Source organism: Caloenas nicobarica, chromosome 5 (genome assembly GCF_036013445.1).
Source record: "Caloenas nicobarica isolate bCalNic1 chromosome 5, bCalNic1.hap1, whole genome shotgun sequence".
NCBI lineage: Eukaryota > Metazoa > Chordata > Aves > Columbiformes > Columbidae > Caloenas > Caloenas nicobarica.
In genome coordinates this window covers 40,405,368-40,466,315 of record NC_088249.1, presented here as the reverse complement: position 1 = coordinate 40,466,315, position 60,948 = coordinate 40,405,368, and the positions used below count along the sequence as shown (strand labels likewise).

Sequence of the window (60,948 nt, the reverse complement as noted above, 5' to 3'; positions counted from 1 at the left end):
GGCATTGTTCTCCACCTCTAAGCTGGTTGAGTGGAACACATTTTACAGACAGAGATAGAAATGCAACCATCTTTAACGATCTGAGGATCTGGCAGGTAGAAGGAAGAAGCAGAACATTGCTGATGTTGAAACATCACCCATCTGAAGGAACTTAAATGGAGGAAGTGAGTGAAGTAGGAAGCAGTCCTTCCAGACACACACATTCCCTGATCTTTGGAAGAACCGTTTCTGTTACACTGGAGTAACGCTCAGGTCATCTGACAAAGACAGACCGGAGTCCCTCTCTCTTGATGTTTTTTCTGTTTTATAAAAAGGCTTTTCATCTCTGTGCAGACTGGAGCTCCTTAGCACAGCTGCTCTGACCTCTGCCAAAGCTGATGGCTGCTGGTCCGTGCTATAGCACAGGTCATCGTAAGCATAATTTACATTGCCGCAGGGGAAATTCTGGAGTTTCACCAGTTCAATCCCACCGATATCCAGATGAGGGCAGTTGCTTCGACTTGGAGATGCTGGAGATGCCCGAGAGCTAGGAGAAGAACTGCAATTGCCATCAAAGCCTGAATCTTCCCGTTCTGGAGCTGCTTTGAGCTTGCAGCTGGGGCTGAAGTGACAGATGTTCTCTAGCACCCATGATCCATAGGTTGGGTTCCAAAGATTTTTTGTTTTGTTTTTAAGTCTGTGGGTTGGTGGATTGCTGAGCTCCAGCTTCTGGTTTGAGGTCTGCTGGAACCAGGACCCGCTGTTGAAATCGCTGAGGCACGGCAGGCTGGGCCCTCGAGCAGTCCGGTTGCTCAGGTTCTCCACCAGTAGCTCTTGTGGACACTGTACGAGTTTGTGCCCAGCATGGTGGGGTTCCAGTGTTCTCGGCATTGTCTGGGGTGTGAGAGAAGGGCTCACCAGCAGGGGCACTATCCCACTGGAAATGTTTGGGCGCATGACCGTGCTCCCTTCATCTTCTGGTGTTGGGCTACACTCCATGGGCAGCTCAGTGTTTATCACATCGGGGTCCTGAAAAAGAGAGACAAGAATCTGTTACACCCTGAGCACCTCCAGGGTGACTGTCACACCTGCATTTTAAGAGAAATAGCTGTGAGAGCGAGCAAGCTTTTGGCAGAGGCTGACATCAGGTTTGGGCAGTATTCCTGCACGTCATACAAGGTGCGATGTGCCATCTGCGTGTCGCATGCTGTTAGGACTTGCAAAGATGTTCTCTCATTTCCATGCTTCCTTTGAGCAGAGGCTGTGCTTTACTGAAACCAGTGGTTACGCTGGGGGTCTCTGGTGTACAGTTTCTCCCTCAGGAGGCTGGATCCAGGCCTGTAGCTGTGAAATGCTACCGGATGGTGAACTCACCGTGCCATCTCATTCCTCCCTGCACTCCATACCAATTCAGCTGTGGCTTTCGAGCAACATTAGGTAAGGTCAGAATATGGGCCCTGAAAGAGATTCTAAGTACCTTTCCATCACAAAGTGAAGGATATTTTGCTACTGAACAAGCTGAGAGCTGAAAGCATCCACTTGCATGCACAAGAACAGTATAATCTCCTTTTGGTTGGGCTGAAGATGGGAGAGTGAGGATGGATACCGGAAAACCCAAGTGAAAAGAGCAGTTGAGCCAATAGCACCACCACAATTGTGAAAGTAATTAGATCTGTCTGTCAGGACTCTTGACTTGTTTTGGGCACTCAAGCCTTTGGATAGCTGGCATTCTACAGACTATCATCCACTTGGTTACCAAAGACCAATACCTGTGTGCAATACTTGATTCTTTCCAGGATGGTGGAGAAGTTTGGCCGATACTCTGGGCTGTGCTGCCAGCACTGTGTCATGATCCGGTACCTTAAAAAAAAAAAAAAAAAGTATAAATCAAGAAAGATAATTGTGTAAAACGTGTTTCAGTATGAAGTGATCATAGGGCCAAAGGAAGTGGACTCAGTACATGGCCCAAAGAAAGAGAGCAAAAACGGAGATGTCGTTTCTGCATCCTTGGATCCTGAGCCAGGAGGGGACCACTACTTAAAGCAAACCCTATAGTGCTCCAAGCTGCCTGCAAGAGGCAGTGGCTCAAGAGACATTCGATAATACCCACCCAACACTGGTGGCAGTCACTGTTCCCTGACTAAAGGTGTCTAGTTGCCTTTGTCCAACCAGTTTGATACCCACTATCCTTTGGCTTGTGGAGGTACAGAAATACTTACACAGGTCCTGGGCAGTTTTTTGGTGGATCCATTCTTCCTCCACTGGTGACAAATTCCAGCACTTCCTGATTGGTTTTGCAAGGGTAGGGCATGTAGCCTAAAGAGAAAATTTCCCAAAGAAGCACACCAAAGGACCTGCATCAGAATAACAATACAAATTACACTTCATTTGTGTTCCGCAAACCTGGCACGAAGCTGTGTAGGTAACACCACAGCAACCACCTTTTGAAACTGTAGGCCAACCACAGTAACGTGCAATTAGTGTGAATATGAATCAATTTTGACATAACATACCAATCAAACAAAACCTTTGCTCAAGCTCTAAAACTAGCTTTGCAGAGTTTTCGAAATATTTGAATAACTCTGATGTTCTTTTTGCTGCACTCTTTATTTCTAGAGCAGGAAATGCCAGAGCACTCTTTGCTATGTACGGTCTGACTGAAAAGAACTGTTAGATCTGGCATGGATATTCCTACCTTACTTGGGAAGACTTGAGATGTCTGAGTCAGTGTTTGGGACCAGGATGCTCAAGAATAAAATCAAGTAAGAGATATCCAGTGAAACTGGAAGGCAGCAGCATTTATTATATTTTTTATCACAATACAGTTGCTCTCCTTTTTTACATCCCCCGCTCAGTTAGGCAGTGCCACTGAAAATAACGCATAACTTAGACCCATGGGAGTCAAGATGGTTCTGCCAGGCCTTCAGCAGGGTCAGAATTTTAGGAGTCGCTATTTGCTGCAGAGGTGGAAGAAATTTCCAGTACATGCGTGTTACTTATAATAGCGTATTACAGGAACTGTCGCACTTTCCTTCGAAATATTTAGTACCGGCTGCTCACAGTTAGGCACTGATAAGCAATCCCTTGTATTCCGCCGTCACTAACAACTTCAGGAAACTGGGTCAGTGTGGCATTTAAGGCAATGTCTCAGTACAGTGTATTGAAGAATCTACTGTACAGGGAGAGAGGTGTTCTTAAGCAAGTGGAAAGCTTCCACTCCCCAGCACCTGTGCATGAATGTACTACTGTTGAGAGGGTGCTTATTGTGAAGAAAGATCAAGTTACCTGAGGAATCCATATATAAATATTGTTTCCTCAACAACCAGCAAGGATTTTTGATTAAATCTGCTGTCATTTTATATACTATACAACAGAAAAAAAATACACAAAAGAGTAATCCCGGGTGGTACAGAGAGAATCATTTACAAGACATGTAAGCAGGGCTTGTCACTGACAGAAACTGAGTGGCAGATACTGAGGGTTGAGAGAAATGTCTGATGGTATTTGTCTGGATTTTGAACTGAGACTTCTTGGGAATCTAAACTGCTTTCTCTTTTCACTTCTTGATTGCCTTTATATGATACTCTACATTTACATGTAGCGAATTTTTATTACCCTCATTTACAGTAGATTTTTAAATTCTTATTCAGAATTCTTTAGCAGTGCTTCTACTGAAAGCAGAGGGAAGATTTCTAATATTTTTCTGGGAAATTCTGACATTTTTTAACATTCTTGCTGAGCAGACTTTGGTTTTTTTTTTTTCTTGAGCAGTACATTTCTCGACCCTTATCACTGAGTAGCAGAAGTGATTAAAAGACATTTGTTACCAGGTATCAGTCTTGGAGGTGAAAATGCCCTCTAGAAAAGCTTCTGGTGGCATCCACTTGACAGGAAGCATGGCTCTTCCTCCCTTGCGGTAGTAACTTGCTCTGGGAAAGATAAAATGCATGGAGAGTGTCACACAGCCTGCAAGGGCTCAGATATATGTGTGGGGGTTTTTGTATTTTATCTTATTTTATTTTTATTTTAGATTCTTTATGATCAACTAGCTAATAAATTTGCCTATGCTTGGTTTATTGTCCACATGTGTTTGCAGCATTCCCTGGGGCGCAGCCTGGAATAAACTCAGTTGAAGTATATTCGCTAGTAGGCATAGATGTGTTAATTTACAGTCTGTTAACTCCAGTTTAGTTAACTGCTAATCAAATTCAGACACATAATGGAAGGTTCCACTGCTTCAGATTCCATGAGACAGTTCAAACCAGTCAAAGTGATACAGATTCCTGAGTTATTCACAGGACTGAAATGGCCTTTCACTTACCTGTAAATATCCCTGGCCATTCCGAAGTCGCCAATCTTGGCTATTCGTCCTGCTCCAGTGCAGGTCAAAAGGCAATTCCTTGCAGCTATATCTCTTTAAAAAAAAAATATAGATAGATAGACAGACAGACATATAATTCTAAAGGAGCTAAAGGAATAAAGAAAGAATATTAGACCCAGTCCTACAAATCTTAGTTGAATCATCTTTACACAAATGAGGAGAAAAGCCTTATTAAAACCAATAATGTCAGCTACATTATCATTTTTATTAACCACAATTCTTAAACTGCATTTACATTACATTTCCTACCCAGTGTTTTCCAAGCACTCCCCACTCCCATCTCCTTTCTCTAGGGCAGAAAACAGGGTTAGTGTCAGATCAGGGACAGATGCAACCCCTTTTGTTTCAACCACATTAAGACAGATTGCTTTCTTGCTCTCTTTTTTTAAAGAGTGGCACCTCATCATTGCATCCATCACTTATAGATGCTGTTGGGTAGTCTTAGTAAAGTGCTTGAAAAGTCAGTGTAGGACCAGATTCAGTAAACTGTTGCTTTGTTGCTTCTGAATATCTCCCGTGGAACCAAGCAAAGCTACATATGGGAGCAGCCGTTTGCTGGGTGCAGGTTTAGCTTGTGACAAATGGCAGTGATGACTGCATGGCCAAGACTGATGGATTTGTGTTCATTTTAAATACGCTTTCTGAAAAGGAACTCATTAAAAATCATAGCACTGTGGGGGTCTTGTTGACTGCCAAGAAAAATGAGCTCCTTGAACAACTCATGTGTTTCTTCTCACTGCCAGCCTTGAAAAATCCCTCAGAATTTGGAAATCAAGCTCAGCTTTCTCTTCCATCATCAGCTGTGACTCTGAGATGACAAGATCTGCCCCTAGTGACATCTCCACAATCCCACGACACTGCCTTTTTCCCCTAGGATACCTGTTATCCGTAATGATAACCTTCTTCCCTCCTCTACTGACTCTAAGTAATACTGACATCACTAACAAATACCAATACAGAACCTGAATTAAATTCCTTCTCTATCGATTTCCTGAATTGTTGGCTGAAACAAAGCGAGTCCATTTCCAGGCTCCTCATACTAGAGATCTAACAGTGCAAAAACTGACCCAGAGAGTTTGTTTTAAAAGTGATATGCTGCTCTTAAAAGAGCCAAGCACTAGTTTCTTCCATTTCTCTCCTGACATGGAGACTGGTCTGGAGCCTGTCCATTTGTTGACATAAATGTTAGAAGCTTTATATGATGACCGCTGGGCTCAGTGACACATGATAAGAAAACCAGGGAACATCCATCTGACAGGAAAAATGAAACTTGGTTTTATAAAACACTTGTGGAAAAAATTTCTGTTGGACTTCTTGCAGCACAAGTAAAAATTGGCCCTTATCATAAATTCAATAGATCAGAGTGGGTGGAGGTTGATGAAGGATTTTACTATTACAGTAAAGATTAAAAAAAAAAGCTGTAGTGATTCACTCTGAAGTTTCCAATTAGAATACTAATCCTCTCATACTTATTAAGAGATCCAAGAGCCAAAACTTGTTGCACACTGTTACTGCTCTTTTTTAATGACAGAAAACTCTACTTTTTTCAAAGGAACTTGTTTATTGTTCCAGTATAAAGCAGGCTGAAAATTGCCTCATATGCTCCAATCATAAAGCCATAACACATCCCATATCTCAACCTCATGGCTTTTTGCTCTGATTGCTGTTTGCCACTTGTTTCCCTCAGTTTCTCCAGTCTCTACCCACTCTTGCTTAGCTCTGCCTCTTTGTTCTCTGCAATGTCACGGGTACGTACTCGTGCTTGTGTGTGTGGGTGAATTAGTTGTCTCCTTGCATAACTCCAGGCTGCGCGTTGGTTTAGTTAGAGCCTGCGTGACCCTCTTGTGTGCAGGATTCTCCTTTCCCTTACACACAAGGGCTGAACTCAGCATGGAGTTCATGCTCAGGAAGGAATTCAGTTGCACACTCTGCCTGGGAACATTATGAGCTGAAATAACTCTTAATCAGAAGCAAAGGAGTCTAATATCCAACTTGGAATTTTAAAAGGCTACCTATAATAACCTCTACCTCTTCTATAATATTTTATTTTTATTTGAAGCCTGCCACATCAACACTTCCTTGCTCTACAAAAAAAGGAAAAAGAAGTGTGAACAGACAAATACGGGCTCCCTAAGACCACACCACAGGTCAGCCGCTGAGCTGAGAAGGAAGCCTTAGAGTTGTGGTTTTCCTCCTATTATCCCTGCTCTACCCGTCTCTAGTCAATGGCTCAAATATTATGGACTGTCCTGTGCTGATGGTGCAGGGGAAACATGAAGTCGAGATAAGGAGATGAGGAGAAACGATACCTTATTGTCTGACAAGCAAACACAGTGTGACACTACCATCTAGTGGACTACAGGGCTAATCTCAAATGTGTCTACATCGTAGGCACCTGGAAACTTTCACCTTGAGCAGAAGATTCCTTTCTCCCTAGCAGTGCAGAGCCCAACTCCTACCAAAAACAAGTGAGACCAGCCCGGACATCTGATCACAAGCCTGGATTGGCAGAGGAAATCTCTGCCTCCCCCGTGGAGATTAGTTCTGTCTGGTCCACTGCAAAGAGAAACCCTGTGAGCTTCACGCACCTTGAGATACATCAGAGGGGACTCTTTCTCCTCACCTGTGGATGAAATGATTCTCTTCCAGGTATTTGCAGCCACAGGCAATGTCCCTAGCTATGTTCAGCAGGTCCTGCATTGTTAGCGTGGATGGCTGATTCTGAAAAAGGACACACAGAAAATGGTAAGGGAAGAATAGTGGAGTAGAAGAAAATGCTACAGACAGGATAATCAGAAAGAGGTAGATGAAGGGAAAGGGAAAGATGTATGTACAGGGTAGGGGAAGGGTTAAATGAGTCAGGAGCAAAGAGGAACATCAGTAGATCACAACAGAGTTAGAAAATGCGTGAACTCTTATTTAAGCCATAAACTTCCACAAAACTTCACTTCTCCTGAGCACACTACTTGACTGCCAGCTGGTAAGAGATTTATAGCCTAGCCTGAACAGTCTGGTAAAGGGAGTGGAGGAGAATGATTTCCTGCTGGTGTTGGACTTTGAGAAATCAAACAACAGGCAGGTTTAAAAGATAAGATGGGAGAGAAAAAAACCTACCCACTTTTAAAGAGTGAGTTAATAAATTATCAATAGAAATTAGCCTGTGAACTCAGAGACAGAGCAAAGATGCACAAGTGCACATCTCTGTACCAGCAGTCAGCATTCATCAACTTATCCGCTCCTATGGAAGGACAGATTACCCTCGGGACCAGCATGAAAAAAAGGGACGCTTCACCACAGGATGTCTGCACTTCCCTAACCCAGAACAATAAAGAAGTCTTTCTCCAGGAGTCCTGCTTATTTTCATCCCGTCATTTATTTCCCCATGGGGAAATTTCCTTGCTGTTTCTCCAGGAACTTCTGTATTGGTCTTGGAAGGCTGGGGAGAAATTACTACAATGCTGATCAAAAGCCCAAGAGATATCAAATAAATCATTTTTTGTTTCTGCTTTTGTTTCTGGATGCTGTTATTGCTGTAATTTCTCATGCTCAAACCACATAACATACACTACAGCCATTGAGCACTATTTTTATTGGCTAGGCAAATTATTGTTCAAAGTTCTTGGACATCTGCCAGGGAGAATTATTATAGTTATAAAATAGGCACTTCTGGAGAGGAAATGAAGAGCGAGGAGGAGAAATAGAACCACAGACTGCCAGACCTCCTCGCTGCTCTGGTATCCCTCTGTCAGAGGACTGATGGACATGATTTTCTCTGCAGCCAGGGAAACTTGTCATGAAACACACTAATGATGGGGCTAGTTCTGTTTTCAGAAAAGCTGTACAGGGACATTTTTTTGAGCACTAAGGGGACTTCAACTATTGTATTTGGTGTCTAAAAATGTAATAGCTAATACAGCAGCAGGTTTGTTTTCACATGATATTTTAAAAATAACTGTTCTTTATATTACAACTATACATAATATTCAAATAAGAGTATTTATTATTCTCTGCTGCCCACGGACTTTATCTACTCACAGAAGTTGTACCACTTTCACTATATATACCAAAAATAAAGATATACAAACTCCTCCGTCTGGATGCTGTTATACCATTGTAAGTGCATTTAATTCGTATATTTACTTCTGTATAAAGAAGATATTAAGCTTGATCTTTTAACAACATGTTAATTCCAGCATAGGAGTATACACACATGAAGCTATATTGTCATAACTATTTGGGGTGTATGTGTGTGTGTGGGAGAAGCTCTGCAGCTGCATCCTGTGGTGTAGGAGTACATGAGGCACTAGTCAGCCTCCTCCTGCCCCTGCAGGCAGCCAGCACAGGCACCTCAATACAACTAGAAATAACACAGAATCAGGCCTAACCCTTCTTTTTCTTGAAGTCTCCACTCAAGCAGAGATATATACTTATTTAACAGAGGTGCCTGAGATCACAGTTAAGAAGCAAGAACACTTATCTTGAATCAGCTGTTTATTTTAAGAACATTGAAACTAATTAATTCCAAATATTCACTGTTCTTGGTTGGCATCAATATGGTATTAGAAATCAGAGATAAACTTCAAAACCACTCATGACAGCTTTTTATAAAGGTGGGGTCTTTTTAAACAAAATATTTTACTTGATCGTTTCATTTGCACTGATTTAGATCCCTGTCTCAGTGTTACAAGCAGGCTCAGCTCTTCAACTAGTATAAATTTATGCATCTCTATATGGTGCTGATGCACACCTGCTGAGGACCTAGAGCTACAAACTCCCACTACTGTACATCACTGTTATAACTTCAGCTCCTCACACACCATCACAGTGCACAGAAAACAAGGCAAACATTGAGGAAAGAAAGCCACTTAATTTGTAATCCACTTGAGAGAGAACTCTGGAATGGCAGGACAGGATTTTTACTCTTTCCTTCTCAGTTACTAATAGACGAGTTCTGGCACTGCTTTCATTTTCTCTCACTGACATCTGCTTACATCAAGCATCCAGAATTTTGTAGGAGCTGGGAAATATACACAGCCCTGCTTCATTTCAGTGCCATTATCCAGTTCATAAAAACAGTTGTACTAAAATAAAACAGAAGCATATCATGGAACTTATCTCACCACCCTGGGTCGATTCTGCCGAAGAAAGCTCTTCATATCTCCTCCAGCCATGAGCTCAAGCAGAATGAAGCGAGGCAGCGTCTGCAGGCTAACACCGATGCACTGCACGATATTTTGGTGATTGAACTTACTGAAAGCCAAGATCACAGCAACATGGAAGAGAAAGACAGCATTAGTACCCGGCCAACATCCATCACACTCACTGTGCCTTGAGCTTTGACAACCTGGATTGAAGCAAATCCTGATGCAGTGCAAGTTATCAAGCAAATTCCTACCTGAGCCATATCAAAACACCTCTCTGATTATGATAGCCCCAAGATCAGGGTTATGCCTGGCTTTATCCATGAAAAGCTTTCACTGGAAGGTACAAAAAGCTGAAAGTAAAGCAGAGCCTTCTGTCTGTGAAGAGAGAATTTAATGGACACATTGACTGAAAGACAGGGGTGGTGTGAGAGAAAAAGAAAGCTAAGGACTTCAAATATGCAAATATTATTGGCGTTTGTGAAACAAAATCCTGACTGGTCGGGATTTTAATTCAGCATTGGTTATTACAAATATACTGGTGTCTGGTTTGGTGGACTCAGTTCAGTATCTAGTCTGCCAAAGAGGGGCTTAGCTAATACCTACTGCAGCAGCTGCTTATGTGATGGCATTCCGCCTTTCACAAAAGAAAGCTGAGATTGTCAAGAACCTCAGTAAGACTCAGCCATTCAAAACCAGCATCTTCCCTTGGATAGTGAATACCTGCATAATACAGGAACTAAAAATGGAAAGGAAGTTGAGGAAGAGAAAGTGTCATGTGCTACTAAATGAATCAAAGTACTCTGTAATTGATTGAAATTGCTCTTTAAAAAAACATACATCAGTGTTACCTCCTGTTCAGCTGCCAAAGTTCTTGCAGACCTTAGGAAGTGACACTATGTCATGAGATTCATGCTTTAATAGCAGAAAACCAGTATCCATGTATGAGCTGGGCCAGACAATGAGAAGCGGAACTTTGTGATGCACGTATTAAAACTGCATAAATTTTAATCACTTACAATCAACCCTGACTATACTATTATTTTAAAGTCACCCTTGACTATGCTATCATTTTAAGGTTATGGATTTGGATTAATGAAGTAAATTCCAAGACTGGAATACTTAAAATGCAGGTGGTAATAGGAATGGCTGACTGTTTTATTTTCTGGGCAGGATTTATAGATCTCATAGTTCACTGTCAGCAGGCCATGCACATGAGACCTTATAAATGTTCTGTAAAGCTTGCAAAGACACCAAAAGCCAGAAGACATCTAAGAAAAGTGGCCACACATGGAGAAGGGCTGTGTGCAAGCTACACACACAGAACCATACTTGCTACCCTATCCCCAGAGAGGTTTCAGTGTTTGAGCTATTTTTGTGCAAAGAAAGGGTAAAAGCCCAGGACCTTAACTGCAAAAAGAGCTTACTTACGGCAAACAGTTCTACAGACAGGAAAAGTAAAATGGCTGCACATACGCTCAGCTACTAACTGAAAGTCACAATGGGAAAAGCTTTCCACACTTTCTCCTTCTTCAGCTGACAAACCTGCTCTTCTAAAACTCTTATTTGCAAGAGATACTCTAGTTCGAGCCCCAGCATCCAAGCCTAAAACCTCACCTCCTTGGCACACAGGCTGTGTTGTACCACCTTGGTGCTGGTTTTGCAGAGGCTGAGCTTCTGAGTCACTGCACAGGTGGCTCTAATCTTTAGCTTTTCTATTGATTTCCACTTCATCTTCGAAAATTTGTTTTAGCAAGGACTTCAGGATATGACTTATACTTAGTAAAAGGGGCAATGGGATTCTTTGAAAAGGAAAACATTTCAAACACAGAACATGTTTGTACAAAAATGTTGTGCCTTTTTCCTCCTCTGAACATGACCAGCAGAACCAACCAGCAGAATTTTTTGTTCGGGTACACTGGTTATGGTAGGATAAAGTTAATTTTCTTCACAGTAACTCATATGGTGCTATGGTTTGGATTTGTGATCAAAACAGTGTTGACAACACATTGATATTTCAGCGATTGTCGAGCAGTGCTTACACAGCGTTAAGGCTTCTCACACCACCCCACCAGTGAGGGAGCCTGGGGTGCACAAAGAGTTGGGAGGTGACACAGCCAGGACAGCTGACTCCAACTGGCCAAAGCAATATTGCACACCACGTGACGTCATGCTTAGCAATAAAAGCTGAGGGAAGGAGGGGGAAGGGGGTGACATTCAGAGTTTGGTATTTGTCTTCCCAAGTCACTGTTACATGTGATGAAGCCATTAATTCTTTATGTTGCTTTGCTTGCACACGCAGATTTTGCTTTACCTATTGGGCTGTTTTTATCTCAACCCATGAGTTTTCTTGCCCTTCTGATTCTCTCCCCATCCCACTGCTGTGTGGGGCTGAGTTGACTACGGGAATTAAACCACAACAGATATGCAACAAAAGAACCTTGGTTACCTTGTTTCAGATGAATAAGTAGCTGAAATCAGTAACTCTCATGCTACTAAAATGCCACCTGGTGAAAAATAAGGCTGGATTTCTTTTTCAAACCCAAGCAGGTGGATTAATGACTCTTATTATCTGCATTACTCTTTTTCCCCCTGCCCACCATCAGTACAAAAACCTTAAACTATACCTGATAATCAATGCTTCCATCAGGAAATCCATCTCATCCTGCTCAGAGCAGACTTCTGGCAGGGTCTGTTGAGAGGTAAAGACAGTGAGGACCATCCCATCAAAGAACTGAGAACATTTAGGTGACCAGTAAAGCAAAAAGAAAAAAAAAATAGAACAAGCACCTAAGATTTTAATTACTTCAGGAACCTACAAGGAGAGGCTCATCTTTTCAGTGCCCAGTTTATTGGACTGCACGTGACTCATTTGGTAGTGAAAGTTAGAACAGAATACTGGAGACCTACTTGGAGACTGTTTGCATGCATTTAACTATATATGCAGTGTTCTGGAGCAAAACGGCTTCAGGTACACATCAAGAAAGACATCAGGCAGGGAATTACAGACCTCTTAAGCACTTAAAAATGACAGGTATTCATGTATTCTCCCTTTTCTATATGTCCACATTGCAGCACATGCTTCCATGCCACATGATACATACAGCCACATGATTCAAATAATTGTGTCACGTGGCCTTATAGCTTTTTCTCCTGCCAGCAGATTTGGAGAGCATCTGCCACTGATAAACATGACCTGAGAGTGCCTGCAGCAGCAGAAGCAGCACCCGCCATTGTGCCCAGTGCTGTAACGTTACGAGGTGGTTCAGCCACAGCTGTGCGTAGCGCCTGCTGCCAAACCGCACACGGAGAGGTGGGACATTTACTGCTCAGTGTGGTGAGGCTGGCATGGAAACAGTTCTTGCCATCAGTAGTGTGGGTTACAGAAGACAGGGTTGCATTTTGCTGTCTGAAATAAGTGATTCCTACACACAGGACAGCGCGGATGATCTATTAAGTTTGTGGAACATCCACAAGCAATATGTGGAGCATTTGCAAATGCATTTTTTCATTTATTTCCAGTCTGAACCTACTTCTTCTGCAAAGCCAGATCAGGACGGATACACCCCATTGCAAAGCAAGGTGAGTGTGGTGGTCACAGCTTGGGCCCCATGGATACTCTACCAGTCTCCAGCAGGGGCAAATAACAGCCTTTTGGTGATGTTCAGGGTAAGCGGGTGAACAAGTGGGTAGGTGGGCAGACAGCACCCAAACAAGTAGCCATCATTGATGAGACTTCCAAAACTGGTGACATCCTCACTGGACTGTCACGACTGAACAACACGCTGATCTGCTTTGTTTGCCACTGTGCTCTGCTGCTTCCTCTGGGCTGGGCTGTGAAACTGGGCTGGGCAGTTACAACTGCTTGCTGGTGTCTGCTCTGGGTTTTCATGCACATTCGTTCAGTGGCACAGGGGAGTTCATAACAAAATGCCATGATCCTTTCACTTTTTTTTTTTTTTTGAAGAGCATTTTGAAAAACAGGACAAACAACAATAGAAATTATTTTTATTAACGAAGACTACGTTTTGGGCTGAACTCCTGGAAGTAGATTTGATTCTCTGAGTCACCAGCTTATAAAAGAACAAAAGCAGGCTATGAGCATCCTTAACTTCAGGGTTGAGTAACTGACAAATCCTGAGCCAACAGCTGTAATTTCACAGAAAAAGAGCCTGTTATTGCTTGCCATTAATGACATAGAAATTAGTATGATATCACAACATATATTCACAGTAGCATATATTTAAAGCTGTGCAATATTAAGAGACTACCTGAAAGTTTTACATATGGTAGACAAACATTACTCTCAGTATAAAGGAAATGTAATTGAGAAAAAATACAGTAACGTCATGTGAAAAACTTAGGAGAAAGCACTCAAAACCGCTGAAATGCAGAAGTAAAAATATATCAGCATTACTATAGATGTTTACTGTTTGCTGTCACATAAATGCTTCATGATAATTTTTGACAGGGCTTTCTTTTCTTTGTACAAGATTTAGAAATCCTGTTCTAGTCTGTGATGTCCCCAAAGCATCTGTTCATTGCTATTTTTTCCCCTTAAGTTTCTTTGTTTCTTGGCTACTCAGATCTCTAAATCATTGTGGCAAAAAAGCTATTGTGTCAGATTCTCTTCTAGGGTGAACTGATGGTTCTGTGTTGATTTCAAGGAAGCTATATTTATGTTGATTTAGAATTTTTTCTTTTATTTTAACTAATTGTATTATGCAGTCTCCAGGTCACTAATTCACACAATTTCCCATCTGAGGGCACTGATTCTGTTTCTCCTGAGTAACATAAATGAAAATTACAAGACAGATTGTCCTTTTTAGATTCTCCTCCTAGTTAGATCACAACTTACAGCCATTAGGCATGTGGCAGACCAGACAGAAGCTTTGCTTTCAACCTGCTGCTTGTACTATACAGCTTAAAAATCAAAGTTTATCATTCCCAGGTGCAGCAATGTGCGGAAGCCTGCATCACACACATGCATATGCCATTATGCATATGATGAGCGTCAATCTCCAACTGGAATAGTAAAAAGATAATACAGCTTTTATGGGTAATTATTGTTGTATAAGAAATTTGTGTGTACTGACCTTGATAGCTACTTGAAGAGGGTTGGGATCCCCTGCAATGCCTACCACAGTTCCCTCATAAACCTCACCAAATGCACCATGTCCTAGCGCCCTGGAAGAAAAAAAAAGGAGAGAGAACAGATGTTGCTATACCCCTGGATCCAGCATTGGCTAAGCTCTTCTCTTCATCCTGTCCAAGAACAGGAATAGAACCTGTTGTAAGAGATGGCATCAACAACAGAGCTTTGTTTTCATCTCAAACCTTCTAAACGTAACTTCTCGGTATTTTCTGTTACTGTCACTAAAGCAAGGAGGTTGGATCCTTATGGTTCTGAACAAATAAAACAACCTGCTCAGTTCTGGGGCCCTATCACCAAGTATGGCAATAACAAGGCAAGAAAGAACTGGAGAACAACAGAATAAGGTAGCTGCAAGCTCATGTCTTCAGGAGATGGTGTAAGACAGCATATAAGAATGATCAAGCTTTTCCTTCTGAAGTTTAGGTAGCTTTGATCAATACTGTCTGGATACTATGGAGCCAAAGAGCAATCTAGCATGTATTTCCTTGTGACAGGACATCTCCTTGTGACAGGAAATACTGAAAAAAACCCACTGCTATAGATTTGGAGGGGAGTTACAGCCAGGTGGGAAGTGTAATCCAGGACATCACATAAAAACACAGAGGTGAAATACCCTACGCTCTGTGTGGGAACATGGAACAGGAGACTCATTAATTTATACTTCTGCTTGAGAACATTACGGAATCAAAATATGTTCGAGAACATAGTAAGTGTCACATCCATTGTACTTTGGCTGGCTTGGACCAGGTGCTTCCCAGTTAGTCAGACAGGTGGCCCTCATTTTCTTGTACTGGATCCTTGATGATGAGTAAAATAAGCATGAGCCCTACCTCTGTCTTTGCTTCAGGCTGCCTTTCCTCTCCTGTGCCAGAGAATAACCCCTGCAGCGAGCCTTACCGAAGCAGAGAGATGTTCTTCCGTGGGATCTCCTTCAGCTCGCTCAGAGTGGCGGCCTTCCCTGCGAAGCAGTAGTTGGGGTTGTAATCTGTCATGATGGCTGATGTGCGGATTTTGCTCAGTTTATATTCTGGGCTCTGCAGTCGTGCTCTGGCTCCTTCCAGCTGCTGCTTCTTAAGGTGATAAACTGGGGGATGGGTGACAAATGAAAATGCACAAACAAGATCAACACCTGGAGAGAAAAGGCAATGCCAGACACAAAGAACAGAAAGAAACCAACTTCATAATTATAAATGCTCAACAAGCATCTGTAGCTCACCAGTATCACTCTTCTCTCCATGCTTTGTAGTTATTTAATACTGGATATGCAAACAGTCTTATTCTTGCAGACTCCTAATCACCTGGGAGCAACTTAGGTTTCCTCTGCTTCTTTATAAATTGGTTGAGGAAAGGCTGCTTCACAAAACACCTTGCTGGCATCCAGTCCCAAAAAGCATACCATATCCCTGAATTAATTATATGTCTAATTACAGTCTGTGACTTCAGCCTAGATAGCAGTGGCTGCTAAAGAAACGCCTGCTAAGAGGGTTTCCCAGGCTCTTTTCTGTGTAGCAAAGACCAGGAGAGAGCAGTTCTTACCCTTTGAGACTGTGCCTATGCCTACCTGGAGATGTTTTCTATCACTTCTTCCTCTCTGTCCCTCTCATCCACCTGGGAGACCACAACACTCTGGCTCCAAGTATTAAAAGTAGTAGCGTGTGGTTGCATGGTCTCCTTTTGTCTAATTTAATTGGGAAAAGCCAAGTCAAAAGGTGATAAGGAGTGTTTCTTACGGATAGATAGGCTGCCACAAGTGAGGATCATTCCAAGCACCACAATCACAGCCACCACAGCGAGGAGGAGTGGGAGAGGCAGGTGTCCCTCTGGTATAGGACCCTGGGGCACTGGAAAAAGAAAAACAGAGACACATTAATCAGAAAACAACCAGAGGTCCTGTAAAGCATCCCTCTGCATGTTGCTCCTATTTCAAAAAACAATACAGAGATCACAGCCAAACAACTTTATAAAAATTACAGCGAATCCCCTCTACAGCCCTGGAGGCTGAAAAAATACCTACATAATTAAAAAAAAAAAAAAAAGATAGAAAACTAACTGATAAAGCACAGATTTCTTAGCCATTCTTCAGATTTCTATTAATGGGTAACATCGCTGCTCATCAGTTGAAACTCTCTGCAGCCTTGATGCTTTGTAGTTCCAAAAGACTGTGTCAGGAAATTACAGTGAATACCAGACATCAGCTGAACAGGCACAGTGGGAAACTGCTGTGGAGGTAAGTAATTTGTGGCTTAAATAACTCAGTGGTAGCTGGTATGTTATACCAGGGGGGTATTTAGGCTTAAATATCTGATACACTCTGCCCATTCAGGAAATTTACAGTGTCTCTTTACAGATATTTACCTCCTACCTAATCCAAACCTGAACGTTGGAGGCGGTGACAGAGATGCAGCTCAGCATGTAGGAAAGGACATCAGGAATTTTCAGTCCTATGTTTTACTGACATTTCTCATAACACTGTGCTCACTGGAGCCACTATAGCTGTAACCTGGGGGACTGACCATCCAAAAAGCCAAGAGGAGAGAAGATACAAAGAATACAGACTTTATCCAGCCAGGATAAAACCACACGTCTTACCAGTGCAGGTGACATTGTCATTGGCTAGCACAGCCCCCATCTCGCATTGGCAGACCGGCAGGTTGGTGTCAGGGTCCCGCTTACAGTTGTCTGAGTGGCAGTGGCTGCAGTTAAGATAGATCTGAACCTCCACCTCACCGTGACTCTCCATGGCTGAACAAGGAATCAGACACAACAGGTGGCCTTAGTTCAGCTTTTCCCATCTTGTTCCGGTAAGGAAAAAAACAAACCAAACCAAACACCAAACAAACCAACAAGCACCTACAACTACTTCTCTGCAAGAGAGCAAATAGTGCAACATGGTGTGGACACACACCAGAAACCTGATGAGGGCCAGGAGGGAAGAAAGTATTGGGTCCCTCAGGCAAACAGAGAGGTCTTGAAGTGAAGTAACCTGGAAATGTCTGGGACTGAGGATGTGCAGTTGAACTTGATGACTGGTGTCTCTCCTGGCTTAGAGATTGACAGGAAAAAGGTCCCAGAGCACTAAAGATGTATTTAAACAAATAATCAGAGCCAAATGTCTGGCCTGTAGAGTGAAATATGTCTGAATTAAACACATAAAAAGCAAAGACAGGAAGAGAGGGAGCAGGAAAGAGGAAATACAGAGGAAGAAGGAAAAAGGAGGAAAAGAAGAACTAAGATGAAAAAGTAGTATATTATACCTGCCAGGGGATGCAAGAAGATCTCTCCAATGGGGTTCACAAAAGAGATGCCATCCTGCCCACCAGCTGTGATATCATCACTATCAGAGGCATGGCCCCCTGGGGAAAGAAGAGTACGGCAGCTGATCAGTGCTACATGCTGCAAAACTGTGATGCCTCTTAAGGGCTGCATTCGTTCCTGGCTCTTTTCACCTGGGGTCACTCTGCAACCTTCCAGTGACATATTAATATGTAAAATGTCCTTGATAGATAAATGCTCACTTGACCCAGCCAGGCCAGTACCCAGGCTAGTGGAGTGACTTATTCCACTGTAGGTTTCTCAGTTCAGCAAGGTAAAAACATATTTGCACTAAACAGAAAAAAAGACATGGAACATTTTCCCTGGGCAAATTGGGGATGAACAAAGGGGTGATTCAGCACACCTTCCAAGTACTAAATCATGTAGGAACACTTCTATAACCTTGATTTCCCAAATTAAAGTGAGATGGTGAAGAGTAGGTCAGGTTTCATACCGTTCAGCACGAAGTATCTGTGAATCACCTTCTGCAGCAGAGCACCTCTGCACTGAGAGCTCTAGCCCTTAACTGCAGGTGCTCTGAAGTGCACAAAATTAGACAGCGCGACTATTCTTCCAGCAGACCTACCTCTGTAGCCTCCGCCTCCACCACCAGAAGTACAAGCTCCTCCTCCCCCACCAAAGCCACCAGACGTGTCCCACTGGAGCTTGGCTAGTGCTTGGGGACAAGCTTGACCCCCTTCTCCACCTTCCAGAAGTGACTTCCCAGCCTGAGGAAGCAGAGTCTCATCTTGCCAGCCACCACCTCCACCTTCACAGTCACAGAGTGAGAGAACAAAACAAGAACAGGTGAGTGAAGCACGAGCGGAGGAAAAGAGACAGAGACTGGCCCTTATTAATTTCTTCTTTACAAATAAGATAATATACAGACAAGCTCCTTGTTGTCATGGATGATAACAAAGCGGAAATCTAATGCATAACCTGTGGTATGTGCTGCGTAACTAGCACCTTAGCACCAATTCCTAGTGGCATTAGGGAATTAAGGAGCCCACCACTCCCCTTTGGGATAACTGGTTAGGACTTTCAGCCATGTGACATGGTGAGTTCCCAGGGAAATAAAAATAAACTTGATTTCCTCGTGTCACTCTAGTGGCTCCTCTCTAAGACCATTACAGCCGGAGATGGAGAGCACTGGAATTTTTTTTGTTTCTTAGGAATGGATTCTAGGCAGAGCTGTGACATGATTATAAATAAGCTTCTATTTCTGGTATAATTCCCATAATAAAATTCTTGTTGTTAGGGTTTCAGCAGAGTAAGGAGAAAGTCTTCACTTGAAAGGCCATTGTTACAGTGTGGAGGAGTGGGCTCCACCCCCAAACATCATTTTCACTGAGTCATTTCATAGAAGAGAGGAGCCCTCCTATGGAATAGCCTCTACAGAGCACTTATCACCTCTCCTATGCATTCTCTTTTATCTGATGACACACAAGAAGACATCCTTTATAGACTACCAGCATATTTCTAAACAACTACTGCCACAGAAAAATTTCAAAAGATCAAAAAGAAGCCCCTCACTTTGTGACTACAAGACAACACGTGTATTTAGTCATTTGGTTCAGACCTTGTGTGGATTCAGTGTCTTACCTGCTGCCCCAGTCCTCCCACTGACTCCAGGTACTGCAGTGCTGTTCTCAAATTGCTCCAGGGGTACGTCATCCAGGGAGCTGTCCTGAGCCTTCAGGTAGGATTTTCCTCCTCCTCCTGCTGCGATGAGCAAAGGTTCGAAAATCCCATCCTTCTGCTGGAAAACCCCCCATTAAACATCAGAAAAACTTCACATCCCTTGGATATGTCAACTCATAAAGTCATCAAAAAGCAGGAAAAAATCCCAACAAAGAGTGGCCCAAGGCCAGGGCAATGCTACTAATTGTTTCCTAACTGCATTACAAAAATGTTTCACATGGTGTTTCTGTGTACAAAAATAACTGTTTAACTGAACACTACGGTTTTGGGTTTGGTTTTTATTGGTAGGGCTGCTGCCAGCATTAAAGTGGGATCTTGGTGTGATTCCCAGGCCTGAGCTATCAAGAACTGAGGACCCAGTTCAGCTAGCTTAGTGACAGTGACAAGTATGGTCAAGGATATGAAAAGAAATAAAGAATTTAAATTAAAAAGACAAAAAGACAAAGAGAGGCAGAAAGATACGGAGAGAGGGAAAGACAGGAGAGGTAGACTACCTTTTCATCACCTGTTTTTTAAGAACAGAGTGCCATTTGCCATGATTGACAGTGAAAGCTAGTTGTTTGGCTGGACACTGCTCAGGCAGGATGCAAAGAGGAAATACTTACTCTAAAGATGTAGGTTGCTCCTCCTCCACCCCCACCTCCTCCAGCCCAGTCCTTCAGGTCCTTTTTTTTTTTGTAATCTTCCTCAATGAGAGAAGACTCCCCTAAGCAGATCTTCTGGGTTTCAGGATTGCCCTGAAAGCAGACAAGAGATGCACAGAGATATCAGCAAAATCCAACTATTGAGTTTTCTGTGTATGTCAATATATTAATATTTGATTGTTTGTGATGTATATCAGACATACATAAATCAGGATATGTTATCTGTGTTGAAAGTGAACTCTTCTACAACGACCAACAGCTGAGGGATGTATTTGTCTTTTACCTTTGATTTGCAAACTTGGTTTACACATGCAAGTGAAAATACAAATGCTCACAGAAAAAAACCCCAAAGCAATACAACAATAACTCACTATTCATATCACATCATATTTTGCATATTTAGAACTTCTTATACCCACAAACATTAAAATGTGTTGAATTATGGACTAAATGGACTAATTCTCAGAACTTCGTTACTGCTGTATTTATGAAGTATTTCTCAAGGCCATAAAAGCATAAAGCAGACAGAGATGATGCGCATAGTTAAGAGTGAACTACTGACACATCTTGAAAGAGAAATCTGGAGTGTCAGCTTCCTACTCCTGCTAAATGCTAGAGAACATTGAAAAGGCTAAAAAAGTAAAGATTATTTGGCCATCTTAGGTTTTTTTGCTGTTGTTGTTTTGTTAGTTTGTTGTTTTGGTCGGTTTGTTTGTTTTTCGTCGGGTTTTGTTTTTGTTTTGGTGACACTGAGTTCCACGAGTTTCAATGACTTTGTAAATCTGCCCAGCTTCACTCAGATGATGAAGTCTGAATGATTTCAGAAACTGCTATGTTGTCTCAGTGCAGGTGAAATCCCTGCTCGTGTGGGTCATGTCACACATCTAGACCAGAAGTGTGGTGCCAGTTTTACTGTGTCCTCTCATTCGAAGATGAGGACAAAAGATGGCAAAGTAGATGAGGACCAGGGAAAAGCTACTGGGGTAAATCTAAGGCGAGAGAATGAAGATTTGGAACTGCAGAATTTCTTGAGGGAAAGGAAAACAAACATTAGTCACCCAACATATAGATTCATCAGGATTTCCAAAGCCAAAGGAAGTTGGGCTTTGGAAGTGGGAAAAATGAATGGCAACTTTTCCAACAGAGTCTACCAAAGTGACCTAGTTAGTGCTGGGTTATACTTTGCAATTTGGAGAACAAGTCATGAAATGAGAGAGAATAATGGACAGCTTTGCAGATTATGGCCTAAGCCTAGAGAGTGCACTTGAGAGGGAACTGCAGATATACAAATGTATGTTTTATTTAGATAGATACAATTCTTGTACTATCTAAAGTGAAAAAAGGCTGCTTTTAGAATCTGTTGCAGCATCCGGCTTTGAGTGCCTACAGCAATAGTGTACACATCCCAAAACTCAGCAGTCTATCTGTGGGGAAAAGACAAAACAGCTTCATTCCTGGGCATGAGCTGACAGGTCACACTTCTGGAAAGAGGCAATATCAAAGAATTCATGATGAAGAGAGGCAACTTTTAAGCCTAAGTGATAAAAGGACTTTCAAATCATTGGGTCTAGCATTAGAGGACACATATATAAGCATTCACATCATCAGTTTCTGTTTGTCATCATTTTTTTTGTCTTTACAAATGCCTAATCCAGGGGCCACTGAAGTTAGTGGGAATATTCCCACTGGTTTTGATAGGCTTTGGATTCAGACCTCAGTCTCTAAGCTTAGAGAGTACATAACACAGTGCAGCCACAACGCTGCTGGATGCCCCCATAAATAATAGTAAATCATCTGAAATCCTGGCAGACAGAAAGAAACCTAAGCTATGGAAAAGCGAGAAAGGGAACACACAACTCTCGCGTACTAGCTCCCTGCTTAAAATAAGCAGAAGAAAGCTGTTGAACAACTTAATTCAAACACCAGGAGCTTAAAGCAAAGTTCCTGTGGGCTTCATATTTGTTTGTGCATTTTGGGATTGTTTTTCTTTTCAGAGCTCTTTGTATTTGTTTTGAGATTCTTTCTAACTTGGTTTATTGGTTCTTCCCAGTCTCCTGACTGGATTGTATTGCTGAATTCTGTAATTTTTATCTTTCATCATCAAACTCCAAGCCACCCACTGCATCGTAAGTGCAAAGTTTTTGCCCACATGTGCTTGTGCAGCCCTCACCCCAGGGCAGGCGTCCTCCCCCTGCTGCCCCACTAAGATGTACAGCAGCTCATCTTTCTCCAGCTGGAAGGTGGCCGAGATGAAGACCCCGTGGGACCTCTTATTGTGGTTTTTGGCTCCCTTTCCCCCGGCTGCTCCATAGGCAGAAATCCTGGAAGAAAAAGTAAGTAGTTAAAGAGACGAATCTCACACTTGTCATCCCCAAAGCAACTCCATCTGCAAGCTCTCCCCAGACTGCACCTTCAAAAAGCCATTGCTTCAGAGCAGGCTCCCCTGCTGCCACATTTCATGGCTATTCTTTCTCTGAGACTCATGTAGCTAAGGCTGCTCAAGAGGATAGACCAACTCTAAACTAGAGCACTGGAGACAGAGACTTCGGGAGCAAATAGCATGAGCTGGTATAGCCAAATCTAGAAGACCAAGACTTCGGGACTGAAATGACAACAGCACTTCCACTTGACCACATGCCCACAGTCACTCCTGTTCTGATTTCTCCTAAGGCACCATTCACGCTTCCATGCTTCACAGTAGCTCACAGACACAGATTCTTACAGCCAGAGCTCCTATTTCTCTCCTACTTCAGTGCCCCATCCACCCACTCAGCACAGATGCTCCCACACTTACTCTTGTGGAGGCTTAACAAACAAAAAGTAGCTAAACACGGCTGCCTTACCACTGCTACTCACCGGTATCGGTTTGTGGCTGGTACTCTCCAGACTTGCACTCCTCGGAGCCTGCCCTCTTTCTCCACTGTCACTGACACGTTGCTGTTCTTATAGGCACTGTCGCACTGAGCTTGAGTTGGCCCGCGTGGACCACTGGCACCACATGTTGTGAACCACCAGAGAACAACAGATGTGTCCCCTGTGACCAAAACAGCAAGAGTTGGAGCAGATGTGAGCTCCTCTTTATTTCTCAGACAGGTACAATAACTCACAGAATTAGGTAACCAAAGGGAAAGTATCACTGAAACAAACTGTTCCTGTTGATATGTTTCTTTAGTGATCCCCCAATAATGAAATTCACATTATTGTTATTCACAAAGAATGTTAATTATTTTTATATAAAAACTAGATGATCATGAGAAAGACCATGTTGCAGCAGCATATGCTATTTACAGGTCTTTAAAACTCAGTATGTCTATTTGATCACATGCTTATGGATTATAATCCTACAAAAAATGCTTAAACTTGCATTTACAATGTTGAGAACTTGAAAGCCAACACATGATAAGTTATATTTATCTATTCAACTTTAATGCAGCTCCCTCATAATGCAACCCACTAAGACACCACTCTTAATTATATTGTCACAGAGTATTTATATTATCCCAAATTTATACTAGTCATAGCACAACTAATGCTCTGTATATAGTCACTGTTTGCTTTTTACCCCTCTCACCTTATTTCCTGTACACTATTTAATAATTTATGGACTGAAGATGAACACATCATTTGGGGGTGGGGGAGAGCTTCTGAGGGAGTTTATCCAAGTGTCTCACAGACATTATCAAATTTCTCTTCTCAATGCCAGCATGAAGCAAGGAGATATTATTCAACTACCCAGATGGGAACTGAAGTATATACATAGAAATAAAGGCTGAAAACATCTGCCATTACAACTAGTGGCCATCTGTAAAAGGTGGTGAAAGTTTTAAGTGACTTGTCTCAGGCTTGCACAAGAACCCTGTGCCAGCAGCAACAGTCAGGAGGACAACCTCTGCTACTTTCAGTAGGGTCCCTTTTCATCCAAGCAAACATATTCCTGGCTCCCATTAAGCATTATTCTTTTGTTCCTACAACGATGCAGCAGATGACCATCTCCTCCATTTCATAACATTTGTCCAAGACCCAGGCATATCCATCCTGTCCAGTGAATGAGATAGGGCCTGAGAACTATTCGAAAATGTACCTAAAAATTGTACAACGCAGTGCATGCAAAAGGACCAGGGTCAGAAGTGGAACTAAGAGGTGAATGATTAAAAAAAGCAGTAAAAATCACAAACTTTAAAAAAAAAAAAAAAATCTAATCTTGTTTAAAGCAAAAGGCAAGCAAAACTATCCCCAACAGATGCCATCCTTCAAACATGCAGGTTAATCATGGGAGTAAGAGTGCTGGCTACCTACATTAGCTCCAGCTCTGGAGCCCTCAGTACAGGAAAGACATGGACCTGTTGGAGAGGGGCCAGAGGAGGCCACAGAAATGATCAGAGGGCTGGAACAGCTCTGCTGTGAGGACAGGCTGAGAGAGTTGGGGTTGTTCAGCCTGGAGAAGAGAAGGCTCTTGGGAGACCTTATTGTGGCCTTTCAACACTTAAAAGGGGCCTGTAAGAAAGATGGGGACAGACCTTTCAGCAGGGCCTGTTGTGTTGGGACAAGGGGTAATGGTTTTAAACTAAAAAATGGAAGATTCAGGCCAGACATGAGGAAGACATTTTTTACAATAATGGTGGTAAAACTCTGGAACACGTTGCCAGAGAGGTGGTAGATGCCCCATTCAAGGCCAGGCTGGACAGGGCTCTGAGCAACCTGATCTAGTTGAAGGTGTCCTTGCTTATTGCATGGGAGTTGGACTAGATGAGTTTTGAAGGTCCCTTCCAACCCAAACTATTCTATGATTCTATGATTACAGAAATCTCTGCCCCTTGAGCTAACAGAGGAACTGACGGCAGGACAGGCTGTCACACTTCGGGTGGACACAGTCTTCAGGAAGTGGTGCAGTCATGCACAGGTATTTGTGCACAACAAAGCAGCCCCAAGCATGACCTCCTCTCCTCAGGCCCCCTAGGCAGCTCTTCTCACCCACACAGTTGTCATCTGTCCTCCAGAGTGGCATTCTCTACTGCTGTCAGTAAACTGGTCCCTAGTGTCCCCTGTTCTCCTAGTTCTTAATCCAGTTTTTCTCCCCAATGGATTTCCAGATCTTCACTTACTTCTGCTCCCTGGATCTTCATCTTTACACCCCTATTCTCCACCCATTATGTTCAGCTTCACCACTCACCAAGTTCCAGTAAAACTCTGTCTATCCCCAGCTTCTTGTAATGGTCTACACCTTTCTCTCCTGGGTTAGCTTTTGTGCACTCTGAATTTGACTCAGGCAGCTTCTGCTTTTACTTAAAGCTTCTTCACTTAAAGATTTTGCTTTTCTTTAAAGAAGTTCTGCTCTTTAAGAACCGGTGAGGGGCTCCAGCAAACTGCTGCCCTGTCACCAGAGACTACGTGACATGGTCTCCACATTTTGGGGACAGTTTATATTTAGTTCTCCCGTTGCTAAAGGGCAGGCAGATCACATACAAAGGATGGGAAGGGAGACACCTCTTATAGTCAAGGAATAGGTTTTCAGTACTGAAACATCTACCTGGGAGGGAGGGCTCTTCCAGGGGGTTCAGAAGATGCTCATCCAGGATACTAATCTCCCGTGGGTACTGGCGCTTCCCACCAAAATGATTTGGTTGTCTCCCTGTAGTAGTTTGTAGAATGGATGAGAGAGATGAGAGGATGGTAGAAAAGAGGGATGCAAAATGTAAAGATCACATGAATGAAGCAAGTACAACAATTTGGTTAAAATAAGTAAGTAATACTTTCATCATAAAAGGTGTTTTAAACAATCATAGTTTTTTATTATTCTTTTAGGCCCGTGTCTTGGGTTAGCTACTTGCATCTGTGCTGAAGTCAGTGGGACTTCACATGAACACAAACTCCCCGTGTTATCCCACGCGGGCTCATCTGCAGGATAAGCTCCTAGGCCAGCAAATTGCACTGAGACTTTGAGGAAAGAATAGTGTGTGAGAACAGATAACAGGTATTGATGCTCTGCTGGTGAAAGGGGCAGGTGACAATTCTGGATGGCTAAATGAATGGAGGTGTAAAGGAGAGTGATAGCAAAAATTGTTATATTTGGTTCTGAATGGTGTCATGGTAAGTAAACCAGCCTAATCGCTACCCTCTCAGCAATCAATTTTGATTACCTCCAACCTTGCTTAGAGAATAAAATACTAAACAAAATTACATGTCTCAGTAATACACACAGTTAAAAAACTGCAGTATACCCTTGACACAAGCTGTAAATCTTTGGACAAACATTTTTGGAAAACACACAGCAAACACTAAATTTCTGACCAGCGAAACAGGCCTTTAAGAATTAGCCCTTTCTCAGAGAGGACGGATTTGAAGGAATTGCTGATCCAAAGCATCTGAATACATCAAGAACACCATACATAACCAAAGCTGCCTTACAACAGGAGAAAGTAATAACTGATCCCTTGCCTTATAATCTGCAAGTATCCTGTTTCAATAGTTAGATTACCCATTTTTATGCAGATCTTTGATTGGAAAATATCTATAAGAAAAAGGAGAGTCTTCTTTCCATTTAAGAGCCCTCTGTTAATTTAATACTGAACATTTTTCATCAGTTGAAAAACATTACAAATATTTCAGTTTGTTCCAGTTGTGAGAATCTAACAGCTGTTTGATGCTCCATTCAAAAGAGGCTCACTCAGTTCCAGCTGGACAATTATCTCTGCCACAAAGCCACTGCTCTAAATAGCGATAATTAACACCCTTGTTAGCTATGTCAGAAAGGCCAAATAACTAATTGAAGCATGGAGACCTTGCTGAGCTTTTACTCCTGAGAATATTCCCCGAGGCCTGACTGAAAACACATTGATGCATGGAAGTAAAAGGGAGCTTTGTCCTGACACATTTTGCTCATGCTGAGACAGAGAACTTCAATGGATGAGTTGTCAAGCCAGAAAAAAAATGAAATTAACCCCAAACAAATGATCTGGATCAAAGACAAGAAGGAAAACCAAATGGAAAAGATAACGTATGGCTAGAAAAGACGCTTGATCTCCCAAGGCCTGCACTGAATTACAAATCCCAAAGGTCGCAACAGTTTCAGATACTTAGAGACGTACAAGAAGTCTAGGTATGTTTGCCAGAGCCAATGAATGTAAATCACTCTCTGCAATAGAGTCGGTCTATGTGCCGGCATGGATTTTTTTGCAGCACTCCAACTGAGTGTCCTAAGGCAATCTTGTTTCTAAACAAACAATCTTTCCTCCTTCTCGAAACAGTCTCAAACCTTCGCGCACCGGAAGAAAGCTTCTGTCTCCTTCGTGCTCAGCAGCAGATGAGCTGCAAGGCAAGACGAACATCACCCTGTCCACATGTGCCATTAACTCTTAGAAGGCTGATATTTCATGCGCTGTCAGACCTGAATTTGTAAGGTGGCATTTTCTACAAACATAATGTAGCCCAGGGATCCAGGGGCTGGTGCTCCTGCCTGTTTTAGCTTCCATTTCCTCCTCTGACAGCCAACACGTTGACTGTAAGTGAACAGAAAGGAATAAGACCTAATTCACCTTAAGGTGTACCTATATCAGAACCATATGAAGAGCACAGGAGTCCTTTCTCCAAGATTTAGCGAATTCTGTTGATTTTCACACTGAAAAGGGACAGAGGGAAGTGTAAAGGAGAAATACGAGGTATCTCCTGTAGGAAAAGAGCTAAAATAACTCACTGCTACTTATCTGTTTCTGGGACCGTAATAAAAAAAAATATATAGCGGGCCAGGGGCCAGGATTTCATTAGAGTAAGGTGCCCCACAGGATCCTCAAATTATGCATGGTCTCAGAGATCCCACTTTATTGATGCAGGTTGGTGTATTCCTGGAAGCCTCTCCAGATCATCCTGGAGCAAGACAGAGCATAAGGAAGCTGCACCAGCTTCCCCCTTCCCCATCCCTTTGGTTGATCTGTTGCATTTCTAGTTAACACCTTTTTAAAACCATCAAATGAGGCAGTAATGAGGCTTGAACCACCCCCCACCATTGACCTCAGTCAATGAGACTGGCAGGTCAACAGAACCAGAATTTGCTGCTGGATAGGGCACTCCAAAGTCAAGAACTAGAGGTATGCTGTACAAAAGCTTTCTTTGGACAGTTTTGCCATTTATAAACTAGTCTTCTGGGAGCTTGTAAATGATGCACAGAACAAAATGTAATCCCTAGTAGAGTGCACTTTGATAGAGAACGGACCTGTGATTTTAATTGGAACAATATAATGCTAGGAACATCGAAAGGTAATAGTAAAAGCAGTGACCACGTAAGCACTGAGGAGCACAACAATCAGCATTCCATATGTCGTGCCAGGCCATGTTTTCATATTTAGACACTCAAAATTCAGACCTCTTCCTATGAAAGCACTAGTTCACTAAAATGATAAAATATCTTTATGCCTGTCCCCTAAAAGTTCTCACAACAAACAAGACCCATGTCATCTGCTTTGTGATTACGACTTACAACGTGATTTGATTAACCAGAAGGTGGTTTCATCTCACCTTTTTCACAGGGAAAACATCTGTCACTGCCTAGGGGCTGCCATCTAAAGAATGGCTGGTTTGGTTTTTGTGCTTATTGATGTCCCTGAGCTGCCCTCACTACCCACTTGTTTTCCTCCTTAATCTTACTGATTCTTTCGTCTCGATTTTGAGATATATATACCTTCTTTCCCAGTCTGCATACAGACAAGCAGTGCTTGCAGAGTCTGCACTGGATTTTGTAGAGCATTTGAACTACAGGATTGAAATAGATGGAGAAATTAATATTTACATTCTAGCAAGCAGCAAATTCTTCCTTCCTGCCATACATCCTTCCTGCTGCCCTCATGCAAAGAATTCGCTGCTTGGATCTTAATTGGCTCCATCTCTGACATCTGAAACCTCTCCTTGTCAGGGAAAAATAATTTCATTACTGAAAACACAGCAGAGCTGCTGGGCTTCTCTGCAACCTAACTGAATTAAAGTCAATAGAAGACAAATGCAAGGGGGTTGCTTTCAGAGGCGAGAAAACGTCAGTTTGCAAAGAGGATTCAAGGAACAGTGGCAAGTGTAAGGCTTCCAAGAAACATGTTTCCTTCACAATGTCTGTCTTCTGCATGAGTCACACATCTCAGATGGGGTAGGTGGCAGCTGCTCCTGGACATCAGTGCAATTTATCCTGAGTCACTTGGGCAGTCTAATAGACAAGCTCTGATAACATTGCTGCAGTGGTGATTACACCCCACCTATTTGCTGGAGGATACATCCCTATACCAGAGCCAGCAAAATGTCTGTGGGTAAACTGGAGGCTGTATTTGCTCTCAGGAGGGCAGTAAACTCCAGCAGCTGGGTGCACAGCAGCTGGCACAAGAGCATCTGGAATTACTCCCTTCAGTTTCCTCAAAAGATTTCAAAGCAAAGTGTTAGCATGGAGGTCCCAAAGAGCTTGGGAGCCCGGGGTTTTACGAAGCTGGAGTAAACAAACGACATTGTCGTCAAGGAACATCTCTTCGTCTTAATTTCAAATGAAAATGTGCATGCTCAGCATTTTATAGAAGCATGGTTTCAGTGCCCACAGAACAAAGAGATGGAGAACAGGAGACTGAATCAGAGAAAGGTGAGAGGGGAAAGGGCTTTTGTTGATGAAGAACTTTTAACACGTCTGTTTTGACATCAGCCTTCCCACGTTATGTTAGGCTACAGCTAGCCTCTGCAGGGACTTGTTATTACTTTAAATGCTGACATACTGGGGGTGACGACACGTGAAAGGTAGCACAGGATCACTGATGCACATTTTGGCTGCAACAGAAGCTGCAATTCAAGGGCGGCATATTCTCCAGTTCCTTTACAATGGAGCATATAGGTCTTTTCTCCAGGACCAAAAAGAAGGCAGTTTCTAATGTTCGCAAGTGGTCCAAGTATCCAACTTCTTTCCACTTCTTTGCTTCAGAGGGTAACACTGGCTCCATTTTTTAGTGGAATACATTATGGTCAGTCACATTTGCAGTAACAAAGCAAAGGAAAGCACGTTTGTTGTATATCTGGCAGTGACAGTTGATGTACCTCCTTGAAGGGCAAAAAAACCTTATTGCAATAATCTAAGCTCTGCTGTCAGAGCGCAACTTAATTCCTTCATTTTCTTCCTTTCCTCCACTAAAATATGGTGACTTTCCTCTTTGATTGCAGCAAATTCCCTTCAGCTATCAATTGCCAGGGTGCATAGGTCAGCGGGGACTGCTGAAGAACAATGTGATGTAATCCTTCCACTTAGGGGCTAAGGAATCAGGCTAGTGTTTCTTGCCAAGACACGCAGACAGATCTCAACGATGTGATACAGGATATCCCAGATTAGAGAAAAAAAGAGCATGAGGAGACTCTGACACACAATAAAATTGTCTCTACTTCCAATCTTCAGTAGGTCTGAGATAAAATGGCATTGTGCTGCAAAAGCTAACATAAATGATCCATGTGCACTCTGTGGAGGGGAACAGAGTATGTGTGTCCTAAATTTGTGGGATGCTGATTACGCTACCCAAATTCCTTAAGGGATTCTGTGACATTTGTGGCTCACCGTCAGTGAAGCAGTCCAGTCCAAATGTAATGTTGTCGATAGCGATGTCAGCTTGGGAATTCCAGCCCCAGGTTGCCAGGAGCTGCAGTTGAAACCTTTGCAATAAGACAGAAGTTTTAGAGAAGACAGACAAAGGGGCAGAGGGAAAATAAAACAAAACCACCCTAAAAATAAAATGTTCCCTTATCATCGCATCATGATCATCGCTATTTAGAATGTTTCCTCCAGACAAGCCCTGCTCGGCAGCTAAAAGGGCTTGCTAGAAATCTTATCCATACATCAACAGTTAGTAAAGACCAATCGACATTCATAAAATGCCAGATTTCACAGGGAAACCAGAATGAGACCCCTACTTCCTCTGCTATTTGCACACGTGTAGAAAAACAAGCTACCGTCCCTTACTGATATTTATACACAAACATCCTTATTCAACTGCTATAAACAGTCAGGGAATTAGACATGTACAAAAGGGGAGGGAAAAGAGAATGTCCTTCTTTCCATCCCCAAAGAGACAGCCAAAATAAAAACTGAACAGAACAACAATATCCAAATAGACAGGAAACTTGGGCCTGAACCTCAGCCAATGTAACATAACGAGGTGACATGAGTTCATTTCAGCTGAAGGTCAGGACATTTTAAATTTCAGCCATAACTCCCTGAAGTGTTCGCTTTCTGGGCTGTCTCATCTTTTTCCACCATGACCAGGTGTTTAGCTACTTATCTGGGAGGTCTGTCATATCCCACGTGCATTGCCATGTTCTGAATTCACAAGCAGGAAAGAAAATGGGCTGAAGGATCTCCTTCTAATGGATAGCACTGAATTGTTTTTCATTAAATTTCAGAAATAAACAGGTGCCTGATGTCCAGTCCATTATTAAACACATATGGAGAGGACCCCCACTGCTGTCATTGGTGAAGCTCAACAATGATTTATGAGAGATCAAGCACTAACCTGCCTAACATATTAATCATTCAGCCTAGGAACACACTTGTCCCAGATTAGTGGCAATAAAGTATGTGTGCATATTCCACCCACCAGCCAAATGTTGGTCTATATCCACAGTTAATAAAATGTTGCATATCTGCATCAAAATCTTTAGGGATAAACTGCTTTTACCCCACTCAAGAATGACCCCTTGTGCTAAATGAAAGCATTCACACCTCCAGGATCTGAGCACTCTGGGAATAAGTGTTGGTGGAGCAAATGCGTATCAAGAGTCTCTTGAACGACCACTCTCTTAACTGTGGGGTCAGCAGGGGAATTGCCATCAGATTTTTTTCCTAAAGAAACTTGCTTCTTTATTAGTAGGTTTAGCAACACTTTTGCATTTTCAGTCCTTGTACATAAGTCCACTGACACAAGACAGTAATTCCCCCAGCCATTTGATGGAAGAGAAAGTCACAGCACCCTGAGCCCAGGACTAAGGCCCTTCCAGGACCCACAGCCATAGATACAGCACCAGAGCCTACCCCTTTACTTAAGGCCCCCACATGGCAGGGTACCCTTTGCCAGGTCAACCTGCTGCATCTGGTCCATGGAGTCAGAGCAGGAGAGGGTCCATGGCGCTGTGTCGCTAGGTAGATTTCTGCTCCAGCTGAGTACAAGTGGGAGCCTGGGGAATTACACCCCCAACTCCCTCCCGGTGCATGAGACTAGACATCTCATAAGCTCTGGGCTCTGCATGTCTCCCCTTCCTCATAACTTGAGAAAAATAGGAGGAATTTGCCTTTTGAACTCTGTGCTCTGTTAGCCAGAGGGGTTTCCAGTGTTCCTGCTCATTCAGCTCGTTTTGCTGAGTCCAGCATATTATACTCTTCAGCTCCTTGATGTCTGGTCTTATGCCTGTCTGATTTTCTTCTGATAGCAGCCTTTTTTCCCATGTCTGTGAACCCAGTGAGTGAATTTACCAGCTGATCATCAGAAGCAGTTTTCCAAGTAGCTAGATGCCCAACTGGGAGCCTGATCAGCAAACTGTGTAGTTTGTCTTCCTTCTCTCCTAACAAATAAATTCACTGGAGGAAGCTGTTGCTAAAAACTACTTATATATCCCCTCCAAGGTCTCCTCTTTCTATCTGCTAAGGCTTCTCTACTTCTGGCCCCATCAAGCCATTCATGTCCTGCTACAGCAACTATTTGTGTTGCAATTCATGTTTCCCCCTTCTCCTTGTGTGATCTGTACCCTCCCGCCCACTTTGCTGCTGGCTATCATCCCTTCGAGGAACCAGGATAAAATACAGCCCTTTCATACAGCAAGAGGACACGAGTTTCCTGAAGATTCAGGATACAGGAAAAAGACATGCCAGCCCAAACTCTGGACTAAAAAAATCCCCTAAGCACAGCATTGCTGGAGTTTTCATTACCAACGAAAGCTGCCAGCACCCACAAATATAAAGAAAAATCATTCATGGAGGTTTATACTAAGCTGTGCTAGGATTGTGCAGCCATGTTCACTGTATACCTCTGCTTACAACTGTTTGCAACTTCACCAACCTTAGACCAATTTATGCTGAACTTATCTATTTTGGTATGACTTGCCTAGTAGTCAAAATGTTTTGCCAGTGCTGAGCATGAGTCAATGCAGGGATTTATCATTCTGGACATGCTTGAAACTGCTGACATCTTTTTAAGTGCACTGTGCTACCCAGTAGTGGAAGTGGGATCTGAACTTTGCAAGGAGAGTCACGTGGCAGGGATGAGATTTTTTCCATGTGAATGACAATCTATTCAAATTTTAGTAAAATGTCCTTGAAGATTTAAAATCCCTGACACTTGATGCTTGGTAGATTTTTTTTAATCCTGCAGTCTCTTCTTCCCTGTATATCTTCAAGTCTGGGGCTAAATAGTACTATCCACAGCTGTGCTGTTATGAAATGTGTCAGGTCCTGCTTCAGCTATGTGAAGTGAGAACTGCCCTTCCAAATCAATGAATACACTTTTTCTGCCCCAATCCTTCTTTCTTTTGCTGATCCTGGCCAAATGGAGAAAAAAGTGCCTACACTGAATACAGAGCAAACAAGGTGGCCTCAAGTTGCGCCAGGGGAGGTTTAGATTGGATATTAGGAAAAATTTCCTCATGGAAAGGGTTGTCAAGCATTGGAACAGGCTGCCCAGAGAAGTGGTTGAGTCACCGTCCCTGCAGGTGTTTAAAAGATATATAGATGAGGTTCTTAGGGACATGGTTCAGTGCCAGAGTTAGGTTAATGGTTGGACTCGATGATCTTGAGGGTGCCCTCCAACTACGATGATTCTATGATTCTAAGGTGGCATATCAGAGAGGCTGGGGAAATCCCTGGGAAAGATCCCAGGGGAGCTTGGACTTCGTGTGCAGGGGGGTTTGGGTCTGAGATCTACAGACAGAAAAAAATAGCCAGTCAAACAGGGAGACTGGGAATAATTCTTTACTGTAGGTCTGGGATAATTGAAATAAAAGCGCATAAGAGATAACTAGGAGGAGAAAGGAATGGAAGTGCAGGGAAGGTTGCCAGACTTAATTAAAAAACAACCAAACAAAACCAACCAACCAACCAAAACACACAGAGACATAGCACCTGCTGGAAGAGAGATGGAAAAAAGCAGGGAGGAGTTCAGGGAGGGCAGTTATGACTGAAAGCATGAGACAGATAAAATGGTTCATAAATGGAAGCCTAAAGGAGAAGAAAGAGAGACCAAGTATATGAAAACAAGGAAGAAAGCCACCGAGTGCTCATAGAAGCAGGTGAGAGGGGACACAAGAAGCAGAGCATGGATGGAACAAGGCAAGAGGCCTTGGATGGAGCCCGTGTCCTGGGAGGCCAAAGACCAAGGTTTCCTCAGTTGGGGCAAATAGCTACACCACCTTCCAGCAAAGTGTGTGCTGCTTCTGTTTCTGTTCTAGATCAGAGCAGCAAATGACAACACGCTACTTCTGTTAGTCACAGGTAGCACAGGTCTGCTTGCTAGACCGAACAGTTCCAGCCTCACTCCCAGTGATTGTCACTGTTGTGCCACATCAGTTTTAAATTTGTTTGAAAATGGCATACAAAATGTTACATGAAGTCAAACAAGGTAGAACTACGTGAAACAGACTGTCGTAATACACACATGCATGGTCTACCTACTTCTTTCATTTTGTCTAAGTGCTCAACTCTTTCAGTCATTACAGCATTAGAACATCGATTTTTTTTTTCATGCAGTGCTGGCTAGTGCTCTGTAAACCCTCTTGCTGTCCATTCCCTGCTGACACAGAACATCCATTTCCCTTCAGAACGGAGGGGTGATGCAGAAATTGGAGGCTTCAGAAAACAAGCATAAGGGACCGTATTATCAGAGGAGGCAGAAGGTCTTAAATACCTCAGAACAGCCCCTAGGACTCTGCAGGTCCACATGAAAGTGCCTGAGGAAAAGAGCTGTTCTGGACAAATTCACTGGTCATATTGTACATAAGCCGAACTAAACAGATGCTAATCCACAGGGCTCTAGACTGTGTCAGACTAGAATATTAAACACACAGCCAGCATGCAAACTTATCCTACTCTAAAGGAATAATTCATGGCAAAGGGGCATATGGTGAACACATGATAATGCTGAGACCAAAGATGATCATGAAATTAAACTAGAAAGAGGGTGGAACAACATTCTCTCTCTGAATTTTACTGCTGCATGGGTCTGAATTGCTATCACTTCCAGACCCAAATCCTTCAGCCTTTTACACAAAGATGCAGAGAATATTTGAAGTTAAAAGAAATTCCCTCACATCCTCTAATTCCTGCAGTTTGAGACATTATTTATTGCTGATATTAGGTAGATATTTTTTCCATTTATAGTATTCACTGTATAGACTTTGAAATTTTTTTTGTCTTAAGTGTCATGTGAAACAGGTGTTCCTGAGGAAGATGCAGAAAACCAGATTGGAGCAATTTAAAATCATTTGTCTCGTGCAAAATAACCAGCTGCCAACACCAGCTACATGGTTTGAGATTGAGTGACAGTGGGTAAGGTAGGGAAAGTACCTGATTAAAACTAGATTGGGTTGAAACTCTTTGAATCTTCAGTATTTGACTTCATTTGAAAACCATTGTCACGCTGTATTTTCACATCTAAAACTGTGACAACTTTAGTGCAAGGCTAATTTGGGCAACGGTCTTTTCCCAAGATTGTTGCATCAGTGATGTGGCCATGAATGATCTCCAGCTGCCTCGGCTGCACTGACAACAAATCCTAGACTTGTACAGGTTCAACTGTGATTTTACCACTCCTTTGACTCACATGGTTGTTTTTACTGTGGGAGTACAAAGTGCAGCTATGCTAATACAGCTGTTTCCCTACTGGGAGCACTTTGCCACTGTGAATATACTGGCTTTTTCAGATTGGTAAAAAGTTTCTAGTACAGACACTTGCTATTGCCAACACCTAAGCACTGTCTGAGGCTGCGTGGAAGCGCAGACACACCATGAGGGCTTGTGCTGAGCTAAGCTGTGTATGTGCACAAAGATATGCATGTGTGACAGAATACTTCCTCAGCAAGAAGAATTGCAGTACTCGTGTAATCTTTTCCATAGAAACAGCTCTGGAAGAAGGTAAGAATGAAAGACATGCTTCACAACGAAGACAGTAACAAGTTCATAAATCTCTAGGGATAACCCTGGACGCTGCTGATAGAGGTCTTACTGGTTCTGAAGCACTGGCATTGGTAAGGTGATGAGAAACCAGTGGTCACTCCAGCTCCCTGCTCTTTCCCACATTGGCAAAGTAATTGGAGCTCCCTTTATCTCTTCCCTGACAGAGAAGGAGACGGTACCATTGTAGCTGCCAAAAACATACACTGCGAATTGGATCTGTAACAAAGGAAGAAGAGAAAAAGAATGGTAGTCTGTGATAAAAAGGGAAAGGTACTCACTTCTCCCTTCCTTGGGTACTTGAGATACCAAACCTTTGATCCTGGGTCCAACTGTTTAATCATGCACACCACTAAGGCCCCCATTGCTTGTGTATGGCTCATCGCTTCCTAGCACAGAATTTTCTTAGTGGAGACCCTGACTGACACTGCTGTTGGGCAGCTGTTCTCCAGCCACTGACAGCAATATCCATGGCCTCAGACACCATCTGGGTGAGAGAGTACTGGTTTCCTTGTTATCTCCTTCAGGGAAAAAAAAAAAAAAAAAAGGCAGTAAAGCAGAGGAACACAGGGTTAAACTCAGGAAATGTTTTATCATTAAATGCTTCCACTAGTGTTAGGTTATTGCAGAAAAACAGTCCTAACTGCATTCCTCTTCAGTGGTCTCACGAGCTTAAAGATTCCTGTGAAAGGGTTTGAACCATAGTTTAAATCTTTGAAGGATTCCTGTTGTAACCACCCAGGTCAGTGTGTTGCACTGATACGGCTCAATCTGCATCCAGGCGCCAACTACATAGGACACAAAAGCACTCCAAAGGGAGAGCTGCCCTGCCCCAAATGTTCTTGAAATGAGGAATTAGGCTGTCTCTAGAGGCAGGAAACCTCCATCCACATACTTGCTCCAAGTCACAGGCAACACCCATATGACAGGTGAGCAACCCTATCACCAGACCAAAGAGTATTTTGAAGCAGGACTCGTTCCTCTTTCTTTGGAGCAACCACTTCCATTTTGCCACAGAGCAAGAGAGAACTGCTATTTCCACCACAGCTTTGAGCCTTCAGCTGGTCCTTATACTACAGAGAGCATCAGCAGGAAAGAGAGCACACACAGGCACGTGCTGCAAAGAACAACCACAGGAAGGTTCCTTGCTCCTGAAATGTGCGTTCAAATCCTTGCCAGTGTGACCTGTACACTGTAGCCAACAGTTACTGCTTCCCCTCCTCCGGGTTTTGTGAACCTAGCTCCAAGCACATTTTATTTTGTTGGAACTACCCAGCAAACCTGGCCTGGATTTATAAACAAATATAAATGCTGGAGTTACATTTTTGGCACCTGCACTATATTTTTTTTGCCAGCTCTACTTAGGAGGCATCAAAGCTTTCTATTTTCTTCTAGCAGGGCTGGACTCCAGCTCAAACTTGTAGCTTAATTTTCCTAAGTGCTGTGAGTACAATATTATTTAATATTTTTAATTCAAGCATCTTGGAGCTCCCCTTATTCTTTGTAGAGATTTGAGCTGAAGGCAGGTTACGTGATTTTATCCATATCAGATTGTCCTCACCTTTTGAAATCCCTGAAGAATGTGAACAGAAGTTTATTATCTTCATCTGTTCCTGGAAAATCTAATGCCTACTAACTTCACACTCTTGTTCTCAGTAAATCTGTCAAGTTTGTTAACTCCTACAAAAGTACTGCAGACTTTTTGAAGAGAAGTCTCGGCAGCAGGTATACTGAATGGCTCAACAATCCAGACAGCCAGCTCCCTTTCCTACAAACCAAAGCCACCCCATACAATTCAGGTGCTGGGTACCTTTCAGAGGAATAGTCGGTGCAGTTAGACAGGGGAGATTTTCATACAAAGGAGTTGATTTGGGGCTCCTGCTTTCTCTTATTGGGGATGTACTTCATGTCTCTTTTGCAGTTTTCAAAAAGTAGCTAGCTAGGCGGTCTAGCATACTCCTGTGCTTTCCAGTGTTTTGCAGAGTGTGGAGAATGGGCTGGTTGTGCAAATAGTGCCTACAGCCTGAAGATTAACTCCACAAAGGTGCTAAGACAGAGCAATATACCTGGTAGTCTTCAGTGGCAATACTGGCTGGCAGGCTGGTACTGTAAGCCTTGGCTGTACCCCTCGTCTGAGTGCTGTCTGCTCGCAGGTAGAGGAATCGTCCTGTGAACAGAAAAGAGAGTCAGAAAAGACAAGATGATGTTTCACTTTTTTTTAATGGTCTCTTGAAATAATTTAACATCAGTGTGCTGAAGCACAGTGTAAGTAAGATGACAAGCATGGCTCAAGAGCAAATCTATTAGTGAGGATATAATAATCACTCTGGCAGATTTCAGCAGCACAAAAGTCAATATCCCAAACCTGTTCCTGGAATGTGAACCCATAAACCTCAGACATCACTCAAGTATCTTCCCATACAGGAGCTCACACCAATCTACAGTGAACTCCTAACCAGCCCTAATTCTTACAATATTAGCATCAATGACTCTTGATGAGACAAACACTGGGCTGGAAGAGCTTATTTGTAGTCTTTGTTCCCAAAGACAAGCTCTCAAGAGACAAAGAGGACACTCATATGGACACCCTTCACTTTGACAGGGAACTGTGAGGCAAGACTCATCTGTGCTAACACTTCTGACTTTCAACCTGAACACATGAGGGTCTGGCCTCCCTCCTTCTTATTTACTAAGCTGACAGTTCTGGGAATTATCTGACTCTTTTTATTGTGGTATTCTATAGCACAGAAAGTGTATGATCACTTGGTCTTCAGATATGCTTACATGTGATGGTCTTTCAAACCCACTGGCGGAGTATGGCAAACGTCTCCAAAAATTTGTTTCTACAAGCTGCTTAGTTCTGTTGGGCAATATTTTCTTTGTGATGCAACAGTTATCATGCTGCTACTGCAGTACTCTGCAGTTGCATAGCTCGTAAGAGGAAGAAGAAGGGAAAAAGTATACACAGAGGAAAGAAAATTCATTATAGATATATATTTTTTTTTTTTTAAGGTGAAGGAGAATCCTAGTCTCTGATAGTTTCATGTTAACTTTGTTGCAGAACTTGTTTCATACAAAGTTTTGAACCATGTTCAAAAGTTAATTTTAGCTGCATTTGAAGTTCTTATAGGTAGTACTGATACTAAAGTTCATTTGGCAATGATGCCAAAAATTCTAAAACCATTTTAAAAACCTAAGTTCAAGGCTCTTGTATATATACATACACACACACATACACACAGAGAGTGAGAGAGAACTATGAGGAACCTACCACCAGTGGCTTGCAAGGTAGACCCTACAAAGGAGTCATCTGGAATCATTTCACTAAAGCCCTGAATAGACCAAGGAGATGCTGCAGTTTCATTCAGTGTCCAGCCACATGGACCCTCTTCAAAAGAGCAATGTGAACCCTCTGGGAGACTGTCTACCATGGAGAACAAAAAAAGCAGAAAAATATGAGAAACTTGATTATGGAAGAACATGAATGGCAGCAAGAGTCAAAACTCATTGTGGTTCTCTAAGCTAACCAAACTATGCTACAAAGTTTTTTAACATCGAAATATTTATACATCTCATTTCTTTATTTCCAGAGCCACCCTCAGAAAGCCAACACTTTGCCCTTGGAAATATGTGAGATTTTGCAGTTCTGTCCTGCTCTAGATACTATGCAAAACTGCAGCTCCCTAAGTCTAAAGAATGGTAAATCACTGCCATATGTTTGTAAAGGCCTTGCTGTATATGAAATTGGAGACATCACAAAGTTTTCTGTGTCCACTTAAAGGAAGGTGAATTAACAGATTATTTCAGATCTTTGCCACTGTACTGGCAACGAAGCTACATGATGCCTCTTAGCACCACATGTACTGAATCAGGGGATTTCCCTGTTATGATGTGCAAGAAGCATTCTGAACTGGGATCTTGGAGGGACAGATTTATGACCATGTTTTTGGCTGGCACTAGAAAGATGGTCAGCACCTTCCACTGAAGGGAGGTTCAGACCTTGGGTCCAGAAGGAATTTCTCACCCAGCTGCAGACGTGTACATAAGGTTTTGCCTTTCTGTGAAGTAGCAGCACCTATGAAAGGCAGGTCATTGAGGTCTTTACTGGAATTTTGGAAAAACAAATACCAAAACAAAAAAAACCCAACAAAACAAAAAAACCCAAATCCATTTTATCCTATATAGGGTGAATTTTCAAAGAGAATCTTGGTATCCAAACAATGTAAATAGCATAAAATAATTCAGGAGGCAAAATACTGAATTAATCTAGAGAAGGAATCAATTTAACTTATTTTTCAGTCTAAGTTATTTCTTCTAATGGGGTGAATGTTCCCACAAAGTGCCGTGCCATATACTCACCACACCTCAGTCCTTCCTGTTCTTTGGCAGGGCAATCACTGATGAATTCACAGATTTGTAGGTGGCTGACACAGCTTCCATGAAGGCAGGGGAAGGTGGAGCCTTTATCATATATGGAAAGATCTTGGTTTTCTTTATCTAAAGGAAAAAAGAAAAAGAAGCCCAGAGATGAGTTGGCAGAATGTGTATGACCCTTCTTGTACATCAGCCTTCATGTGTAGCACCTCAGAAAGTGTCCTTTGAGTGGTAAATGATACTCACCTCTGCTTTCTACCATGTAGGTTTCTGTCCAGAATGACATTCCTGCAGATCACCTCAGCTCTCACTGAGACCAAATCTATTGCTCCTTTCTCTCTCATGCATTATCTTCTGCTGTGTTTGTGCTATCTTCATTTATTTATTTTAATGAAGGACCAGGCAGTTTCCTACCATGCTGTGCTCCTCAGTTCCACACACATGACTGTGCAGCTGCCAGGCAGCTGTGACATGCTGCAGGACACTCTGCTGCTGGAGGCAGAGATACCCACTTAGCTCCAGTCCTGACAGACACATTGCTCTGCCCTGCTGAGACTCAGGCTTAACTAACTCTCCTGCTGCTGAAACACTGTGCCAGCTTTGTGGCATCCAGCCCGTGGAGAGAGCTGCTGCCCCAGCAAGTCGGCTCACTGTGCAGGAACTTTACTACTTAGTCTAGTCAGCTACGTTGTGGGAGCATTTCACTGACTGTACAGGTACCCAACAACCAGGCTGAACACAATTTTTAAGTCTGATATTTCCCAAGAGCAGGACTGCTAATGCACCCAACCTGTCCTGTGGATGTGTGTGTGCACCAGTCTGTTATGGACCTGCAGGTGTCCGTACATCTCTTCTCAACCTGCTCCCCTTTAGCAGAACTCTGTAAAGAAGTTCCACTGGGACTGTTACTGCTCTGGAAAAAATGAAAAAGTTAGGGAATCAGCTCCAGAAAAATGAGAAAAGGACACCTCTGCAGCAATCCAGGTACACAGTTTGAAACCAGTATTTCTTCATGGCACTGTGTTGTGCTGGGTACATGCACCAGCTTATGCAGGGACTGAGTGTTTAGCATAGGGCTCCAAGCTGTACACATCCCCTTAAAACTCTGTGACTGTCAAAAAACCATTGCATTTAAAATATAACATTTGTTAAATGAAAATATTAATGACTGCAATAAAATTAAATCTCTAATATGACCAAAAGTAGTTTCATGAAACCACTCTGTGAAACCAGAATTCTCTTTTTTACATTTGCAGCTTTTTACATTACATTCCAAGCTATTTCTACAGTGTCTGCAAAATGGAGGCAATAGCATTATATTGATGCATAAAAACCAGGAAGTGAAGATGATTATGTCTCCAACCTGCTGGCTGCCCGTGCTGACAGACTCTCGTACTTCCAAGAAGCTTAAATGACATTAACAAGGTTCTGCGCAGCTACTGAGATATCATTTGCATGACATTCACAACAGAACTGTAGGAGCCAGGTAAAACTGAGGATTTCTGAGCTGAGCACTCAGGACTTTGGAGATAATAATAACATTTCAACTAATTTCATTTTAGACAGAAGTTATCAGCCTGGCAGTAGCAAACATACCCCATGGAGTGCAGATCAATATTTCTTTCCTTTATAGATTTGGAAGATAGAGCCCCAGTATGGAAAAAGCCTTGGTGACACAGGGTAGTCTTTTGTTCTTGATTATTTAAGAAAGAAAAATATTAAATGCCAAAATAATCTAGGCAAAGACTTTTTTCCATCCCTGTTGCTGGATGAAGCATAAGCCCTGTTTTCTCATAGAAAGATCAAGTAAAGCAGATCTGAAAAGCAGAGAGGATCACTGAAATCAGTTCTACAATTCTGAGCTTCAACCCTGTCTTCAGAGCCCATACACACGTGTGGCACACACATAAAACACATGCAAATATGACTGTGACAGGTAAGCACTGCCAGAAATCCCAGAGGAGACTCAGCTTTCATTTAAACCACATCTGACTGACTCCCTTATCACACTCCTCAATTATGGTGAGAATGTTGCTCTCTTTTCTGACTGCATTTGGTTATTCCAAACCTGACTGTATTGCCACATACCACGAAAGCAGTTCCTGAGTTGCAAGGAGCCCACTGCCAGCACTTCAACCTCTTGTGCTCCACAGTTTGAATACAGCAAGGTGATTTTAAAAGGTCTTTCTATTCGGCCAATCTGGGCCACCAGGTATTTCCATTTCATCCTAGAAGACAACAGAGAACTATCAGACATACATGCAGCACACTGGAATCCATGGAGTCTCTAGCATAAAGATTCTGCACTGTAGCAAATATGAGTAATAGTCTCCACAAGGAGGATAGATCAATGAATGTAAACTCCAACATAACAAACAGGTGTTAATATAAAACAAGTGATGCTTAGCCTAACAAGCGCATTTTCGGTTATCTTTGCAGCAGATCCTATTGCTAATGTTGAAAAGATCGCACCATTCCCAATGATTCTAAAGTTAAAATGGGGCTTAATTTATCACCAGTTTTGGACACTCTCCCCTGATATGTGCTTTCCACATATATGGTTGCGTACTGTTCACTCTCTGGATCTCCTCAAGCTAACACTGACATTGTATGTTCTGGAAGGAAATGTCTGGCCCTGAACATTTCTTGGTTGTGTCAAGTGTGAGAACCTTTTTCTCTGTGCATTCTCTGCCTAATCTCCCATCTTAAGAAGCTAGAGTGCACCCACAAAGCAACAGGAAGAAAAGAAGGAATATTACAGAAAATACAGATTGCTCTGGCACATTACATTACACCACAAAAAAAAAGCCATAGCCATTAGACAGCAAAGGTTTCTCAACTCCAGCACTTGTGGCCATTCAGATGGCAGATGGTTATAAGTAATTTTAAAGATGCTTGTTAGGCATCAAAAGTTGGAGATACCAAATGGAAATTTTCAAAGTACCTTTCTCAAATCAGTCTGACGAAAGGCGGGGCATTCAGGTATTGTTAAAAAAACTCAGCACACATAGCACACACCCACAGATACTCTAAACTCATCCGAAGTTGAGCTCCTCTTATCAAGATGATCCTATTTCTGCTGATTCCTGTCCCATCATACCATATTCAACAGTTCACTATAACTTATTTCGGCTTCAGAAATGTCCAGCCCTGAACTACAACTGCACCATCTCCACTACCCAACAAAGCAGAATGACTGCTTTACTTTCATTCTGTATTATAGTGCAGCCTCAGGAATGTCCAGCACGTATATATACATCATATAAATACACTTATAAATATATCCCCCCTGCCACACTGTGGCACAACAACAGAGACCATTCAGCACTGACCCAGAACCGAATCACTTCTGCTACACGACAGAGCTTTGTTCATCACTCCATTGCAGCCTGTTGGCCACAAAAATCAATGGTCCTTAATCAAATTGGTTCAATGAAGGTAAGGACAATCTTTAAATCTTTTGAATCTACCTATTAAGCATACTAGACCTTCCAAGCACTGAGACATAGTTCTAGTACCTCCACTAAGTTACAACCCACGCCGCAGCTGAGACATCACCACATCACCAGTGTTATCACACCCCTGAGTGCAGGAGCCTGTAGCACACAGCTGCTGATTCGCAACCAGCAGTACATTTACTAGTAAGAACTAAAGAGATTACTGCCCCACAGCTGAAAACAATGACTAGTTCAGCTGCTGCACCTTAATCCTACATGGTTTATGAGCTAGACACTTTCGAACTTGCCATTTATAGCCTCGTATATCAAAATAAATGAAAACTACCGGTGATTTAAGTTAATAAACCAACCTCTGAAACGTCACAGCTGAGAAAGACACGCTGTCCATTCTGCCATCTCTGCTGGGAGAATTGTGGCATCTTGTAAAAGAGCAAGGCCACTGTCCTAAACCACTACTTGTGTGAACTGGCAGCTCTTCCCAGTCAGAGCCCTAAGGTACCATGACACATTCTAGTTGTGCACTCTACTACTGAAATTTGACTCCATTTATAACACCACAGGAAAAGCTGGCAAGCATCCAGAGATTGCAAAAATGACAAGTAGCTTTGCGTCACACAGAATACTTTTGTATACGGAGTCCCATCATCATCTAGGTATTCCCCTTCAGAGAAAGCCTCGCCCCAAAGATCCAGCTGCAGCAAGATTTCTAATGCTGTAAATAATTACACCCTCTTTGCTTCGTCTCACTATCCAAACAGGGGCCAGTCAGAGCCAATTTAATTTTCTTAATGGAACCAGGAATGCAGCCCATTGTCAATCTCGCAGAAGATGGATCATTGCAGCAGGCTTCCAGATAAGCCAAACTTGGCAATACCTTTACTATTGATTTTATGTCAAACTAGATCTCAAGTAATGAGGTAATATTACTCTTCTTCTAAATAGAGATGTCAAAATTTATCAGTATGTATGGGAGGCCTAACAGATTCTGACACGATTTTGACAAATTTGCATGGATAGAAAGTTACGCGTTGCAAGCAACCTGATGCTTAAGGCAAGAGAATTCAAGATTCACTCTGCAAACCTATCATTTCAACGCTTGGTTTGTATTTTCAACTTTTCACTTCTATTAACCTCTCAAAATCTCCTCTGCAGAGCAGAAGTTTTCTTCCTTCTCCTTACCAATCCTTTCTATGTCATGCCTTTCCATATCCAACAAATATAACCGATTGTTAGTTTTAGGAAAGACTATCTTAACATTAAAAACAATTTCTTTATTAAGGATGAAAAATTTAATACATCTGAACAGGAAAGCTGAAACCTTTTCTGAATTAGCGGAACTCACTGCACGAGTTATTGCACAAAGGTATGTATGCTAAATGCTTCTAGGCTTAATCAGTGAACATACAAATCAGAAACTTTACATTACTTTTCTACAGATAGAAAGTTGTTGTCCACAAGTCTTCACAAACATCCAGTTCTGGCCATTGGGCTTAAAAGGAAATAGAAGAGAGAGCAGAACACATGCTCACCCCTCCTGCCTTCACCAGCCAGTTAGAGGGTTACTTGACCCAGTGTATTTTTGGGTGCAATTTCAACAGAAGCACAAATGGCAGTAAATCATACTCCCAGATTAGTATGAAAAAATTAGAGTCCTATATAACAGCTGGACAACCTCTCCTTTTCCAGCCACATTTTTTAATCAAAATGGCTGTGCTTATTGTTGTCAGTACATATTAGGCATTTTCTCAGGACACTTACCAGACTACTCCCTTTCAAAGGCTTATGTAGTTGGACACCTGATTTATGAAACCCAAATGACCCTACCTGTTTCTAGACATTCAGTTTAGCTACATGGCAATGTTTCCATATATGACGGTAGAAGTTAAGTAACTTCTGCAGACAAAACCAACCACATTAGTGGAACAGAAGTGTCAAAACCAGTTTCTACAAGTGTCTCAGAAGTTTGCAAGGCATTTTAGCACTGCCAACCCCCCTATTAACAGCCCCCCCCCAAAAAAAACCCCCACAAACAACACACACACACAAAAGTAAGCTATAATTGTTTTGTGAGGTTGGATAACTGAAAACCCATGTGTGCACATGGCTGTGAACTTTTTGCTTTTTGATCTGCCAAGACTATAACGACCAGTGCCTTGTACTTCAGAAAGCAAGCAGATCAAGATCAATTTGGCTTACTGATCATGGAAAGGGAAAATATTATCCCTGCCCCAAGTGATGCTTTTTTATTTTCACTGAAGTGTGATTACTGAGACTTGAAAGAAACTAGCTCCTTACTGAACCAGTTTCGGCTGACAATACTGGAATACTTGTGGTCAACAACAAACACAAGCATGTGAAGCCATTCAAAATAAAAGTACACAAGACTCAGAAGAATTTTCAGCTGTGACTGTTCCTGGGTCTGCATGGTAAAGAGAGAAAAGGCAGCATAAGCAAAATAGTAAAAAAGACATTAGATGGGACCTGAACAAGCACTGTAACTGTAACACTGAGAAAGTGAAGACAGCTTTCTGAGCCAAGTGCCAGATGAAAAAGGCTTGGACTTTAAAGAAAAGCTACAGGCTCTTGATGTTTGAGCTCTACTGAGATAATGAGAAATATAATTTTATATATTTTTTGTAAATATATAGAATTTTGAACACCTCACTTCCTCAGTGGTTCTCCCTCTACTGGTAGTAACTCAGAATACCCACACCTTATAGAGTGGTATATAGTAATAAATACCGTGACTTTGCCCTACTTGTTCAGAGGACACCATGTCTCAAGTTCCATCTGTTTCTTTGTTCTTTCACTAAGATACATGTGTGAAAAAATGAGTGGCAGGTTCAATACTAACAATTAAATGATAAATCCTAGCAGTCAGTGAAGCAGACAGCACAACAACTTTCTCTCATGCCTGACACATATCTAAGCTTTTGGGAACTGTGTAGCTGATGGACCCTGAAGAAGGAAACACCATCAGGAGAATACTTCCAGGTTCAGAAAGGGGACAGTTCACTGAAGTGGTCTGGTGCAGCTGGAATTTATGACAAAGTACAGCTTGATCCTGGAATTGGGGGGTGATAAAAGAAACTGAGGCAGGATTTTCTGGAGTGCCAGATTATCTGAAAAAGTGCCACCTAGCCTTTTTTCTATATCTAAGTTTCTACTTTGATCTCAAGACAATCCCTTGGTAGTAACTGTCAATGGTTAAACTATGTACTACAAATAGGCATCTATCTCAAGGTCATTTGCTCTTTCTCCTCCTTGTTCTGCTCTAAATTGTGCGGCAGTGTTTGGTTAAAACAAAAGCCTGTAGAACTCCCACTCCAACGGAAAGCCCCTGGAAAGCAGGAACGCTTCAGGATGGTCTCTCTTCTTAACAACCAATGCTGTTAAGATCTTAATCATGGAGGGAATGTTCATTTCAGACTATCTGCCTAATGAGAAGCAGCTCAATCACTCTGTTAGAAATAATTTTTTGTCCTGCTTGCACACTCAGATCTTTCTGGAACTGTGCAGAGATTTTAAAGATTTTCCGTATAATGAGGGAGAAAAGGAAGGTTATTTGACCTAAAATGGCTCCTAACTCTGCTTCTATCTGTTCCTTCTCCTCCCTTCTATCTTGATTTAAAACAGGACTCAGCCACCTTCCATCTTTAACACCTTAATACTAAATCCTCTGAGCTTACCAGTGCTTCATTTCATTCACTAAGAAAAAGTAATACCAGTGTCTGTGCCAACTTCCAGTAAAGCTAACTCCATTCTAATAAATCTAAATGCCATCACTCTTAGATAGATGATAATCTTGATTTCAGGTAGAATTGTTTTGCAGTGCTCAAATAAGCTGTTAAACAACATCTATGATCCATTCCAGAGAGACTGCAGTGATTGTGATCAAAGCCTGGTCTGGCCAGTTAGGCAAATCAAAAGTGTATTTTATGTGTTTATACAGGGGAACGGAGCTTTGGCTGCAGTTGCAGAGGCTTGTCAAATACTCAAAAGCAGCACTGGCAGTTAGAGGTAAAAAAAGGACATTAGAAACTGATCCCATAAAATGCAACAGTTTCCTTGTGAAATTGACAAGAAGGGGAAGGAGTAGCCAGGAAGGAAGTGAGCAACAGCTAAAAGCAGGAGAGAGAGAGAGAGGGATCTGAAGGAAAATAAATACTTTTTAAAGTCAAACTCTGCTATCTTTGGCTGACCAGGAGTCTTGGCTACAGACATCTATGGCAGTCTGGGGAGTGCCAAAGAATTCAAAGAAAACAAGAACTGGGATCTATTGCTTAAGTTCTCCATGGGAGTCAGTCAGGTGATGGAAATAAAAAGCTGCGCTGTGAGTCTGACCCAGGTTCTTACAAGGCAGATTGCCGCAAAGGAAAAACAAGCACATGGAAAATGGTAAAGTCTGATGACATGGACTTTTCTCCTTCTTTTCCTGCTGTAATTCATTCATTTTTCCTATTTCTTCTCCCAGCTGCATTCTGCTACATACTGGAATGAAAAAGGAAAGCAGTGGGAAGATCAAAGAGAAGAGAATACAGGGCAAGATCCAGGGTTGCTGCACTGCCTTTTTTTTTTTTTTTGTCTTCACCTCACCTCTAGCCCCTGTTTTTCCCCTGAACTCTGCAAATGAAGCAGAAGAGGATGCTCCTGAACTTAGCAGACAGGAGTAAATTAGAAAAGAGGTAAAGATAACCCTACCTCAAAATGACAAATGTGACCCTTGTAATAATGACAGGACCCCTCAAATACTTAGAGGATATCAGTCATGTTGCCAAGTCAGTCTTTGGACTGAGTGCATTTTACAGCTATATTCCCAGCATCAGGAAAAGAGTCAACTGTTCTTGACCCTTCCAAACATGAGGGGAGAAGAACGAGTCCCAAGCAAGTGTGTTCTTTGCAAAGGGGACACACAAAACCTGGGTCTGTTACAGACATCCTGTCAGGAAGCTGCATGCTTCAGTCCTGAGAGTTCTAGCTTCATTTTCTGCTATAACAGCAGCAATGATCTCAAGAAGGGAGAAAATGCTGATAAACAGTGGTCTGGAGGGACTCCACCCTACCCTGCAATTCAAAGTCTAAACAGCTGCAAATTGATGGTCTTACCTGGCATCCTCCTCATGGCCAGCTCTCAGAGAAATGATTATACTTCTGTTTGTCTCCCCATATCTGATTTCAACTGTGAACCTCTGGAGGAGAGGAACAGCATCCTGTGAATATATGGCCAGTTCCAGCAAGCAAGAGTCCAAACTCCCAGGCAGGATGGGGCTATGCAGGCTGAACTCACATCTATCTGGGAGCCTATTGGTGTTCAGGAGGAAAATGTCCCCTGTGAGGAAAAAAAAAAAAAAAAAAAAAAAAAAAAAGAGACACACAGTGTGGATAGAAGAGAGATAATAAGAGAAAAAATGGACAGAAGTTGAAGAAAGGAATCATGAGAAGAAAGGAGAGGACTATGCACCAAAAAAAAAAGAAGTAGAGAAAGGATAATAAACTAAAAATTACAGAAATAAGGAGTGATAGAAGGAATGACAAGAGAAGAAACCAAACAAAGCAGAGTGAAGACGTTCAACAAAAGACTTTGCAATTCAGACAGCAGACATGTGGAGCCAGCCCTGGCTTGTAAACGATTGAGCTTCCTAAGAAAAATCCAGTCTCTGTAAGCAAAAAACAGGGAGATACAAAAGGAATATATAAAGGGGCTGGCTGTATACAGGGTACATACACACACAACTCAGGCAGTACACATACATTATGTGGCTCTCAGTGACTCCTGGGCACTGACAGCGCACTTACGAGTTGTGCATATGGCAGCGTTTTCAGTGACAAGTGCTGGCGGCCTCAGCCTGCTGCCTCCTGCTGCTGCACCCACAGCTGCTACCAGTGCTGGGAGAAAGCAGATGTCCACTCGAGGGGAACTGTAGCTCTGCCTACCTTCAACATCTCCACGGGAGGAACTGTTTTCCAGAAGCAGTTGCTGCCTCTCCTGAGACACCAGGACATCAAGTGAAGATAACACCCAGTCCGGTTTTCCAAAATTGTCTGTAGACGTCACCCATGAACAGCTTGAGCCGATGATACAAGAGATTTCTGTTATGAGAAACCAAGGGTTTCATTGAGGTCTTCCCCAGTTCAAAGTGCAGGGGTGGTGCAGGCACATGAATGAACAGATCTACAGTGTATGGGGCCATGTCTCCCAAGAAATGGAAGAGTCGAACCGGAAAAAGGAAGTTTGTCTTGTGCAATAACAACAGAGTCTCTCCCAGGGTGGTTGCAGGAACATGCCAGAAAGAAAAACAACCCTGCAAATTCTTGGCAGGTGTAAATCAGTATCCTCCCACTGGTATTACCAATGAATTTGCAGCACTGGAAAGTCTAGCACACATGTACATAAAATCCTGAATAATACCTGCTGCAGCAAGGATATTGAAACTGAATGGATTTAGCATTTTGGCAGAGAGGAAGAAATGAAACTCTAAGGTCAACCCTCTCTCAGCAATAGAAAGAGCTTGACAGGGTCTCAAGCAAAATAGCCAAGCAATGCAAGTTTACATATTTTTTATTTATTTATGTTTTTAAAACAGCTTTGCTTTCCTCTGGCAGGATGGACAAGAGCACCATAACAAACTCCAGAGTCCATTTGCATCATTGAAAACACTACATCATCCTGGTCAGAATTTTTCATAATCAGCATATTATAAACCAGACAAGAAGTAATTCACTGTTCTCTCATCAATCCAGTATAAAGTCCCTGAAGGGATTTTAGCTGCACAAAGCTCTCCCACACAGAGAGGGATGAATAGACATGGTAAGTTGATATTAACTTGCATGATATTTATTTTCAGTAGTAATAATAATATTACAGTAATAACTGGAGGACCCCCAGGCCATATGAGAAATAATAAGAGACTAAACATTTGTATTTGGGATCCTGACACTCATAGGGTATTCAGACCTTGCAAACATCCATGAGATAATTTATCCCTTTGGTAGTTCTGTTTCTGGGGAGGAGAAAAGACAGGTATGAAGAACAGAATTAAGGTCAGGGATATAACAAGGATAGTTGGTTGCACAGGCAACACAGGTGGGGCAGAAATAAAAACATAAGAGCCTCCAGAAGATTGGCTATACTTTAACTAAGCTTTCAAAAAAGAAGAAATGGAAGCATCTTCTGAGTGCAACAGCCAAAGCAGACAAATGTTTTCCTAATTTTTAAAGTTGACTGTAACTACATTTTTGTAAAACAGCACCTAGCATGCAGGGGTAAGAGAAAGCAGATGTTGCAGATCACTGTGGCTTGAGACAGGCTTTGAACTCCCATCCCCGCAGCCCTGCCTGGCACTGGAGGTCACTGCCTCTCTCAACCTACCAGCTGGGCCAACCACCTGGAGAGCTTCTCAGCCCACCTCCTCAAATCCATATGGCTTCGTAAAGGCCTGTTGCGCTGTTCAGCCCATCAATTTCAAGTGGAAGCCACAAGCAGGTGAACTGTCAAGTTGTGTGTGCGGGTACGCGACGCCACCTTCCAGCTGGGCACAGGAGGGAGGACACCAGCCACCCTCCTGGCTCTGCAGACCAAGGGAAAGATGTCTGTGCACAGCTCCAGGCTATGGTTTGATGATCCAGTAAAACAGCTTTAGGGATCTCAACAGCTCAGAAACTCCATGGCTGTGTGACACAAAGCAGAGGCCTAATCCAGACTTGCTGTGCTGTTTCAAATCTGTTGAAGTTTGACAGGTTAAATCAGTACCCACAGACTTACTGTCAGTAGCAGTAATATTTTTATAAGGTAAAAATCTAGTTGGTCATAAAACCCAGAAAGCAATTTCTCTCACAACAACACAACAGTTCAAGAGAGCAAAGTGACTGCTCAGGAAAGAAAAAATTCCCTTTCTTTTTAAAATAGAGGATTACTTGAAACTAATATTTATGACAAAATAATTTCATTAAATCTTACAAATACCCCTGCGTGCAGTAGGAATGCAGATTCAATCCTTAGAACGTGCCTGACATAACAAAGCAGTGTGCAGCTCAGGTAAGTGAATACAATGTTCTCCTTCAGAAGCACCTAATTCCCATACTCTCTGGGCTATATGAAGCCTATCTGTCACAACCTGAGACCTGGGAGGATCTGAATGCCTGAAAGAAGAGTCTGAAATAGATCAGACAAGTTGTTGACAACTGGTAAAAAAAAAGGCCTCTGAGCTCTCTGGCAACAGATCATGTGCATCGCGTTGTGGTGGAAAGATCAATCAACAAGAAGCTGTTGTTCAGCATAAATTGCAGGGCAGGAGAACTGGGTACACCTGTGTGGTCACAGTGTAAGGGAACACTGAAACCTGCAACCTCTGACACTACTGTGTACCACCTTACAGATGCTTCATATCCAGCTTTGCTTAGTACTTATGAACCTGGAGAACTTCAAGTGTAGGTCCCCAAAAAGGAAAAGTGTAACAGACATGAAAAGGAAAAAAAGTAAATTAGAGGGAGAAATAGATGTACTTAACTACAATCAGAAAAGGACATTTTAAGGTGTTACAAAAGCACTCTGAAGAAGCTTAGATTGAAGAAAGCTCATGGACAGTCATAGGGCATGTCAGAAAGGAGGTACTCACTTTAAAGAATTAGATACCATCCGCAAAATGTTACTATAAGGAACGCCTCTCTAGCAAGTCTAGGTCACCTTGCCATCTCCTGTGAGGAATGTGCGTGACTTTTCTAGCATGCACAGGCCTTTCTTTCTTGTTTAGCATCTTCATTAATGACCTGGATTGAAGGGGGAGATTGCACCCTCAGCAGGTTCATAGAGGAACAAAACCAGGAGGAGCAGCTGACACACCAGATGGTTGTGCTGCCATTCAGAGCAGCCTGGACAGGCTGGAGATGGGGTTGATAGCTACCTCTTGAAGTTCGACAGAAGGAAATGCCAAGTCCTGCACCAGGGGAGGAATAACCCCTGGCACCAGTACACGCTGGGGGCGGACTGGCTGCAAAACAGCTCTGAAGGACCTTGGGGTCCTGATGGACAACAAGCTGTCCACAAGCCAGCAATGCACTCTCGTTACAAAGGTGGCCAACAGCCTTCTGGGCTGCATTAGGAAAAGCACTGCCAGCAGATGAGAGAGAGGTGATCTCCCCCTCTACTCAGCACTGCTGAGACCATATCTGGAGCACTGTGCCCAGCTCTGGGCTCCTCCACACAAGAAAGAAATGGACTTACTGGAGTAAGTCCAGCATGGGTCCACAAAGATGATTGAGGGACTGGAACACCTTTCATAAGAGAAGAGGTTGACAGAGCTGGGAATGTTCAGTGTGTTGAAGAGAAGGCTCAAGGGGATTTTATCAGTGTGTACAAACACTTGATGGGAGGGAATGAAGAGGAATCCAGACACTTCTCAATAGTGTCCACTTGACAGAACAAGAGGAAATGGGCACAAATTAAGAAACAAACAAAAAATCAGGAAATTCAATCTGAACACAAGAAAACGCTTTTTTACCATAAGAGTGGTCAAACACTGGAACAGGCCATCCAGAGAATTTGTGCAGTCTCCATTTGTGGAGATATATTTGGATACTGTCATGGGCAACCAGCTCTAGCTGACTCTACTTGAGCCGGGGCAGTAGGACTAGATCATCTGAAGAGGCTCCTTCCAGCCTCAACCAGTCTGTGATTATTTCACTAAATGAAAAGGTATCACTTCAGTTGACAAGATTCCACACCACTGACAGCAAGTGGTTCATTCTCTTAGGCATTTATAAAGTATTGTATTTCCTATGTCTGTCCTGGCACCACAGTAAGACCAAATTCATCCTACTTATCTCACAAGCATTTTGTCCAGCTCACTGGCCTTTTACAATGCCTAGAAAAAGAAAACCCCAGTTGAAAAAAAACTTCATTTGGTATTGTCACTGTTTATTGCAGGACAACAACAAGCGTGGCAGATGCTCTCTGTTAACCCTTCCCTGCCCTCCCCCAAGGAAAAGAAAAAGGAGAAAAAGGTACCAAGAAAGGTGGTTTGTTCTATAGTTGCTGGAAAGCAGCTCCACTAAGTAGCTTTTATTTCAACTCCCAAACCCAAATCTGGTAGATTTCACTGTGCTGATGGAGATTAAAAAAATATATATATATATTTTTTTAAAAACAAACAAACAAATATATGTGTGTATATATACTGTTTGTTTGTTTTTATAAGGAACTAGGGGATTCCCTTAAGGTTATGCTGGCCTTTTTGGATCATTGCTCCGTTTTCTGTCAGAAAGCCAGAGGCACAACTTTCTGTCAAAGGGTCCTTGTGACTACCAGCATGTACCTTCCATATACATTCTGAAGTTGAAATAAGGAAGAGGACTTGTAGTACCTGGTTTAGAAGGCTGATGCAATGACACCATCCTGTTTTTTATCTGGGACAGCTTCTGAGGTGAATTTGGTGAAGAAGAGTTTTCTTCATGTGATCCAGCAGAAGAGACAACAACTGCGACAAAACAAAAAGAACAAGGGAAGAGTTTGGCGTTTCTATACAAAACTATGCTCTCATAGTGTTAAACGTGAACATATATTCAACAAAGCCCTGTTATATTACACCCACCCTCCTTAGAGTGTAGTGGTGCAGCACTGTCCTGATAGTGTTTCACAATATCCCTACCGCTTCCCAGAAGCATAACTACAACAAAATACTTTATTTACTAATGTGATCTTTCCTATCCTTTATCCACCCTGATTTTTACCAGTAAATAACTTTTAAAGAGACACCATATATTCCAGTAGTGCCCACGTTGCAGTAACGGTAGCTGCGCCTATAAAGCATTCATGTTGGATGGGGCTTTGCACAAGCTGATCCAGGAAAAGATGTCCCTGCCTATGGCAGGGGGATTGGACTAGATGATCTTTAAAGGTCCCTTTTGACCCAAACCATTCTATGATTAGAAGAGGAGTTCAATGGTAAGATATATGCTAGCCATACAATACACAACATGGATTTATCAGCAGTCTTTTGGGAGTACCTGCACAAGTGCTCTCCTCTTCACCACACAAGAACAACGCCCCATCTGAAACTAACGCTAATGAAACCTTTGCATTGCTGCACATATCCAGAGAACAGATTTATTTCTTACTGCCAGACACGAAGCATGGATTTTCAAAGGAATCAGGTAACTTTCTTGTGTCTAATATCTAATAATACATAGTCTCTCCAATACTCTTCTTATTAATCTGCCTGCACTGCTCTATCTCAGGGATCCATTTGCCATGTATCTATATAAACCTTCATCAGTAACTGTGACCTTTGATTATAATTATGACACCAATACATATACATTTGTGCATTTTATTCAGATCAAATCCTAAGAGTCTTGATGTAAAGTTTGGTTATGCTGGAAAAAATATGCAAATCTCAGAAGATATAAAAGGCCATAGAAATTGTTTTCTACTTCACTAACGTGAATATTAAATTCAGCATGCTAAGATTAGCTGGTTTTACATGGGGGTGTCCTTCTTGATTGAATTTTTGTTATTCAAAGTAAAACAAGTTTACCAAATGATTATTCATTGAAGTACTTCTGACAATTAAATCTTCCTTACCTTCTGACGTCTCTTTGGAACAACTCATACCAACAAGGCTTTTTTATTTATTTAATCTGCACATGTGAAAATACAGAAGTCCCAAACTAAGCATGCAGTTATTTTTATTTAAGGCCATCCCTGGTGTTTTCTTTTCTAGGAATCATAAACAAGTTGACCAGAACAAACATATTTGTTTTCAAAAGGTGTTAAAAGACAGAAACATGCAAAATGAGTTCCTTTCAAACCTCAGCCGTGTGTGTTATCAATTCAGCAATATAAAAATGTGAAATCATGTCAGATGAGATAGGAATCCTATTCACATGAATTGCAGTTGAGACAAAGATGTATATACATGCCATTGATGACAGCCAAGCTATTCTCAACAGAACTAATTTGAACGGTAATATTATGAAAATACACAGAAGGATCTGGAAAACAAAAACAAACCCCAAAACCCAAAGCGTATGTTCAGCTTTTTCAAACTTACCACTGCTTTTAGTTTTTCAGCAATATCTGCTCTGATTTTAAACTGCTAAAACGATTTTCATTCTAATATATATGACAATGTGCATCACGCAGTGAGTGAAATGTTGTGGAATGTTTCACTGCATGAGAATGCTGTATCCTTCCATCTTTTATTATAGTACTGAAGACAGCCATCAGTCTTCATGGGGTTCCAAGGAAAGGACAACTTTAGAACAGAACAGCATCATACTGCAGCAGGCACAGGCTGATCTGTGGTCTCCACAGCCCAGCTGTCAAACATCACGCTTCCTCCTGCCTCTGTGTTCAAATATGCAGAGACATGAGTGTTTGAAAAGATGATTCTGCACTGTAGATAAGACACTGACACTGGTCTGCTAAGTAAGGTATCTTCAATAATTGGATTAAATCCTCAAAAAGAATGTGAATTCTTGTTTGGCCAGCCTTAGGAAAGGCTTGCCTTTCTTGGCTTGCCTTATGAAAAGAATGGGGAAATCCCCTCACAAAACTGTCCAAAAATCCATGCTAAAAATCAATCACATATTGCAAACAAATCTATTTCACCATATTAAAAGAAATTCTGCTGGAATAGAACAAGACCTCTTGATAACTTGAGTCTCCTCCTCCCAAATTACGTTCTGTGTCTGTTGAGATGTTGTTCAGTTCTATATCTCTTCATCTTTGTTAAGTGCTGCTATAGCTTCAGTATTTACTTCCCTCAGGGCTTTCTCTAAAGTCTGTTCCACCCACTCATCTCCTCACATGCCCCAAGCTGTTCATGTATTTTGGAAACAGCCTGAATATCATGGACCCACAAAACATAGTACGGCCACAGCAGAAGTTCCACTAAAACTTAATCAAAATATTTGACTTGTGCTCCCCCCGCCCCCAATTACATAAACACCTTTGGGATTTTCCTCTTCTTTCTCATTAGCAAATACAAGTTCCAGTGGCAGAATACCATGAACAGAGGCCTAAGCTACTTGAAACACGAATTTACTGCTTTAGTGTGAAAAAAATTGCCATTGCCATTGGTGATGGCTGAAACAAACAGGATACAAACATTTTTTGTACCATTGAGATAAGTGTCTAAAAAAGTCTGCTTGTCTGGTATTATGATATACAAAAACTTAGCTACTGCTTTGTCGCAAAAAGCACTGCATAAAACTTAATCTGCTAGTTACATTATCCACTATGCAGACTGTCGGCAACATCCTATTCAATTTTGGCAAAAAACCAGGAGGGTTCATTCAAATGCCTCATAGTAACACTACTCACCTACTCAAGGAAGATGCCACTTACTGAATTTGGCATACAAAAGGAAGGAAAATCAGTCACTACAGCCAAGTTCACTGAGAGACAAAATATACTTGGACAGAAGACCCTATGCCCAGTGGTATAGGGAAATTTTTCATATTTACCCACAGAAATACACCCCCATTCATTTCTTTCCTCATGGCAAGGAATTTCTGACTATGACTAAGCAGAAGAGGACTCACAGTATGATGAATCCGTGCATGAGATCTGGATAGTGGTTTTGTAACGCTCCAGTCCAGCCTACGCTCTGACTTGATGTCTCAATTATTTTTCTCTCTCACTTATTCAACCCCTCTGATTGAACTGAAAATCTAGTGAACACAATCACTAACAGAAACTCTTTTTCACTTTCCTTTGTAACTTGGAACTCTAGGGATGCTTCCAATAACCCCACATCATATCCTCTCATACATACCTGTATATAATTCTTACATGACATGAACTTCAGCATTAAACAAGTAATAAAGGCTGCCTCTTAATAACTACATGATTTCTCTGTCTTGAACAGCAGAAGACAATGATTTAAGTGAAAAGAAACAAAAGGTGGAGAGAAAGGAGATCAGTGATTTTAAGCTAAGTCTGCCATTAAGGAACATAAAATGACCAGGAGGAAACGGTACATGTAACAATATTCAACTGTCACCGCAAAAATATGGGATCTTTTAAGAGCACAGCACAAATCCATCACTTTTTCTGTAATTAAACACAGTAAAACCAGAAGCCTCCAGCACTCAGAAGGTAATTCTATTTCTTTCACTATCTTACAGAAAAAAAGCATTCAGACACCTCCAGGGCTGAAATTTTTCCTGAATCTTTATGTTACTTTGCAGAAGAGAAGAAAATTACAGAAAATACTTCTAGAACTCATGATGGGAAATCAATTCCAGGTCAGCCAAGCCATCTTCCTGCCAAAACAGAAATTTCCTTTAGAGCATTTTCTAGTGTTTTTCCCCATCTAATATAAAAATAGCAACTCAATATTTCTCTCTGCCTCTCTGAGTAGATAAACTAATATATAAATAGATCTGACTGTCAGGAAGTTAGACTAGACAAAAAGAAGACTCTCTGTCTACTACCTATCCTAGTATTTTTCAATTACTCTTAAACCTTCCACTTTCATCTCAATAAATAATCTCTCTCCTTCATGAATTTTTACAACTTTAAGTTATTAACCTTTCACCTTGGAAATGTCACTGTGATCTCCTGCTCCTTGCTATTAAACTCTTTTATTCTTTGCTCATTAGTTGGTTGGTCCCCATGTCCCTTGCTTGCTTCATCATTCATTTTGTACTCTGCCCAGATACATGACAGGTAATGGTCAAAAAAAAGGAGCAACATGGCAAAACACAGTTTTGCCAAAGCTTATTATATAAGGTGATACTTTAGGATCTTCTTAGAGCCCTCTCCAGTTTTTCAGGGTTCTTCCTGAAAGGCAGACAGCAGCACACACTAATGCCATCCTATGCAGGATGGCCATTCTGCTACCTCCTGAGATGATCTTGTTTATCCGTGCAACGATCTCATTAGTCATTTTGGCCAAAATAAATCCTCTTAGTTTATCATCCATCATGCCATGAAGTCTCTCTCTGGCATATTTCCTTCCAGAACTGGTATTCCCACCCTCCATATCTATATTACTTCGCTTTGAGATATCTGGTTTTATTGCATTGGTGAGCTGGGCTTTGCCTTTTTTTTCCCTATCTTCATGTTATCAACAGATTATCAGTACAGCTTTTATGTTGTCTTCTGACTTCCTGCTAAAATTGTTAAACCGCACACAGCCTAGAATTCACTCTTGCAGGAAACTTAGAGTTAATCAACAATGATTCCTATTTATACTTTTGTTCTAAACCTACACGTGACACAGTGATTTGTACCAGCACAGGCACGCACTAAAGTACATATCAAACATTACCAATTTAGGTACATGACCAAAGTCGGAATGTCCTACGTATACACTGAATTTCGTAAAACTTGTAAACTCATTTAAAAAATGATGCTGCAACAAGAACTCTTTCCAAATAAGCCCTTTAGACTGACATGCAATTATAAATCCTTTTCTAGCTCTTTGATTCTATAGCAAAGGTTCTGATATTCTTATTCAGACTGATGTTAAGGCAACAATCTTTATATTACCAAGTAGTCTTATTCACATGAGTAGAGTGTATTTCAACACATTTAATTAAATACAGCCATTCAGCACATTCTATTTACCCTTTTTACATACCAATGCAACATTAATTTTTTTGCAGTTCTCAAGAATTTCATCAGTATCGCAACACTTACTGAAAAATTCAACACGGATGTCTTTCAAAGCTCCTTAGCTAGATCTTTCAAAATCCTTGAACACAAGTTGCCTTGATGTCTTTTACAAACCAGGCATTTAAATAACTGCTTTTTCATAACATCTTCGTGTTGTAATGAAAACTATTACATTATTTCTATAAGACAGTATCAATTGTTGTTTCTTGCTTTTTCCTAGAATTTTTTATTGAACTCTTTTTGTCTCTGTTATTGACAAACCTACTACACACATCTATGACAGATTCATATGATTGTTAACATGCAAGTAATGTACTTTATTCCTTATTTTTATACCAGCATAGCCTGCCCTTTCAGCTATATGTTTGTGGCTTTCTAGCTGTTTACACAACCAATTATTATCTGCATTTTTACATCTACAGCCTTTCTTTCAACTGAGTTAGTGTGATGTTGTTTTAAACTTTGGAAGATTTGTCTCTCCTGGAGTAGCAAGATACAACACTTCAGATGTTATTTAGGCACTAAAGTCCATTTATTTGAACATCTAGGCCAAAATACATATCAGACCACTTCAGATTTTATTCTGTTTCAAAGAAGTGTGTATTCAAGCCACAATCATTTGTATAAGTTTACTTCTCAGCTAAGTTCCTACCTCAATTCTTTATTTGCTGTGCATAGGTCTAAGACAATATCCTAACATGTGACATGAGGATTTGCATTCAGATATCGTCATTTACTCAACATTTGCAAAGACGGTCTCATGCTGGCAGAATGAAACCTCCAACATGCCACTTGTATTCAAAGAGTCAAACACACACAAAAGCTTTTTTTTTCTCTCCTTACACACAACAGTCTAGTTAGTATTTCTTCCAGGTCTTTAGTTGGATTTGACAGTCTATAGCAGTCATGAGAAAGCACATCAACATGTATTTTAGGTATTAGTTGATCTTTTGGCCTTTAAGATCATCTGGTTCAACGGCTGGGGCAAAAGCAGATGTCATTTTTGCCATGCGATGCTGTTCTCAGCC

General features: G+C 41.9%; 1 protein-coding gene across 1 annotated transcript; it reads right to left on the bottom strand.

Annotated features, from left to right (window-relative positions):
* Positions 1-231: 231 nt before the first annotated feature.
* LTK (leukocyte receptor tyrosine kinase) lies at positions 232-54,742 on the bottom strand. Its single transcript, XM_065636069.1, has 28 exons — positions 54,657-54,742; positions 50,233-50,388; positions 49,405-49,627; positions 42,929-43,068; positions 40,826-40,963; positions 39,738-39,890; positions 38,533-38,633; positions 36,519-36,685; positions 30,872-30,966; positions 25,841-25,942; positions 23,170-23,347; positions 22,484-22,634; positions 20,275-20,406; positions 19,571-19,727; positions 18,555-18,737; positions 17,911-18,009; positions 17,246-17,398; positions 16,387-16,497; positions 15,554-15,740; positions 14,598-14,688; positions 12,129-12,193; positions 9,481-9,610; positions 6,984-7,081; positions 4,301-4,393; positions 3,807-3,908; positions 2,199-2,333; positions 1,749-1,839; positions 232-1,008 (listed from the first exon to the last, which is right to left on the bottom strand). The coding sequence occupies exons 1-28, from the start codon at positions 54,685-54,687 to the stop codon at positions 232-234; spliced, it is 4,239 nt and encodes a 1,412-aa protein (XP_065492141.1). The 5' UTR covers positions 54,688-54,742.
* Positions 54,743-60,948: the final 6,206 nt, after the last annotated feature.

Coding starts and splice junctions, on each gene's coding strand:
- LTK (XM_065636069.1), bottom strand. CDS start 54,687: ATGGTGTCATTGCATCAGCCTTCTAAACCAG. Junction 49,628..50,232: donor CTCCCGTGGAGATGTTGAAG/GTAGGCAGAGCT, acceptor TTTTCCTCACAG/GGGACATTTTCCTCCTGAAC. Junction 4,394..6,983: donor GAGAATCATTTCATCCACAG/GTGAGGAGAAAG, acceptor TTTTTTTTAAAG/AGATATAGCTGCAAGGAATT.